Source organism: Myiozetetes cayanensis, unplaced genomic scaffold, assembly GCF_022539395.1.
Source record: "Myiozetetes cayanensis isolate MyiCay16 unplaced genomic scaffold, myiCay2020 scf1, whole genome shotgun sequence".
In the NCBI taxonomy this organism is placed as follows: Eukaryota; Metazoa; Chordata; class Aves; order Passeriformes; family Tyrannidae; genus Myiozetetes; species Myiozetetes cayanensis.
In genome coordinates this window covers 86203419-86275507 of record NW_026086604.1, presented here as the reverse complement: position 1 = coordinate 86275507, position 72089 = coordinate 86203419, and the positions used below count along the sequence as shown (strand labels likewise).

Sequence of the window (72089 nt, the reverse complement as noted above, 5' to 3'; positions counted from 1 at the left end):
CTTGTCACCTTTGATGCTGTTTGTAAATTTCTTTGGCTGTTATGCTTTGAACTTCAGTAAAACATTTGTACTTAATAAAATAACAAGACCAAGCACTTTCCTATCTTCATATCTGTCTGTGCTTGAGAATGGCACTGTAATTGGAAGAGAAAGGAGAAATAGTTGTCCTGACTATCTGCAGGGACTTCCCTATGACCAGGTCTTTTCTACTGCCACACAAGACACAACTGTGATGGCTAAGCGCTCATTCCATAAGCCTGCAAGCACAGAGCATTTCAGCACGTGCTTACACTTATGAGCATATGGGTTGCCAAATGCCCCTTGTAGCTAATACCTTGAAGAGTGTGATGGATTAAAAACCTCTGCGGACATAGACTTTGCAAGGGCATGCAAGACTAACAGCTTGAAGCTGTCAAATATACAGGTCTATCTACACCTTGAAACTGCTATAGCTACATCTACCTGTGAATGGCTGGTAACAAAATGCAATGAACCTCAGTTGAGGGTGTCTTTGCTTTCTTTTTGCCCACCTGAAATTCCCAGAGTGTTGAACTGCCAGATGTATTCACTGTGAAATCTGAAGCAGCTTCTGCCTGGAAAGGTTCCCATAAAATAGAAAAACAAGTCCATGAGTGAGCAAGTGGCATTGAACAGTCTGTCTGCAACAGGTTCTTAGAAGGAACAGCAAACTTTTATCAAAAGTTTTTCTTCACCAGGGAAACAACACAATGTGCCTTTTGAAGAGGAAACTAGCATAAAGTCTTTTCAGTTCTCTATTGCTTTGTTAAATTGCAAATAAAAGGGAGATAAACTGTAGGAGTCACTTTGTCAAGGAAACAGTCTTGGGTGAATAGAAGGATCGTTGTTTCATCTCAGGACAAGAATTTACATGTTTCCTTTTGAAGTGAGCTGTGGTCTTGTTCCCTGCTCCTGAGTCTGTCAGTTATACAAGAGACCTTTCTCCTGAAGGGTTTCCATAAGTCTTCCCAACGTAAGACTGGTTTTGTTCCAGCTTTCGTGCTTGAGCATCTGCATCTTTCTGACTGAAGTGGTCTGTAGGTGATCACTTTCAGGCAGAAACTGAATCTAGAACCTTTCCATCTGATGCTCTAGCTGAGATTTTAAGAAGTTGTGAACAATGGAGGGGAAGATAATAACATCCCTGTTATAACAATGAATGCAGCCCTGGCCATAAGTGGTACTTGTATTTTAGAAATAATAAATATGTATGTATCTTTGGCAGTATTTATATTGTGCTGATTCTCTGAATCCAATGGACTGAATATTTTTTGGTATTAAGCTTCATAGATTACAGCTGAAGTAATAATATTCTATGAAAAGCCATTTAACTCAATCAGTTTTGATTGTAGTTTTATTGCTTAGTTGATTGTATCAGATGCTATTTGTTCTATCCAGATTCACACCTATAAAACATTTAATATTATTTTTTGTGACTCTAATTTGGTGAGGAAAATGACTTTTTTGTCCCCCTCCCCATCTCTTCAAAGAGTACTGCCTGTAAAAAAAAAAAAATTCCAAAACAAACAAAAAACCAATCCCCAGAAACCCACCACAAACACCAAAACTCTGTTTTTTCAGGTCTTGTTAGATTATTAGAAAATACTTATTTTGCAGAAGATAGCTACTGATGTCGAAGTGGGGAACAAAATACTATTACTAATAGAAAAGTATTGACATAGCTGGAGATCAGGTACTCCTTAGCACCTATCCACTGTCCCCTTTGTAGCAGGGAGATATGCCTGCAGTGCTCTGGGGAAGAGAGCAGCTGAAGCTAAAACACTCTCCATATAATGCTGTATTACAAGGAACCTTTTCAGTGTGTTAATGCAGTAAAATCCCTGTTATCTGAATTCCATATTCTTCAATTACCGTAACTTATGATTCAGATAAATGAGAATCACCAAGATATAAACTTGCAGAGTTTATTAACTCACTGGATATTAATCTCTTCCTAGTATTATTTATATAATCTGCAGCATGATCTGGCACATAAGCACAGCAGGTTTAGTTTAGTTTAGTTTACAAATTCTGTGCAAATTGCCTCTTGCACCAAAAAATTCATTCAAGTTAGACCTCAGGGTATAAATCTGAATTTATGTTAACCAGGCTTCTTATGTTTGAGTTGGTAAGTATATCCTAACATAGTCATCAGAAAAAAGGATAGTCAGTACGGAAATGAAAAAAAAATTATCTGTATTGCAGCACACATAGAAGTGGAGATAGGATCTACTTTCATTCTTTTCCAGCTGCAGGAAGATTCTAGATAGAATTTTGGATTGCTTCTTTCTTCTGTTTATAGTAGCAGAATGGAGTAGAGAAAGTCTTGGGGCAACTGATGCCCTATGGTTAATTGATTGAAGTAGATGCAGATAGATTATTTGTGAATTTTGTTCCTGGTACTACAAGCAAGAGAGGATGCTGAAGGTAGCTTTTCTAAGCATCAGAAGTGCAGATAAAGTTTATTGTTCTGTAGGATGGCTTAGTTGGATGTAGAGCTGCTCCTTTAAGATTAGGCCAGCCTGGTTAAATAAGGGTATACATTAAACACTTCAATCTACAGCTTCTACCTGCCTTTATGTGAGGCATTTGGTTGGTGCTGAACGCTTATTTAATTTTGGGCTTAGCCTGTGCACGCAGCTGAAGTTTATCTAAGCTTATTTCCTCCTTAAGGAAAATGTGAATACTTGAATCCAGAATGCCTCACCCTCTTTTTGGTGCTCTGCTACCTTCCTTCTGACTGTCAGGGGTGGGAAAGGCCACAGGTACTGCCCCTCTGTAGAATAGGTAAATTAGATATGTTTGTTTTTAGGTGGAAGAAAAGTGTCATCCAATCCTGCTATTCATTTTGATGCTCAAAGATGACATAAAAGCTGCATGTCAGGGAGGAATGGCCATTGAGAAGGAAGAAAGCAGCCCTGCACTCCTCTGTGATTGGGACTGACTGTGTTGTTGCTGGGTGGATGCTGCGTAATGCTGTTGCTGCTCCTGCTCCAGCACCGTGATGTTTCTGTTCCAGACTGTGCTGACTCACATTCAAGAAAAAATGATACATAAACACAATGCACTGTAACTCTTTTCCTTTCCCTCAGTAACCTCGGTAAGTGTTTGGTTTCTTTTTCCTCTCTTTGGCTAGTGTGGTGCTAAAACAGCTTTATAGTTAGAACTAATAGGAGGGGGAAAGGCAACCTTGTAAACAAACTGGTAGCAGAGAGATTAATCATGGAGAGGGCATTTAAATACAACCTGCTGTTTGTGGTACATCCACCTCTCTCTAAAGCTGATCAATCCTGATAACTCGCCTGTCTCTACAAACTACACTTCTTAAATGGGAGAAGTGCTTACAGTGCCCATTTACAACTGTATTCTGTTTAATTAGTCAGCACAGCCAGTGCTGCAGGGATAGATCACTTGCCTTTAAAGATTTGAGAATGTTAATAGTACAGTATATCATTTTAATTATTATTGGATTAATGTTGTGTCTCGAAGAACATCTAATGCAAATCACAAGAAATGGCCTGAAGTGACCCAAAGGTTGTGCTTTATTAGAAAAGTAATAGGTCCATTGCTTAAACATAAAGAGAGGTTCTTTCTTCAAATGTCACTGCACTGGGTTTCTCCGTATGTGTATGTAGAAATGAAATCCTTTTGCTTCCACCTTTGTCCACAGAAAGTTTCTGTAGCTCATGGTTTAAATGGCTGAGACAATAGCTGTAATACCAAGAGATGAAGAGGACATCCAAAATAATTGTGAAGATGAAGATCGATTTCCGAATCATGATACTGTTACGGCATCCCTTGGTTGCTCTGCCAGCCCTTCATTAGCCAGCCTTAATGAAGACAGGGCAAGCTCAGCGGGGCCAGAAAGACTGTCTGTCCTCTCCAGCAAGGCCGTGACCCTGGTAAAAGCCCTGACTGGCCCAGAGATGGTTAGTGGTGGCCAGAACCAGAGAACAGCCTCTGGGCTGGCTGAGCATCATATGACAGCTGTAGACGTATCATTGGGTGACTCGTTGTACCCTGTGGTAGTCAGTAACCTGCAGCCTGTGGACATTGCCTCCCTGTGCTCCAAAAGCTCCTTCTGCGATGGTGAATTGAATTCAGAAGTGCTTCAGGTCCCAAGGGTGCTCTGTGAAGCCAGTGAATCCCCACAGGTTGGGACTGACCAAAAGGACTGCCACACACAGCAGGAAGGAAGCGGCACCAAGGGCAATACGGTCTCTTGTAGTCTGGGCCATGTGATTTGGATGAAGACCACAACAGTAATGGAGACCTTAGAAAACAAGAAACAAGAGGAAAAGGAGAAGTACCGGCTCCAACTAGCTATGTACCGACGGCTTCTGCTGTTGCGCTCCATCAGGAGTTTGCATAGGCAGCTGGAGCAGCAGCAGGCCAGGTTGAAGGAATGCTATGGCATGGTAATAAATACCAAGAAAGAAGTGTTGAAACACATCTGCTCAGCCTCGCCCTCACCTTCGCCATAATCATGTTGCTGCATGCAAAAATGAGCTTTGCAATGCCACCGGAGCCGCCAGCAAGCTTGCATGCTACCGGGGTGGTGTCCTCATACCCAAGGGTATGTGCCCATGTGCGCTCAGAGTAGAGAGGAAACAGCAACAGCAGCAGAGCAAGAAGAGAGGAGAGAAGGGGAAGTGTGGGCCCCCGAATTTATCTAGAGGAAACCAGAGCAAGATTGAACCTGTGCGAGAAGTTGACTCCTGATGAACACTCAAAGCCTCAAGCTGAAATAGAATTTTTTTGGCATATAGGTTTGCAAAAAGAAAAAAAATCATCACAAAACTGGGAACCTAGTCTGACACCTGATCCATAAAGGTGGTCAGATGCAGGGTTGCTACCTGCTGAATATGTGATCTGGTGCATCTCCCTTCTACTTTCAGCACTAACAAAACTTGAACAGAATTAGGATTTGCTTTCCTGCAAGAATACCTGAATTTAGAAAGTCCGGATATTTGAAACACTAAAACTCAGTCTCAACCCTATCTACCTAGCTGCCTGTTTTTCACAAATCGTGAAGGCCATTGTACAATTGCAACCTCTATTTTCCTTTAAAATTTATTCGGACCACCCAGAAATTATTATGGGAAGGTAGGACAGTTGCACACAGAGGGAAACAGTACAACTGCCTAAGCCAGATTTCCTCAGGAAAGCAAGGTAAAAACAAAGGCCTTGTAATCTAATGTTGCATTGGAAACCCAGGCTGGCAGTGCCAGGGGAATGTTTGAGGTCTGCACAATTATTAATCTGCTGCTAACTCCCAGTAGCACTAGCATCTGCAAATCAAGCATATTTTGTGCCTTACTGCTGTCATTTAATGGAAGTTGGTGACAATTAGCACTTTTTATCCAGGTGTATTAGACATGTGGAAAACCCTGGAGCACTGCTTCTCCAATTGTAAGGTTAGGATGCCTGCAGGGAATTTGATGTCAGTATGCAACAAACACACAGGGAAAATGAAAGCAAAAATATGCAACTTTTTTGTATGCATTTAAAAGGCAATGTGTGTACCTGTTATGGAACAGCAAAATTGAATAATTGAATGTACTGTTTCAGGATCTGAAGCAAAAAGGGGTTCAAGAAGAAAAGGTACAAAAAAGTTTCCTTTTCTAGGATTTAAAGTAGTATGGAAAAAAAATCTCATTTTCTTTAGATGTTTATTTCTGATCATGCCACCTTTCCTTTTCCTGGGTGTTTTTCTCTTTTAATAATAGTTTAAGTAGATGAACAGTCAACATTTTTTTTGTTTTCTTTCTTTTTTTTCTCCTGCATTAAAAGGCAAGCCTATTATTAATATTCCTACCTTTCTAGAATAATGTGCTATGCATAGGAAACCTTTTATTCTCACCTTTTTTCTCAGTGCATATGGGAAAGGGGTGTTGGTCTGTGCATGCACACACACCTCCCTGTATTCAAGAGGTTATGAAAGGTTGGTGTTTCTTTTTTTTTCTGTAACAGAAGAAGGAATAATGTCTCAAAATAATCTCTGCTGTCTATGAGGAGTTTGGTTGATTAGATTCACATACACACATCTGTGAGCAAGGTATTGAAGTAATTCAACAAATGAAGTGCAGCACAACATTGTCATTATTCCGTCTTTGTATTTCTGCGCACCCAAAATTATGGAAGCCCCCTGGGTATGCACAACCTTAGATAGGTTCATTCATCTCCTTGGGCCCTTATGTAGCCTCTCACGCAGCGTGAACTAGTAACTTTGAATGCAGAATTACCATAGAAACATCCTTGGCATCAAGGAGATATTTGAAGGAGCATCCTCTCTGCCTCATTTGGGGACTTCAGGTTGCCAGAGGCCTTTAGTGGGCTACAGAGGAGAGCTGGGGGTTGCATGTGACTGGGAAACATTACTCCTGAGCTCTGATCCCATCTAGCTCTCTGCTCAGCCTTGGGAAAGATGTTCTCTCTCAGCAATGCAGGTTTCCCAAAGAGTGCTTAAATACCAAACTCATCTCAAAGGTAACCTGTTCTTTCTTAACGTACCTCTCAAAAAGGAATGTTGATCATGGCCAACAGGGCTATGTAAAAATTCTTTTATTTCCACCCTCACCCCCCCACCCCCACCAATTCATGAACTACAAAAATCTTTTTGTCATTGGTTAAGAATGAATGTTATGTGAACCAAACACAAGCAAACCACTATTATGTCATCTCTCCTGGAGAAAAAAATGTTGGAGAAGGATCATATCTCAAAAATGTTACTGTATTTTGAAACCAAATATCAAATTGTTTCCCTTAGGAAGACAGTCAAAATGAATATTGTTGTTAATGTTGGTCAACTTTTTTTAGACTGAAAAAATTATCTTCTAAATTACATTCAGGTTGACTGATACTATCATGTAACTTTCCACTGAAATAAAATAGATGAATAAAAATATATTAAAAAAAAAAAAAAGAACAAACAACCAAAAATACCCAAACAAACCTACAAAACACCCTGGTAAGACAAAGTCACTGTTTTACCTCAGTAGCTGCTGAAGTACAGTATTGTTCTGCATTTGTTGCAAGAATGCCCTTCATTACTGCTTAGAGCTACCTAGAGTGTCAGATTTGCATTTAAGAGTGGCTAGAATAACATTAAAAAATACTTCTCACATAACACCCACTGCAGCCACAGTTAGTCTGTCAACCTGTCCAATTGTAAATTCTTTGTGGTAGAACTGTGACAATCTTTGTTTTGTACATTTCATAAAATTTCTTGATCAGTAGATGATTCCTGCTTTATGAGATTTGTGCATGAGCAATGCTGTCTGATAGCTGGCAGGAAAATGAAGCCAAGACTTATTCTGTGCATGCTCATTCTTTCCAACTAGTACATTTATGGCTACATGCAAAATAAATGTTAACTGAGGAAATACCATCGGTCTTTGCAACAATTTGCTGTTTAGCTGGTGTTTCTAGTGTGGTCACCTACTAGTAGGTGAAGTTAGACAAATCAATTAAACGCAATATGATTTTTAAAATGAATTTGTTTTAGTAACTTGGAAAGTGTTGCTATGTTTTTTTACTTGGATGATTTTGTATGCTTTGGAAGTTGAAGATCAGTGAGAAAGTGACAGAATGCCATGGGTAACTCATGGAGGTGGTTTCAGGCACACCAGAGAGAGCAATAGTCTTAGATTTAATAAAATTCTGTCCTCTTAAATTGTTCAACCTCCTTATGCGTTTAAAGAGGTTTGGTAGTTTGGGTGAGGTTCAACTAAATTTCTCAAAATTTGTATTTTTATCTAAACTCAACTCACAAATCTTGGGTACTGATGACAAAATAAGTGTTTCTGGTAGGGCCTTTCTCCCCACTATCTCTTCTGTCTTTCAGAGCTGTCAAAATAACGATGTCCATGATAAATCTTTTCTGCAACTTGACAGTTATGCTACCTACTTTTACAGCAAAGCTTGAATTTAAATGATGTTGCCTGAACCTTAAGGTTCTGCTGCTCACCTAATTCTGAAATGGCAGAAAATAATAATGGGTTTACTGCGAAAGGTTGGGATATTTAAAAGGTGTCAGCTCTCCTGGAATACTTGCTACCACTAAAAAGTTGTTGCTTATGCCTACCTAAAACCAGAAATCTTCAAGAATGGAGTTATGGACAACTAAGTGACAACATGCATTACTGACATGCTCTTTAACAAGGTACTTTTCTTCTGCATCTCCAGCATTTCAGTTAGCTAAACTAAACTGCTACCCTGGAGACTCTTCTGAACTGTGTTTTTACTGTTTTTGTTGTTGATGGCAATGAGTCAGACAAGATAAACAGCCCACCTTAAAATGTTCACTTATTACCTCTTGTGATGGAGCTCTGCAAGGGATTAGTTCAATTTCTCCTTCCTGAGATTTTCTTGTGTGTCTATCACATTCCCTTATTAGGAAAGTGAAGATTTTACCAATTTATAGTAAATTTATGATATTGTGGTCAACTTTTGAACCATGCAATATTAAATGTGGATCACCGTGCATTGTTCTTGAAACAATGAAAATTACAGACTCTGTGCAAAAGCATACAAATGATGGATTTAAAGATGAGGTTGTTTAAATCATCTCTAGATCAAGTAGACTTGGGAAAACCTTTAGAGTCCTTGTTACAGTTTATTTCTATAAATGTTATAAATCTACAATATAAATGCATTGGAGAGCACCTTTTGTTTATGGCTGTTGAAAGAAGTGCGGTAATGCAAAGGCAGGCTCGGGATATTCTTGAATGGGACCCTGCTCCAAATGCAATGAGTAAGGAGTAAATGTTCCTTTTTCCTAAAGCTCATGGATTTGGATGAACATGATCGCCAAAAACCTGGAAGGCAAATGGATAGTGAGAGTGACTGGAACTACAAGGAAAGATGTTTCAGGGTTTGACTTTTAATGCAGAATGAAGAATTACACACTGCACAGTTGTTTGGGGTTTTTTTTTCCAATTAAAGATGACCTTTTCTTTTCCTTGCTCCTGAAAAAAGTCTTTTGGATCATTAGGTTAGATGCATGCTAAGGGTTGTTTGTGTAACTGCAGTACATAGGAGTTGATACCTGTTTCTGAAGTTGAGTGACAGTAGTTATTGTTGCCAAAATTTACACATACAACTTACACCCAGACCTAGTTTCTCTCTAAATTTTATCATACTGAAGTTGAATGTCCTGCTGACTTTCAATCACACTTGAATCCAGGCCAGGAGTTAGAGGTGGTATGCCTTGTTCAACTCCCTTCTCAATTTTGATTAATTTCTATCATCTCCTGGTGTCTTCAAACAATGTCTTGTATGGTACTAATCTTTGTCTTTCTGGCAAAATGTTTGGAAGACTCGGGAGAAGAGGAAAAAGGCCTTCCTATCAGTCTCTTGTGCTACTGCAGAAAGGGGAAGTAGATTTTTTTTTTTTTAATTTAGTGAAAACTTGAAGCAGGGGAGGTTGTCCTATGAAAACACTTTTGGAGTATTTACTTAAATGCCTTGAAAATGTAATGTTTCCTACAGCTTCAAGTAAGTTTCCCTAATTGTATTGTTCATCTTCTCACAGTATTTTAGCCAAGTCTACAAAACAAACAAAAAAGTTACCTCCGTCTCAGACAAATCAAGTCTCTAAATCCCCAGACCAAAGTGACTTCTGTGTGCATGAATGGCAAAGAATTCTTGAGAATCTCAATAAAAGTTACATTTTCCCTTTGATGGGTGGGATTGGAAAGGAAGGGGAATGTGTGACCATTCATCACAGCTCCAGGCTCCTTAGTACCCAGGAACTTTCTACTCTAAATGACAAAGAGTTTCACTGTCACCAAAGAGAAATTGCTGCTGACCTTAGACCTCTTTTTAGAAAGTAAAATAATGGAGCGCAGGAGCAGAGTTTGATATTTGACCGAATTCTACACAATTATCATGCATGTGTATATAATAAAATTAATTCTGTGTCTCTGCATTGTAGCCTCCGGCAAGCAGCGTACAATCAGTTTTGTATGTATAATAGATCACAGAGTTGTTCATGAATAATACAAATGCATTGAGCAGATACTAGTGAGTGAGGATGTTTGTCTTTGCATGGAATCGAAGTGAACATGTAATATTGTGATAATATATATTTGATGAATTCAGGTCTGACTTGCCTTTGCCATAGCCTGCTAATTCCCCGACAAGGGTTGCCACAATAATTGAGTTTCCAATAACATTATGATTATTTCCACATGATAATTTAATTGTAGGTATTTTTTAATATTGTAATAATGTAGATTTGTGATTATTATGCATTTGCATGCAGATTTTCATGGTGTCTCGGAGCACATCCCTACATTTATAACTTAATTTCCTATATTATTGCATATATATTTTGGGATGAACTCATTAATGCAAACAAAAAAAAGTAGGTCTTTTTGGTCATTTTGCCTTTATTATAAATGGCTGAAAGCTTTGCTCATTTTTTTAGACCAGTCTAAACAAGTGAATAAACAAAAGATAACTGTAATTCATGGATGGATTAATTTAAAATAATAATGTAATTACAAATCATGGCAGATTTGTCTGAGGTAATTGGGATGTAGACTGGTACAAATTTTGCTTTACTAAAAAAAGCTTGTTTAAATGAATCACCAAGTTTAGTAGAGGATGTTTTCTATTCTTCCAAATCTGCTATATAACATGATGGCAAAGTAACACTGGCTCAAAATTCATGAGTGCCTGTTCAAATGGGTATAACAACATGGAAGCTGGAACATCTGTACCTAGCTAGATATTATTTTGGCAAGTAAAAGTAAGAGTAGAAATGTATATTCAGTCATGACTCTGGCAGGGATTTTAGTGAGTTAAATTGTCCAATCTGGAAAGAGGTTGGTTGGTTGCTTGATAACAACCTTCAAACTACATTAGAAAACCTTGCCTGAAATTTGGTGGGACAAAGGGAGGTAGAAGTAAACTCTGTTCCCATTAATTGGAGTAGATATTTGTATGATCTTGTGAGCATTCTGCTTCAAATCAGAGAGCTCTCTTGCAGGCATATGGAAAATTCAAAGAGGAGAAAGTGTCTTTAGCTAAATACTTCTGTTTTGAAAAGAAATTCCCAGAGAAAGTGACACAGGCTTTGGGTATTGCTCATTTTTCTAGTACATGTAGTTGGAGGAATGTTCACCTTTTATCTGTAAAATCTCAGCTCTGCAAATTGAACTCACAACAGAGTTCTTGGTCTATCTCTCACTGTCAGGTTGGTTTTCCATTGCCTGCATGACAGGAACATGCAATAGGAACTCGGCGATAAGTCCTGGTCCAAATCTTCCGACATGGAAGTTTAAAACTAGGGGCTGGAATATATAACTTTCTGCTGTCCTTTCACATTGTTTCACACTCAGTGCACATTGGTGCTATTGCTTCTAGTGTAGTTTGCTGCTTGGTTTCTACTTTCAAACATGCTCCTCTAAATTAACAACAGAAAAGACACAATGAGATTATGACCCTTGTCTTTCATCTTTCCTTGTTCTGTGGGCTTAAGCAGAAAAGTGTAATCCTGATTTAGGCAGTGAAGAGAGCAGTCATGATTCTGTAGTATAAGATGGTCTCTCTAGGTTTTGCAGCAGAATGACTTCTTGTATAGGTAAATTAGATTCTGTCCTGAAACCCATTTGATCCAAGTCTTTTGTAAACTCTTTATCTCACTAAGAAGCACCTTGGCAACTGAGTCCACTAGAAGCTGTAAAAGTATCAAAACACAAAGGTGGTCCAATTGGCAGAAGTCCAAAAATCTGTACCTGTCCCTTGCTGAGATCAAGTGATAGTTCAACACAGGGGATCTGGAAGGTTGGTCTAACTGCTATTTTTTTGGTAAGGGACCACCAGCATAAAATTAAGTATGTCTTTTACCCTGTTGCATTAGATCTTAAATGATCTCAGGTGTTATTTGCCACACGTAAAGTACCATAGAATATAAACATATAATTCTCTCTGTCAGTCCTGCAATTTATAATCCTTCTTGCCATGGAGAAACCTGATGTTGTTTCAGATACAAGATTATTTATACTTGGAAGATTGTCTTCATTACTGTATATTCCTGATGTTACTTATACGGATATGATAGGTAGGTGTACATAAAACTAGAAACAAGCCTGTTGAAAAGCACTGATTCATGTCATAGTCGTGAGCAATTTTCTCTGATGAAAGAAATTGAGACAAAAATTTTATAATACAGTGAATGTAGCTGCCCTGCCTCTCAACCATTCCAGCATCACAGAGGTTAGGCCTTGGAAGAGCTCAGTTCCTTTTCTACCTTTACCTGATGGGTTCTGAACTTGAGTCAGAATTGCTCTAATATTTTAAATTGGAGAAAATGATGTGTGGAGCTTCTCAGCCTTTCCTATTAGTGCTCCTCTCATTATGTAAAAAACCTCAATGATCAATAAGGTCCCTTCTAACCCAAACCGATCTATGATTCCATGTTTTTGCTTTACTCACAGTATGTGACAAGGATATGTTTAATTTCAGGTCACTTGGAAAGAAGGCTTCTTTTGACACAAAATCATTTGTTGTTGCTGTTTTGTTCTTCAGCTGAAGGGAAAAAAAAAGCCCACCTTCAGTTTTCTTGCAATTGTTTTTTTCCATTTGTAGGTGTAGGCGGTGGGACCACGTAATTTCTGCATGAGGCAGGGGGTACATTCTCTTGTGCACAGACCAACATTTCCCAGCTTATTTTTAAGGAAAGCGTTCTTCAAAAATAATTTAAGTAAGGAGGTATTTATGTATTGCCCATCCTGTGCTTGAAAAATTCATGGTTCATGGCCACTAGTGGTTCTTCTCGTACTGGGGAAGGTTTATTGGCCATAATCCTGGAAGTCTGGCAGTCTCTTGTGTGTCAAATGATCACTGATTGTATTGGAAAAGGATGCTTCAGTGACAGCAGGCAGCCCCTGGGCAGAAAGAGGTGTCCCTTGTCCCTGAGCAATAACCTGTATGGATGATTGAGACTTGTTGATAGACCTCCATGGAAGTCTTACCTAGTAGTAAGAGCTTAGCAGTCTCTGACTTAGTGAAGGATCTCTCAGTACAGCATGCTTGAACTTGATTTGTTACTCTCATCAAGAGGGTATAAAGGTAGGCAAAAACTGAACATGCCTTCAGGCCCAGGCAGATGCAGTTTTTCCACAGCCTCTGTCTTATGGGAGGGAAAGAAAGAGAAGGCTGCTAGAATTTACAAAATATAGTTATTGACTAATTTCTTCATCAGCAAGAGCTGTAAGAAATCAGTAAAATCTCTCCTGAGAGATCAGTGGTGTCACCTCACATGTCCTCAGGGTGCCAAATGGTATAAAACACTCACTTTGAAAGTACTGCACCGTGATAGGCTTTAACTCCCAAGGGATGCATTGTGTGTACATTTTGTTATATGTAATGACACACTGAAAGGGCAGTGAAGCTGTTAAGGGAACACTGCATGTCTAAAAAGAACTTATTTTTCTTTCAACCAATAAAAGAAGGAAAGACTCTTTCAGAAAAGCAGTTAAAATAATATCATTTAAATGTAAGAAGTGATAAAATACCAGAGAGAATTCACTTGTCAGATGAAGAAATTCAAAATATGAAGTCTTCTGTGTAACATACACATTTCAAATTGGACCATTTTCCTGATAAGGCAATAGTACTCTGCCAAAAGCTTTTAAAACAGTTGATATATATATACAAAATTTTAAGACTGACACAACCAGCACAATGGCAACAATTATTTAGAACAGATTTGAAGAATAAAGGAAAAGAATGTAATGTCATGTAGTCATTCTAGACAATGTATGAGAGGCTGTGATATTCAACAAGACCAAAGTTGGATGTGAGACTCTGGGAGTTTTTCAGCAAAGGTGATTTTGTGGAAATACAGTTCAGTGCATATAAAAAATACCCTAGAGATGACTGCAATGCTAACAACAATATTTTGAAACAAAGCTAAAAAAGACTCATGTTCCCTTCAATGTAATTCCATGTGGACATATTCAAAAATTCTGTACAGCCTCAGTGTGTTGGGGCCTATTTTCCAGTAGAAATACTTTTACCTACAAAACATATGGAAATATACGTGAATGTTTTCATTTATTTCCAACACAGAAGTAGTTGCCTTCCTTAAACTTGACACGGAATGAAATCTGACTATATGAAATCCAAGTCAGCAAGGTGACAAAAATTGGGCAAATGCATTTCTATTTAACTTTAAACATGAAATTAAAATTGGACAAATAATACATTTGATAATATTTAGAAATAAAAATAGACTTGTAAAAAATAGAAAAATGAATTGGATAGGATGGTGCAGTTGCGTCTATTCTTACCTCAGTCCCATCAATCACTGTCAGTTAATTATCATTAAGACTGCATAAAAAAGGTCCCTGTGAGAGTTGGATAGGCTGTGAGTTTCATTCTTTCATTAAAAACAAGATAAACAATATAAGCCTTGTTTTATTTTTTGGTTTTGTTTGTTTTGTTTTGTTTTGTTTTATTTGGGTTTTTTTGTATTCAAAGAAATTATGTGGAAAGGTGAATTGTGAATAATTGTGCTGAAAGTTACCATATGGATTGCAGAGACAAGGTAATGAAACAAGGGATTCAATATAAAGTTGGTTCTTGTCAGGAAAATTTTAAAGATTTTAAATTTCTTTCTTTTTTTCTTTTTTCTTTCCTTCCAAAATCCAATAGAATTTCCCTTTCTAATGAGCAAAACTTGTAGGATTTTTAAAAGAAATGCTTGCTTTTTAATTAGCTATGCTGTTTTTACATCACCAGGGTTTATACGTGTAGTTTGAAAATCTTCTTTTTCAAAAAAAGTGTCTAAAATCCAAAGTCACATGACTCCAAAAGGTGATTCTCTGACAGAACACAAACCAGCATGAAACTCACTATGAGTTGAGAATACAGAAATTTTTGGACCTTGTGAGTTGATCTGTTGGGCTCAGTTCATAAGCACTTAGATAATGACCAAAACAGGAAGGAAGCAGTGGGCAGGAGCAGCTACTATTATTTCCAGAGTGCATCCTTGCATTGCTGAATAGCAGTTCACACTGTTAAAAGTGTCAAGGTTTATCCATAGCACTCACCAGCATCCCAAACAAGGGCTGGTACCTGAGCTCTGTGAAACTTCTGACTTTGATATAAAATTGTTTCTGCCAGCTTGTGCTTGATCAGCCTAAGGATCACAAGGCTCTCCTGGCCAAGCACTCTCTCTGCAAAAGGTGGCTATAGAGATTCAACTAAGCTAAACTTAGTTAATTTTATACACTTACATAAATTTATATAACTAGAACATTAATATATCTTACAAGTTTTTTATTGGTATTATTTTTATCAATTTATATAGATATATAAATTTATACTAATTTATATAAATAAAATAACACGTATTTTTTGCATCTTTGAATAATTATTTATCATGGGAAAACATTTGTTTTATAGGCAGTATCTTTTGTTTACTTATTGGGATTTGGATTTGTTTTTTTTAAGTGAGGCTTCATTGTTAACTCTTTTTTTCCCCCTGTGCCTTCAGAACAAGAGCAATTTGAAGAATGAAGCCTTCAGGGCCAAGTGCCTCTCTGTTAAGCAAAACAATAATGAAAACAAACCTCAAACCTTGTAATTGGAATTAGCCACATTTTGGGCAATTGCTCAAATAAGCCTCTGAGCTGGAGTCACCTAAATGCAAGTTTTCCCACACAGATGTCAAAGAAGCAAAAGGCCTGTAAATGTCACAACTTTAAACCAAAATGAAGTCTTTAACACTGCTGAGAAATGGTTTCTAATGAGGACAAATGACTGACTTAAACTAGAGCTAAGCTGTCCTATTTAGGGCTCTTCAGGCTGAAGGCAGCCCATTAGGACAATTCATCTGCTCCTTGTCGACCTCCTTGTCCTCCTGGGAAAGCCTCTTTGCCCATACCCAGACTGCAGGCTGCACTTGGGGTGTGATGGGCAGCCAGATGGTCACAAGTTAGAGACCTGTGTTCAGATCAGGTCAGGCAACTCACATTGTCCATGCATCCTGTTTTATTTTACTGGGTGTATTCTGACGTGTCAGGAAAGATTATGCTTTGGGTAGAACCTTACCAAGTAAGCTCATTTTTACTCCCATATCTTTGCTCCATCCTGAGTTGAGTTTCTTCATTCTTACTTAGTTATTGGAGAAGGAAGGTCCTCCAATGCCAATTTTATTTTGCAAGGTTGGACCAATGTTAGCATGTCTGTAAACTAGTAGAAAGGGGAATTAGGCCATAGCAGAAAGGGACAGTGCATCTTGAAAGAAAACTAAGACTGAAACTCCAACCTCTTCTAATTTACATATGGTGACATTTTGCAGAAATATTGTAACATTAGCAGTGGCATAATGAAATTCTGCCTATCAGCCGTGGAAGGAATAATGTTACTGTAAAGGTAACCTGTCCACGGTTTGTTATCAAGGAAATATTCATGGCAAGAAAAGTACATATACCAATGAGTGTTAAGAACAGTAGTTTTTCCTTATATTTTTTCCTCATGGGCTATCCATCTTCCCCTCCAGATTTACTGCATGATCACTCCCTTTACATGCTAATTATGTGCAGCTCTGGTGAATTTGTTAGTAGTGACACTTTGAGCACCCAGTGGGACTGCAACTCATTATGTGGCAATGTCCAGATATATCAGATATTATTAGCTGTCATTAATCTGCTGTGGAAACATTGAGTGCACAGCCAGGAGAGAGACCAGGAAATAGAGTAAAAATGAAGTCTGCAGCCACCCTGGCCCCCAGAAGGTCAGAGGGCAAATCAGCAGGGGAGAAGAATACACCTTAAAATGGCCAGTGCTTAGCAGCAGATTTTTAACCCATTGTAAACCAGTATTTCTAAGAAGAGGAAAGACAGAAAGAAACTACACTGATTGTAGTGTCCGTTTGGCTATGCTTTACAGGTGGAAACAGGAATACAGCATCTCAAACTGTCTTTTTTTATAAGTTATTTTCTACAACTGAATCACATCAATAAGAGTGTGTGAATAGGAAGAAGAGAGAGCAACACGCAGTATCTCTCTCAGTGTGGATAGCCCTCAGGCATAAAGCTTTGAAATTATGCACGTGTAACTTTGAATAGGATTAGGCTTCCCCTCCATTTGAAGGTCATATTTTATAGAACTGGATGTGGTAGTAGAGAAAATCCCACAGAAATGGAGAGGTTGCTCTCCCTGTTCATTCAGTCCTGGAATTTGTCTGTATAAGTGCAGGAGTTTGCTTCTAGACTGCAAATGCAGAGCTGATCAGCCTCTGTTTTTCAGAAGTGGTGCTAAAAATGCAGCCTACTGTGATTTGTGTTTTTAAGCTGCATAACAGTAACTGTTGAGAGTTATGCATATGTGTACTTGTGCAGCATTTATTACATCTGCTTGGAGTACAGAAACAAAAATGAAAGATTCTTCCCAGAAAACTCCATAGTCTTTGTGATCTCCAAGATGACTTGCAGAGTACTGCCCAGGACTGTAAGAAGAAACATTTTCTTTCTTTACACCAGCTAAAGAGGCTGAAAGAATCCAGTCAGGCTTCAAGACAAGTCTTCTCTGGTCTGAAATTAAACAGAAAACACCAAAGTAGAGGTTAGGAATCTCTGAGTTTAGTGGTGATATATCTATTACCCAGACAATTTTCAGAGTGGGGGAAAGGTAGTAGGTTGGTTAGTCTGTATGTGTCGGTAACTTACAGGTGCCTTTTGCTATTATCAAAGGGCACTCTGAAAACTCAGTGACCTTAAAATAAAAGTAAATAATAAGATAGGGAGATTTGAAATAGAAAAACCTACATTTTATCAAAGAAAGTAAAAGTAATCTTATGTTTCCAAGGTTACAAGGACCTTATCTAGAAGTTGCAGTGTTTTTGTTAGAAGGTTTATACAAAAACTAAAGACAAGAAATCATCCTAAAATTCTTCAAAAAATGACAGCTTATAATTGTTCAGGGAAGCTGGAGTGAAGTTCTTCATCCAGTTGCTTAGAAATTTCCCAGTGAGCCACCCATCTGAGTTCCTGAAGGAATTTGGTAAGTACTGGTTTTACTCCCATTAAAGGGGCCTATTCTCATGCTTCACAGTTTTTCAGATATTATGACATTTGTGTGATCTAATCCTGTCACAAGGAGGGTAATAACAGGGGAAAAAAAAGGCTGGATGTTTTATTTATGAACCTGTCTTCAACTAGACAGCCTCTGATAAACCCATGCAAAAACAACCACCATGGTTAAGCTTTAGGTTGTCTTAAATTCTGCACAATCCTCATGAATAGAAAATAACGTTAGAATTTGTTGAAATGGCTCCCATTAATACTTCCCAAACTAACAGCTATTCATGAACTCAGGTTCTAGGAAAAGATTTAAAAGTCATTTTGGTGTAATTGTGGGGTTTGCAGAAATATCCTGAAGTGCTAGGAAGAGCAGTGTTAGTTAGCAATGGGGCAGGTGGTGAGTACCCAGGGAAATAAAGAAGAAGCACTTTTATCATTGGTCTTGAACCTTTGCAATTTGGTGTTCAGGAGGATTAGTTTATTTTTATGTGAGAACAATGTGATATCAAGGAAGAGTTACAGTCCAATGGCACGAATGCAGACAAAAAAAGCTTGAAAGCCATTCTGAGTGCCCTATGAATACATTCAATAAGTTGGTCATAGATTCTTTTTAAGTCTTTCTCTAGTGTTTATAAAGTTCTACAATTGTGGCATACCTTGCCCTTTTTCCAGGACAGGGGAATAAAAATTTATTCCAGTTTCTTTTTTCTTTGAGTTCTTTGGGTAACTGAACATGAGGTGAATACTCTTTAAGCAGTAGGTTAACGAGTTACAGGTCAGGCTTACAGTGGAAAAATTGCAGTCAGCCTCTGTGGTTCTGTATTTGCCAAATTTGCACTGATGAAGTTATTATGGTAGGCTCACTTTTTTTTTTTTTACTTACTTTTTTTTTTCTTTTTTTTTCCCACATGGAGGAATATGTTTATTATTTGCCCATCAAGATTATGCTGTCTTTTCAGTGCCTGTGTTGCTCCTTAAATCCTGCAGGCACTTATTTTCACATTTAACATGATACGCATGAGTAAGCCTCTCTCAACTGGTAGAACTAGTCAGGTGTAAAACTCTCATGTGTGTACTCTGCAGGGCTGGGACCCAAGCAAATACACACAACACGAAAGTGTGTTATATTTTACAGAACTCCATCATTTCATATTCCACTGTTTGTAACAAGATGAAGAGTTAGGTCTTATCTAGAGAGTCCTGTATCAGCAATGCTAACAAAGATATCTGCACAGCTGTCTTTGATATTTATTGTACTGAATTGGTGCACTAAGTTCAGTCTTTTAAAAGATGATAAATATATATACTCTTCAGTATATATATGCACAGAATTGTTTTCAAAGTAAAATCCTAGGGACAGGTTTAAAAAGATTGTAAGTTGTAACATAATGGGAGAAGGCCATCACCCTGAATTTGAAGTGTGGAAAGTGCTGGAATTCTCTTTACCTTGAGACTCAGAAAATTCAGAAGTAGAGTGTAAAAAACCCTAGCAGCAATTTTATCTTCTTGGACAAGCATGAATACCTTTAGGAATATCCTACTGAATATGATTTTTTTTCATTATCTGCTTTGTAAAAGCTAATCATAGTTATAGATTTATAGTGTATAAAGTGGGAAAAGTTAGTTGTAATTAAGACTATATTCATCTTTCAGAAAGTTAAAAGTGGCATCAGCTCTGAACTGATATATCTGCCCAGGAGCTGCCTGTGAGCTGTTAGATCATTTGCTAATACTGTCAGAGGCTGTGGGAGGGCTATGCCTCCTGAATTTTAGGGTCACGACATCAACATCTGATTCTGCAATTCCTCTGCAAATGCCTGCAAGTGGCAGGGTTCTGTCACAGCCCTGCTCTTCTTACCTCATGCAGCACTTTATAGCATGCAACACTGCCTGCACAGTAAGTGGTAAGTGTCATAAATTACCCCACTTCATGTAAAGGGCAATCACTGCTTAGAGTGATTCGCTGTTTTTGTGATGTTTGCTAGCTGAAAATGTAAGGAGAGATGAGTCTAAGTTTAGACTCATTGCAGTTTTCCAGATGTTTCCTGGTCATTTATTCATTATCGTCGTCACTCATTTGGATGACTTAGACTCTCAGAATAAGGTACTAGTCAGCGTGAGTGAAGAGGGGAGAATCTGACCTGAAATTACCAAGTTGTGAGTTGTTATTAACATTTTATTTAAAAGGATTCTGGTGTAGCTGAGACAGGAACAAGAAAATGCAACCAGAGCACTAATACCACCAAAGCTCAGGGCAATGTTTCAAGGCCACTTCTTGAAAAATCTAAAGATTTTTACTGTATTTTCCAAAGTCACGGATGTTTCTTATAATTGCTAATATTTTTATTTCATTAGCACTAAAAGAATGGAAATCAGAGCTCTTTTGCTGTTTTTCTATCTAGAAATAAAGGAGTATTTTGAGGCCCTCTCCCCCCAAAAAAAAAAATCAACCAACTTAAATGGATAAAACAGATTTAAGAGAGACTTTTTAAAGTGTGTGGAATGACAAACATTTGAGAATTCATGTTTCACCACCAGAAATCATTACAGAACTTGTGTTGCACATGTCTATGCATGTGTCTGTCTGTTTACATGTGCATAAAATACATATCACTGGATCAAGAGTGAATAACAATTTGACGAGCCTCCACCAGAGAGTTGTAACTGTTAATTCAGATAGAAACAAATTATTTCACAACAAAAAACAGATAAACAAACCTTTCAATTCACTTGAATTTCTTTTAGTGAGAAGTCATATTATGCAGTACCAAAACATAATAATTTCCTAGATTTATTATAATATGTTTCTAAACTCATAAGGTGTTTACTGAGGTTTAACTTCCTTAAAAGCATTGTGGCTATGCATTCAAATTTTCAGCCTTGTTTGCAGTGTTGTAGAATCAACTGCCTCTGGGAAAAAAAAAAAAAGAAAAAAACAAGCAAATCTCCCCCAAGCAACAAAAGACAAACAAACACAACTAGAAACTCCAAAATAAACAAAAAAAAAACACAGACAAAGTTTTTTCAGGAGAAAAAGATTTAGAAGTTTTTAGGGACTTTTTCTATTCCCCTTTACAAAAGCCAAGGTTCTGCCCTGGTGGCCTGAACCTGGATTAACCTAGAATAATGTTGCATTAGGTGGATGCTTCTTCTGGATGTGTTAAAGATCCTAGTGATTTCTCTCACTTTCTTCCTCCACTGTGTACCCAAATCTACACTTATTTTGACAGTGTCCCCCTTTGAACAGCTTTATATGATTGCTTCCACCCAAAGGTTACTTTATTCAAGTGGATTTGCCACAGAGCACTTGCCCATTAGCAATCTCTGCTGCAGCCTGCTTTAAAATCTGCTTATGGTTATGGCCAGATAAAAGCATGTGAGGTCAGTTTGGTAGAGCAGAGACAAATACTTTAACATAAGGTTTTCTATTCTGTGCAAGCAGCTAATAAAAGTGCCCGCAGGTGTTGAGAATTATCCTTCTCTTGGAGATTTCTTTGCAATCTGAACCTAATCTTGGCAAAAGCTTTGGCGAGGATATCTGGCACATTAATTAAATTACTTTCCCACCCCCACAGGTCTTATGCTGTAACTTTGATTAACCACCTCTGTGCCCAGGATACAAACTGCAGGATAGACATTATCAGTTTTGCAGGTGTATGGATGTTAGAGATAACATGGGATTCCTTCTTTATCTGGATGGATGCTCCTTACTGTTTCAACACTACACAGCTTTTCCTTTAGCTCCCGCTATGGGGATCCTGCAGGCATATTACAAGATTTTAGTATGAAGACCTTTTTATTCAATATGTATCTCTGGATGGCCTTTGCTGAGAAGTTTCAGGTCCTTAGGGGAAAATGTCTAACTCCTCCAAAGCTCCCCTTCTATTTAAATGGCTTTTCCTTGTTGCAGTATCACAGCTGTGACACATCAAAGCTAGTAGCTGGTGTGGCAGGACATGCGTTCCCAAATAAGCCTCAGTGACGAAAGGTGATTTGCAGTGACAGGTTTCATATCTTACGGTGTCATTTTCATGAATGACTTGGTTAATTAAATTTAATGTGGAACAAGAGCTTGCTTACATTCTGCCAGGCTTAAGATGTTCTTACTCACACCTTACTTAAGGAACAATTCCTACTGTTGAATAAGGGTTCCAGGATTTAGCCCTCTGTTAGCAGTCTTCCATAAACCCTTTGTTTTCCTAACATGTTAAAAACCAAGGCTTAATGGGTTCATGATGACATCAGTTATCAAGATTTGTGTGGTGTTGGCAGATGTTGAATTTTCAGTGGAAAACCATTAAACAGATTTGAGTCAGGGCAAGTTTCATAACATGCAAGTATTATACCGGTGGTTACATGTGTTGACTTCAGCTTTATTTATTACAAAAGAAAACAGGCCTGTACTTATACAACAACAGCAATGAGAAATTAATCTTCCGAATAGGAAAATCAGTCTTGTCTTGTTAAAGGTACTCAAAGTTACTTATTGAGCATGCTGAGTTTGCAAAAAATATGTCTGCAACTTTCAGATTTAATAAATATAAAATTAAATATTGTAAAAAATAAGAAAAAAATCTTTTTTGAGACCTGGGGTTATTTTTTCTAAACATCTAGTGTAAAGTAGGCATTATTTCAGAAGGTGTTGAATGCTTCAGTCTTTGAAAAACTTACTTTCCAAAATGTCTCAAGTTAAGTACATGTTTATTTTCATACCTGATTAAATTTGTTACTTTTGAATGGTCACTGCCTTTCAGCTCAGAACACATTAATTCTGTACTAGTTCTAATATCCTTCAACATTAAAAAGTTTCTTTTTGTCATATGACTACAAAGTTTTCCCAGTGGTATTGTCTAGACCAGTGATGGTGTCCAGGCCTACATTTGGTGTGAAATGCACATAAGAAATATATTCCAAACATTGAAACCAAACACATGAGGAGAAATGATTTCTCAAATAAAAGCAAGATCTAATGTAGGGGAAAAAAAACCCCAAACCAAAAACCAGAAACCCCACAACAAATCAAAGTGATAACAACAACAAAACTCGAAGACCATTTCTATTTTGTGAATATAGTAACTTCAAAGGAGATGTCTTTAGTTGTTGCAATATTTGGTTCATACATTAATTAGGACTTCAGTTTAAAGACTTACTGGTTCAGTGTTTTGAAACAAAAGTGTATTGTGTCAGCTTTCTATTCAAGAGTAAACAAGTTGGAGACTGTATTTTCTTGGAAAGTAGAGTTCATTCAGTTGTTATGAATTACTTCAGATTCTCCTTATGCATTAGAGGTATCTAATCAGTCCTTTCTGTTTTACCATTAAAGTTGTTCTTATAATGCTCCTTTTTCACACTTGAATTTGTTCCTGAGTCTCTGATTGTCAATGCTACTGCTAAGTCACAAAGTTTTCTGAATGCCAAAATTCATTCTGACAGTAACTAGAAGGTTTGAAGGGGTATATCAATTTTTTTTCAGTCTTATGATGGACTACATAGAGAACATTAAGGGGTGATACTGGACTTCTGTGTGTTTAAAAGAAAATTATTAAAAAAGAAAGAAACACCTAACAGTCTGTCTTTTTTATGAAGGACTTAATTTTCTTTTTTTTTTTTTTTTTAGATGCTTTGAGGAAACTTTGCTGTTGAATGTGCTGATTCATAAGAATTGAAACACTTTCCAATATGACTTTAATTCAGAAAATCTTAAAATTATTTCACATTGAAATATTGCTTTGATATTTTGGGATTCAAACAGATTTTTAATTGTTGTCAGCTTTTCAGTTTATTTTCTTCCCATTTGTCTTATTCAACATTATAGCTGCACAAAATAAGATCAGTGTGTTTGAACAAGCAATGAAGTTTTCCTTCAGAGGCAACTCCACCATTTTAAGTTTTACTCCAGTTTGGAACAGGGCCATTTTTTTCTATTTTGCAGTCCTGAATAAAATAAAACTTTGACTTCAGTGGGGGGCTGTTTTTCATCAGGCAAACAAACAAACAAAAATCCTTGACTGGGTGCATGCAAGGGTATAGTTTCTTCATCAGCACAACTTTTGCAGTTTTTACATGAGACGCATCTCTTGATAAAAAGCTTAGGGTACATAATACACTTTGAATTAGGACCTCTGTTTTCACCAGCTAAAGAACAAATGATCATCCACAGATGTGAGTGTGCAAACGAAAAACATTCTTTCCCAAAATTTTTAAGTAAAAAACAAATGATGAAATGTTGGATAATTATGATTTCATGAGTTATATAATCTTCTATTTATTACAAATGGATAAATAGAAAGACTCTGATTATTTACACTTCTGCCCTGCCTCAGGTTTATGCCATTTATTATAGTCAGTAATGTTTATAGCAACTTTTTTCTTAACAATAACATTTATAATATTTTAATTTGTGTGTATGGAGAGAAACAGTACATGAAAGAATTTCAGCGCAAATAAACCTAGAACATTTTGCATTTGGAACTCCCCTGTATTATTTTAGGGCCCCAGTCCTCAAAACAGTTATGGTTAACTTTATTCACACAATTCCAATGAGACAACTCATATGTATAAAGCTAAATCTTTTCTTGAGTGTTTTCTTGTACCCTTTCCCATCCCACCCTTCACTTCCTGACATGCATGTGTATGGGGTTGGTAGGTAGTTTGAGCAGGTTCCTGAACACACTGAACTGTCTCTTCGTTCTCTGGAGCATGCAATTTTCATGAAATAAATATGTAGGGTTTTGTGTATGGGTGAATGTACAGATATTTGCACAAGTATTAATTAATTTATTCCATGGGCACCAAGTAATTATCTCTTTTGCTGCAAGGGCAATTTGATGCCACACTAAGCAGAAGGCATTCCTTTCCCAAACAAAACAAACATAGCATCATTTTCAGCTATGTGCTGAAATGTGTGATCAGTATTAAAATGTGTTAAGCATGGCATCATTACTCTAAAACCAGCCACGGAGATATAAAATGCACTGTGAGATTGCAAACTGAGCACAGTTTGACTGCAGGACACCCGGGTAGAGGGGTTTTTGTATTAGAATATACATTGCATTTATAATGCCTTCATCTCTATAATGTAATTAGTTTTTTTTTATGAACTGGTAAAATACAGTAAATAAAGAACTCAGGGGATTTCCATATAGCCACATTTATTCCCACACATCTTTCCAAATTGTAAGTGGTTGTCTTCTTTAGAAATGGATTAGGACAAATTGCATTAGGACACGATTGTGAATCTGATTAAGGTGGAACCATGATCAGGTTTTTTCTTTTGGGCAACCATGTTTTCTTATAACAACCAGAAGACAAAAAAGCCTTTGGCAAGATGTTTCAAAGGCCTTTCTCATATGCACATAAAAGCAGTTTTCATGCTAATTCAGAAATTGGTCCACACCTATAATTTCTTTATATAGCCAAGACAAAGCTTTGGGCAAAATTTTTCAGTAGTATATATTTCAGATACAGACTTGTGGTTTCAGCAAAAGCTTGTAAAAAAGAATTTCCATGCATAATTTTCTTAAGGAGAAAACTCTGAAGGCAAACTATAAGAGAGGCAGAAGATCAGGCATTGATTCCAAATTGGTTAAGGGAGAGGAACGCTGAGAAAAAAACCATCCTCAGTGGAAAACATGTAATATATAGAATAAACACCTTTTCAAATGGACACACTCTTAGAAAGGCCCCAGCCTCTCCTCTTCCTGTGTTAGCAACTGGCCCAAACAGTGCACATTATGTAATGTTATTTGACACAGAAGGAAACTAGCATGGATGTGACTTGTGCTGCACAGAACTGGAAACGTTTGGAAAAATCCCAACTGGGCAACAAGGGCTTATAGTTTCTTCTCCACTTCTTAATTTTTTTAACAGTATTCTCAACCCCATATAGCTAAAGGGAACTTAATTGCAGTGTTGTTATTTCTATGTTGTAGTCAAATCTGTTGAAGATCTGTTCCCACTCAACAGAAAACCTGACTAGAGGAGTCTGGGAAACCATGTTCGTTTGCCTCCTTGCATCTCTGTGGCATATGAATGTATTGGTCTCTTGAACTAACACATAGGATTCAGCTGAGAAGTAGGACTCCACTGGAAGTCTATATAAGTTCTTTATGAAGAAAGAAATTCCCTGTCTCCAAGGTCTAATGTTTAGCATATGAAAATAAGGAGAATAGGTGGGTCTAATGAATAAATTCTGGAAGCTTAAGGAGCTCCATGACCTTCATGCTTACAATAGTAAGTATCAGTGATTTTACACTGCCCAAGTAACTCTAGCCATCTTCTTTAGGGCTAATCTTACTGGTTTTTGCTTGTTTGTTTGTTGGTTTGGAGGTTTTTTCCCAGTTTAGACCAGGATCTAGTGATTTGTATTTTAAATTGTTCATGTTCAACTTGATCTTAACGTTGTTTTGGTAAATATAAGTAAGAATCTGAATTCTTCAGTTGTCTAAAGCAGGCAGAGACCAGACAAAATAAGAAATGGTCTGAACTGTGGTCCAAACTTCAGGGTGTATCTATCTGAACTAGATTTTTCCTGAGGATAGAAAACATCTAACTATCTGTTGTTGTTGGCAACTTACTCTGGTTTCATCTGGAAGCTGAGGGCCTGACATGAATGTGTGTGGAAGCTGGAACTAGTGACCCAGCAAATGAATCCTCACCATTTTTCCAGGCTGACAGTCCTTGGGTACCCCTCCAGACTTTGCAATGTTTATACAAATGGAGTGTCTGAAGTAGTTGGAATCAGTTACATTAGTTTATAGTCTGGTGTAATAATGGCCATTTGTCTGGACAAATGCATAAACTTTTTGTTGTCTTTTTCTTCCCCTGGTACTTTCAAATGGATTTGCTCGCACCTGGGACTGTCAACACAGCGAGAGGAAGATCCCATTCAGAGTGACTGAAAGCCAGCAGTGGTGGGTCACACTTCTGGATTTCTTGTTTAAGCTGGGACTGAGTTCTGAAATGCAACTATGCAAGTTCTCCCTTGGACTCTTCAAAGTAGAAGTTCAGATACATTTCACAACAGTAATTTTCAGCTGAAATAGAGAAGGTTCAAAAACCTGCCCACATATTCCCCAGTTCTGTTTTACAATATCCTTCACAAGAGAACATGCTGGTCCATGCTAATAGAGTCATGGTTTGTTGTAGAGTTCAGGTCTTACCAAAATTGTTCGAAAATACAAAGTAAAAAATAATTATAGTGCATTGGGAAATAACTGTGTGAGTCAGAAATAAAACAAGCTAAAATGGGAGGAAGAAAAGGTCAGCCAAAATGGTCACACAAAGTTGTCTTATCTATTGGAGTTTGTCTCAGATTTGTTCATTCAGTTTATATATATATGTGAAAAAAGAGTGAGCGAGACGTTATACATACACTCGTATAAGTCTATAAAGAAGAAAATGTTGAGATCAAAAATCCAAAAGGTAAAATCAAATTTTTGCAAGATATGACAGACAGAACCTCTTTGGTAAACTAAAGAGCTGGATAATCTATCTATAAAGCTTACTATTTTCTGAAAATTTAGTTATCTTTTTCTCAGTAATAAGTAGTCTTTTCAGTGCAAATTTTATTGCTTTTTAGACACTTGAACGTTTCTGTGAAAAGTAGAGCTAGTTGGGAAGTCAGATAAATTTCCACAAAAACAATTTATTTATATGTATTTAAAAGTATATTCAGACAGTTTCAGAATCTTCTCAGTCAAAAGCTGACTGAGTTATATACTAAAATGGAGAAAACTTTTACTTTGTCTTCATTCCATTTATTTTTCATTAACATTTTAGCCTTTATTTTAAATTGATGATGGACTGTTTCAATAGAATAGATTTTTTTTTTTTTTCCTGAAATGGAATTTTATATTTTGTGTCTAAAATGCTAAATGAAAAATTCCAATGACGTCATGTAAACAGTGTTCATTTTTGATTTTCCCACAGATTCTCTGCTTGGAAAGTTCCTTTGAAAATTAAATAGTTCTTACAATCAAAGCAGTTATCTCAATCATGCAGTTTTCTTATTTTCTTTATAAACTGCTTTCACTTCTGCTTGAAGTAAGGCTTATTTATTTCACAAAATTATTTTCATTTCATAAATGAATTAATCTCAGCTCAAGACACAGAAATTCATTCCCTTGAAACTGTGTTCACATTAATACTTGTGAGAAGTAACAAAGATGAAGCAAAATTCAGTGTTTCTTAAAAGTGTCACTTCTGAGTATTTTCACTGTTCATTCACTGGTACTTTGCAGCTTGACAACCACTGCAAGTCTGTTGTTCCATTTTTCTACAAAAAGAGGCAAATGAGTCACCAGAAGGCCCTGCAATTCAAAGTATGTATGGAAAGTGATTGGAAAACCTGGACTCCTGGTTGTAATTATGATTTACCTGCAGTCATGCAACTTTTATGGCACTTAAAGATAGGCTATATCTATTTATTCAGCTAAGTTTTCCCATTAATTTCTGTGACAAATGTCCTTAATCCAGTAAGGTTGGGTGCTAGATTCTTGGCTATCTTAAATCTTTATGGAGTTATGTCAGATGGAAAATCTGGCCAAGGAAAAGGTAGAAATAGAACAGACTAGATATAGAACAGACCAGAATAATCCTTGGGACTCTTTTTCACTTTATATTATTCCAGTTATATTTAAAATAATTTCTAGTTAACAGAAGTACTAGGAAGACTATCAGAGCAATAGAATAGTTCAGGCTGGAATGACTTTGAGGTCCTCCAGTCCAACTCCCACATAGAGCTCCTGTCTTTGGGCCATCCAATTGGTCTTCTGCAAGACTCTCTCCAGTTTATCCCTGTCTTTCTTGTACTGAAGGACCAAAGAAGAGAGACAGTAAGAGATATGCTTTTTCAAAGCCATTTTTTGTCATCTCTGACAACTGCAGTAACGTACATTATTTTGTTTATGTTTGTTTCATAGTTTCAACTTTAGACCATCTGAACTTTTTCCCACTGGGAAAATTTCCAAAGTTTTCTCTGATTTCTAGCTAAACATCAATAACTTGTAACATTGGAGAACTCTTTCTCCCTAGATAAGTATTTGTATAAGGAAATACAGTTTCCATATTATTACTAGATATGTCATACACACACAGTCCTACTTCTTTGAGTCAGAGGGATCACAGGTGTCACTGGGGGAGGAAAAAAAAATGTTAAAGGAGGCTGTGAAAATCATCTTGAAACAGTGTAATTAGGGTAGTAGTTTCTCTTCTGCTCAGAACAGGTGGTGGGTATGGCCTGTCTGACCTGATACACAAGCCAGTGCATAAGTTCATGATTATGCCACCCACCCTTCCTTCTGCTATCACACCAACCTTACCGCTAAGGAATTCTTACACTCTCCTCTCAGCATCTCAAACTCTAAATTAATTCTGTGGCAATATTTAAGACAAGTGTCTGTACAATACTGGACCTGGTACATCCATTGAAACTGGGAATAGATCAAGAGAAAACATCTTGGGAAAAAAACAAGGTCATGGAAGAAAAGCCTCAGGTAGCTGCTCTACAGACTTTGAAAGTGACTGGGAAGAAGGCTGCTAAATGACTGAGTGAAGGCACATCACAAGTATGTATTAGATAGTGTGTATGTATACATGTAGAAGCATATCTGTGCATGCACAAGTAAAATCTGATTTTTTTCTTCCCTATTTCAGCAGCTTGTCTCAAAAACCAGAAATTTAGATCATCAAGTACACTTTATTTAATCATCTTGGAATTACAACATTATATATATTGAACTGTGAAAGATAAGTCACTAATGTGGGTCGGGCTGATAATATGAATAAGTAAAAGAATTTAACTGAAGGGCTTCACACATTGTCTTACAACTATATATTGTTCAAAACAGTGGAGTTTTCTGACAGTACCATTGTGGAATAATTATGGGATTAAAAAGCTGGAATAAGGTTATTTAAAAAAATGGTGTAAGGTAATGTGAGCCAGAACTCTCAAAGTCCCTTAATAGGTGCTCTTTACTCAGTGTTAATACTTTATTTAACATAATGTGCTGTGCACTCTTTAAATTGTTAGCTTGGAACAGATGATTTATATTGCTCTTGCATCCAAACAAGAATTAATGCCCTGATCCTATTTGACTGGAATTGTTAAGCACTTTTGTTCTCAGGCTTGTATCAGAATGATAACAAAAACATAAAATCAGCAAGCTTTTTAATGAACATGGGGTTAATTTGAAGTGCCCTGATTTACAGATATTAGAGTAATGCTCTCTTTCAAGTGTTTACTGAGGTGTTAGAAACTTTGTGTTCACATTCAGCTCAAACAGTTAGTGTACTGCAGTCTGCAGTTTCTTTGTTTCCAACATATTAGAAAGCTGGAGTTAAGAAAGTTGGGGGCATTTTGCAAACAATGATATCTTTCATCATATTCTGAGGGAATCTGAAGCAAATGCCACAGGTAATTCTTCTGATCCTACTCAGATCATGCTTTTGTAGGTTTCTGTTGTTTTCCAGGTGTTGCCTTTCCCCACCCTTCCAACATTTTAGCTTAATTTTATGTATTTCATACCTGGATCGTGGTTTATTCATTTGCTTTTATTACTTTTACTGGCTAATCTTGGTAGAACAAGATTTTGCACTAGTCAGTGCAAGCACATGATTGACAAAGTTACTTGTAAGTATTTCACTAACGGATATGCAAGATTATAGTCAATTGTACAGAGGACTTTCACCCCAGCTTATTTTGCTTTAACTACAGGAACAAATGCATGCACTTTCCTTGCTTTGTTAATTATTGTCCCTGTGAAGTTTGGCTGGTAAGAGCAGCAAATAGTTCACTGTTCTGCTGCTTGTGCTTATAGCTGTTTAAAGGAACTAAAGAACAGGTTCGTCAGAAGTTTGGTAACATTTTCAACTTTATGAGAAAACCTTATGTCCAAAATGTTAAGAAAAGCTGAGCTGTTTTTATGATATAGAATGTAAAGCAAGGGATATCTTCAACTCAGCATATTTTTGACAATAAAATATCTAATAAGAAATATGTAGAGCACTTAAGTGATTACACTCTTACCTATATTCTTTAAAAAAAAAAAAAGAAATAGAAGAAATGTTAGCTAGTGATGTGTACAGAGCTGAAAAGAAGAAGGTGGAAATAAAAATTCAAGCCATGGAGATGAGAAATGACAATTCCTATAGGTACAGTAAAATGGAGAGCTCATATATGGAGCAGTTCAGTGAGAACCCAAAGTGGCATAGCTGAAATTGTCCTGAGATGAAAATTAGAGAATATATAAAGCTGGTAGGATGAACACCAATAGAGAGTCTGATGTTTTTCCAAGCCCTGTTAGAGCACTTCAGCTTCCCATGCTCTACCAGACTTGTGTGAATATTCACCAAAATGTGATTTCTGATGATTGCGAAGGTTGATAGCCCACCTCACCTTGAATATGAGCATATGAGAAAGATTGGTGACGATAAACAGGAAGTACACATTGTATTTAAATATCATACAATAGCTAATATAGCAGATTAGCAGAACTTTTTTTCTGTTTGTATTTATAGTCTGATATAGTCTTTCCTTTCTGGATTGATTCTTTCAGTCCTAAAATGTGTATTATTTATTTAACACTGCAGCAGAGTGAGAATGCAGTTATCAATTAAACTGTAACATCTGGGTTTGAGAGAACGTTTCTTATAAATCCGTGTGAGTTGCTAGCAAATATGCAAAGCACTTAATATATAAAGCGTCTGTAGAAAGCATTTTACTTCACCCAAGTATGAGGGTCTTCAACTTGTTCAGTAGTTTCATTACTTCTTCTGCCTCAACCGTTCCAAAATATCTAAACCCCCAATTTGAGAGCTGAGAAGTAAAGGAGAGATGAAACACCCTTTTTTTTCAGTTTTGTGTCCTTCAGTTGTTAAATGCTTCATGTCATGTGATGGGAAGAAATTAGATGGAAAAAAATCTGATATTTCAGACCTTCTATGTCTCTCACTGATTTCGTCTGGATGACTTAGCTGTCTCAAAGTGGTCTTCCAAAACTCTGGCAGTCCATAAAGACTCCTTGTAAAACCCAAAGTTTTGGCAGGGGGAAGGGGGTCCTGGAACATCTAAAAAATCATGCTATATGTATGTTACATCAAAGAGCTCTTAAGCCCTGAAAAGATCAAGATCCAGAGATTCCATTAAGTCCCTTGAGACTTTTACTTTTGCTATTGGTTGTACATGCAAAACAGTTATATACTCTGGAGATGAGAAGTAGAATGAAAGCCTGAGGAAATAGCATCCATTTCTGAAAATGTTACAATAAGTGACTTTGCCAAGGTCGTGCAGGAACTGGGAGTCAGACTGCATAAATCTAAAGTTTTTAGTCATGCTAGCCCTCCAAAACCAGCCTTTTTTTTTTTTTTCTTCTATTCTTTTCTCTTTCATCTGGAGTTGCCACAACCACATTTACATTCTAGATGCTTTTCAAAAGAAAGGGTAAATGAATTTTCAAATTTCCTTTCTGTTGCGTCATCTGTTTTTACACACAGTGTCATTGCACATAATGCCAAGATGTAAAATGATTCAGGGACTAATGTCTTCAGTCATAACGTGGGAAAACAGAGAAGCAGTCGGACAGTAATTTCTCACATTGTTCTGCCATGGCAGATCTTTCTGCTATGATTTAAGAAAGTACAGGCAGTGGAAAAGGCTCTTTGAAAGTGTTTTAAATGTCAAATATAAGATTCATTTCTATACTTCTTTAATCCAAATGCCAGAGTTCTGAGCTAATCTATCAATCTGACCTGGACTTCAAGTGCTTTATCTATCCAAACAGCTATCTCTTGAACTGGAAGTCCAACTAGCAGCAATGCATAATATCATCGTATTTTTTAGGAAAAGACAACCTTAATTTCTTTGTGAATATGTATCATGTCATCCTTAGGCTTGTTTAGTAGGGCTGTTTGTGACAGGGCCTTGGATATTTAGTAGCTGCGCTGTGCTAGGTTGTTATACACTAGAACAAGAGGCTGGGAGGCCAAGACTGTGGGAGGGAAGAACCTCTGGAATTGTTCAGACAGTGAGAGAAAATTGATAGTGTCAGGGATATTTCCTATAGAGATGCTAAGTATAGATATAGATCTGATCACTGCTGTCATCAGATATGGCCTCTGCCACGAGGACTCAGGACTGGTGCATTATCATCTGCTGATGGTCTGCCTGAAAAGAGCAATTCTCTCAGAACACCATTCAGCTCTGCCTGTGAGAATGGGTGAACTGTTACTGAACAGTCTCTGTTCAGTCATTGCAAAGGAACATGTACCCTTCTGAAAAATATATCCCCTCCTTCAGCTCAAAGTATATCTATTCCCTGCTTTTAGCCAGGAGGTGCTAGTTTCCCTTGGGATATTAGATCTTTTCCTCCAGAAGAAATTTACAGTCTTCTCCCATTTTTTGTCATATTTGTCTCCTAAAATTTTCCAATTATTTGGCCCATTATTTATGTATGGACATCAAAGTATATTTCAGTACCAGGCTTTTTATTACCAGATATAGAGGTCATATCACCTATTCACCTCCCCATGATGCCGTCCTGCCCAGGCCACTGAGTTAGCACAGTTAGCCACTGAAATGCACTAAGTTTCACCTTCCCAAGATGTCCAGGATATTTTTCTCTGGACTACTCTCATCCCATCTCATGTAAGCTCTACTTTCTTTGATAGAAATTTCCTCAAAGCTGTTTCTGTGAAATTTATTAACTATTCAGATTTTTTTTTTCAAAATAAATAATCTTGTACTTCTTAGATTTCAATGGAGTGGAAATTTCCACAAGAGGACAATATCTTTCTGATTTGTGAGTAGTTCTGGAGCAAAAAACTCAGCAGCATGAAGTGGCTCAACCACAGAAATTTCTGTCTGACACTTAATTTTACCACAGCTTAAAGTCTGTCCTACAGGAGAGTCCATGTTTTCTAATGTAAAACAGATAGATCTCAAATTGTTGGAAAAGCTGTTCAGACATACAGGGATCAATTACCTGATTTTTTTTTTTTTAAATCAAAAATCTACCTGACCTTATGATTTACCTAAATCATAATGAGTAGATTATGGTTATTCAGCCAGGCTTATTCCAGGAAGGACTGCTCACTAGTTTTCTGTGGCAGGAAGATAATTACATTCTGTGGGAACCAAATTTGAGTCACCAGTGTGGTTATGGTAAGGAAACGTCTCAACCACATCTTACTGTACCAGTTTGTGTCAATGCCTCTACAATGTCTTCTGTTTCTCAGTACCCATTTTTAGCATGAATATCCAGGAATGGTTGTTTCCAGAAGTGCTATCAGGTAACAGTTATTTCCGAAGGCTACGTTTGTCAGAGGAGGCTGTGTAAAGCAATCATTGACATGGGTTTCAGAAGTGACCTCAACCTTCTCCCATTTACTTCACAGATATGTTCTGTCTCCCAAACATCTTCCTCATCAACCCCATACCTGTTGCAGTTGGTATGGGTATTATCTCCACACAGGCCAATTTGTTTCAGGTAAGTCAAGCTATCAAGGTATGGTTAATGAAAAGTGAGGTGAGTCACTCAGACTGAAATTACATTGACAGCTTATGGACCATATCTTAGTTAAATAAAAATATTTTAAATCCCAAACTAGTGAAGTAAAAGTAGCTACAGTTTAGATTAGGGTCTACAGAGACCTCCATCCAAATACAGATCAGGACCTCTTTTTGAAGAAGACAGTGGGATCAGAAGACCAAACAGCACTCTCATCACGAGCAGTTGTGCTTTGTATTGACCCGTGGAGGTTAAATGAAAGAACTTTTGTTTTTGTTGAACAGGACTGTGCATGTAAAACTATCCATAAAATGCAGTCATACTCTTGGAAAAATAATACTATAAGTATTTGCTATTTTTCTCTAGTGAAATCAAATAAAAAATTAATTAAAGGTTTCAATCATCTTCAAGCTCTTTTTAATAAGCAAAGTGCCTTTACAGAAGTTCTACGTGGGCATGGTTAAAAGAGGAAGGGAGAGATCGTATTATTGCACAAACTGTTTGAATGTTTTTTTGACCGCAGTAAAATTCAAAGAGTCAATCTGAATTTTATGTAGCAGGTTTTTTTCATGGGAAATGTGTCATCCATGTGAAATACTAATCCTATAAAATAACCTTGAACAATTCAGATTACTTAGGAAGGTCAAATATTCATCCTGAGCAGCTAGATTCACATTTGAATGTCTCTAGTACAAAATTCAAGATTATATATTTGTTAAAGTTCTTATATTTTGCTGATTTAGGTTTAGCACTTGGTTTTGGAAGGGAGTGTTATACAGAGATTGACTTTTATGTGGGTTTTGGAGTAGGAATAGGAGATCTGGGAGTTGTTTTCTTTTTGTTGTCAGTGTTATTTTTTAATCAATGTTAATAAAAAAGATCAAAGAACTTAAGAGTTCTGTATTAATATTCCCCTGCTGCTAAGTCTGATCCCTTATAGATATGTTTACCCTGATATGAAACAAAACAACCAGCAATGCAAAGATTGCCACTGTGAAGTAAGTACAATAGTACATTTATGCTGCCCGAAGATTTTTCTACTCCCCAGCTCTCTAGTTAGAAAAGTTTTTTTCTTTTTCCTTTTATATTTTTTTACCCTTCTTTATGCAAGGAGTTCTGTAAAACTAAATACTAAGTGTAATTCTTGTGGTCAACAGCAATTAAGACTTGAAGCATGCAAAATCTGGCAAGACACAAAAGTTTAATTTTATTTTTGCTGGTTGGGCTTAATGTGTAACTAAAATGCAATATGATGATGCTTGGAAAGCCAGCTCTTCCTCTGGGAAATCCATTCAAATAGTAAGTGTAGCCATACATAAAATGGGACTTTTGGAAAAAAAAAAGATGATCCTATTCATGCCATTGCAAAGGAAAAGAAGCAATCAGAAATATTTGGGTTTTTAACAGAGAAATTCTCTCAATCAAAAGCCAAACACAATGTAATAGGAGGGTTAAAGGGCCTTACCTTGTTGATTTATTCACATAAGTAGTTCCATTGAGTTGGGCAAACATACCATGTCTAAACGGGATGCTTTCTGAGGGAGTCCAGGGAATGGGTGACAGTGATTAGATGGTCCTATTAGAAAGCAGTGTAATCCTTGGCAATGGCAGAAGGAGTCCAAATTTCATTTCTAAAAGACAGGATAATCAGTAGCAATTAAGAGGCAAAGTAGCAGACTAATAATGTATACTTGTCAGTAGTTGTCATCTTAGTGATCAATTCACACCTCCACAACAATAACATCGACCCTTCAAGAGCTCTAATGACCCTGAATCCCTAAAGTGACAGGAGGATTAGGGCAAAGATAATGTGCTGGAAAGGTGTTAATGAAGTGGTGGGATTACAAAATGAGTTTCATCCTTGATAGACAGCAAAAGGGAGTGTTCAGTCCCACTCCAGCTATGAGGTTCACATGGATAAGGTCTCATTGACTTTCACATCCAGTGAGGATCAGGACCTTAATTTAATTAATTAGGACTTTCCATTTCTTAGTTAAATATGAAACATGCAACTGTGGCAGCTCTGTATTTCCTACAAGTAGCAGATATTTCTTAGGTAATTAAGTTTACTCTCTCATGTTGTTTTTTATCTTATCTCTGCAAGTTGTATGTTGCAGACATTCTTTGCTTGTGTCTTTTTAATTCTGTGTGATTAGCTTTAGACAGATTAAATTTTTTTGAGTAGAAATAACCAACTGCTTTTCCATGAGCTGTTTGTTCTAAGAAATAAGAAATTGAGTATGTAAGTAGAATATAATGTCATATGTTCAGTAACAAAATAGTGTCATCATCTTAGCATTACAAGTGCATAGATAGATAGATAGATACTGCATGGCAGTAGCATTTTGAGGTGCTAAAACAGAAATGGTATTCTTGCAGATGTTGTTGAAAATGCATATTTTACAATGTCCACTATGTTTACCATATAATCAAAACAATCCTGTTCATTAAATTCCATCTGTCTCTAGTTAAATTACACTTGAACTATATCTGCAACCCATTTCAAAAGAATATTAAAGATGAGGGAAAGGGTACAACAGGCTACTTCTGGTATTTTAAACCCTGGTCTTCATTAGACGTTACTTTGCTGTTTCGCTGTAGCTAATTAACTTGTATATTGAAAACCCTTTAGAATGATTCGATATCACATCAGGGAGATGTGGGAATACATTGTGCTGGGATTAGCACATTTATATTGCTGTAGCTCTGTCCCTGCTGTTTGGGTGCTGGGGAAGGCAACCATTTACAAATTTAGTGCATCATCTGAATTGGGATCATTTTCAGGTGGTATAAATTCTACTGATAGCAATTTGAACAAAATCTGCTTTACTTCAGTGAGAGATGTACAGATAGATAATTTGCTACTGCACATTCTAGTGACAGAGTCTGCCCTGAATAAAGTCTTGAGAAGCTTTATTTGTTATAGTTATTTTGTGATTTGGAGGGTTAGGGGTGTGCAGAAGTAAAGGGGTTTCAAAATTCTGACATTGAAAAGTTGGATTTTGAAAAAGATATTATAACTTCTTTGATAATCAAAATGAAATTTTAAATACATCTGTGGTATGCCTTCTGTTCCCCTCAAGATTTTGAAATTCCTGGTTTCAGACTTACAGTTAATCATTCAAAAAACTAGGTGAGCATGCTGTACAGATTTTTTCTTTTGTGTACTTTATACAGTGCACTACTATTTATGTCTGTAAAATATTGCATGTGTGTTAATTAACTTTTCATAGAAAGCTTAGCTTTCTGTGCAAAACTGGCTCTCAAGACTGAGGCTCAACACTGTTTTGCAGTTTTACGAGAAAAAAAATGAAAACTGATTGCAATACAGAACACAGGTGTGAACTTTTATGTGTTGAATTCAAGCTAAGGAACATGGCTCAGGCATTTACAAGAAAAGTCATGAGTGATGTGTTTCAGCACCAGTTGTACAACCATGGAGTAGCACAAACTTGAAGCAGGAAGGAATGGCATCTTTTGTCATGTCATTAAATACCTCTTTTTAAGTACCTGAATTATATTATAAGCATTTAAGGTTCTTCTTAAAAATAAAAATGTATTTGTGTTTCAGACTTTAACCTAAGCTTGAAGTATTAATTTTGAGGAAATTGCTATGATATGTAATTCCTTTACACCTTGGAAGAGAAATAGAGCCACAAGACCTGTTTTGTGTAAGCTACAAAAGAGTTTTTGGAGACAATTGACTTTTTGTCATTACTAGCCAGGGAGAGAAGAGATCTGATAGTCTAGCCTATGAATGCAATTTCTCCTTGCCAGTTCTGATCCCCAAATCAACACACCATATGAGAGATAAATCCTGAACTGGAGGTGTTTACTGTGGGCTTTTTGTCTTTGATTTGTACAAAGATGAGATCAAGTTCCATAATTTATAAGGCTGTTGAGTTCACTATATGCTGAATGTGAGATAGGCAGCAAATAAAGGTGAACATGCAGTAATAATCCTTACTGCAGGAATGTGGTCTGAATTTAATATTCTGTATCCATTCATGTGAACCCTGTAATTTTCTGTTACATATCTGATTTGTTCTTTATGGTTGTAGTACACTGGGGTAGAGGTACTTTTATTTCACTTTGATATAGCATGGTGAGCCATTTTTGAAACAATATGTTCAGTCAGTCTTTTATTTACTATTTCCTTTTGTACTTAACAGATTGTCCATTCAAAATGGAAGAGCATGAGCACTGTTGCCTCATCGGTCACTTTGCTGTGAAGTTGTAATGTAGCAAATGGTTAATGTATGCATACATGTGGGGACTGTTTTAACCCACATTTCACACAGCCATAATTGATTCATTGGTTTTGAAGAACAAAACAAAAACAACAGCCCTTGTCCAGCTGCAGTAGGCAAGAGTGAGGACATATGCTGGTGTGAAAGAGGGAGTAGGGCAGGGGACCCCTGCTGAAAACATCAGAACAAAGGGGGAGCAATCGCCTTGGCAAGGCATGGGATAACTTAAATACCCTATTGTATGAAATATGAATAGGTTGGCATTGTGAATTGCGGTGTGGGGGGCTCCTCCATGTCACCGATTAGCCACATGATTACCCAGATTACACGGGGAAATGGCTAAGGTAAATAAGGCCAGCCTTCTGCCACCTCCTCCCCAGGGCCAGGAGCAGGCTGGCCCAACCTCTTCCCTGCTACTGGGAGCTGGAAGGGAAGGGGGTGGAGGAGAAGGGGAGCGTAGCCATAAGCCTTGTGATTAACAAAAATAAGGATCTCAAGGGCAACAGTGTTAAAAGGTCTTTCTGGTCAAGGAATATATGGACATTGTTCCCTGTTACCACACAGTGAGCAAGTAAACTGCTTGGTCTAAAGGAGATCTTGTATCCTCTCCTTTAGCCCTTTGTCCTCCCTGATTAAGGGACAGCCATGGGGTGATGATGGCAAAGAGTGTGGTAGGCACAATCTGTGTCCTATGATCTTCTCTCCCTTCCATAATCTTGTGCACAGATTAGTTCTCTCCTCCCTCCCCCCCATGCAGCTCCTATGGCCATGGGGTAGCACTGTGAAAACTGTGTTTATCCACCCCAGGGCAGCTCAAAGAGAGATTATTTCCCTGTGTTGCAGTTGTAATGCACACATAATCAACTGTGATCCAAAATAAAATCATGTCTATATTATGGAAAGCCAGTCTTAAATGAAGCCATAACAGAAGTGCTCTGCAATGCTTGTGTACACGTTCATAGTAGGAACAGTATAGTGTAAAATCTGTATATATTGCATATGTTAAGCTGTCTCAAAAGTGAAGATATTTTTGTCTCAAAGCTGTATCTTATTCTAGCTTTTCAGTTGAAAAGGCTTCTAATGTTTGTATGTTTTGTAGCATCTTTTACAGCAGTGATCTCTAGCTCTTTTCTAGAATCACAGAATCACTGAAGTTGGAAGAGATTATTAAATCCAACTGTCAGTCTAGCACCGCTGTGTTTACTGCTAAATCATATATCCAAGGGCCACATCCACATGTCTTTTCAACTTTTCCGAGGCTGGTGATACCACCACTTCCCTGGGTAGCCTATTTCAGTGCTTGACCACCCTATCAGTGAAAAAGATTTTTCCTAATATCCAGTCTAAACCTTCCCTGGTACAAATTGAGGCCATTTCCTCTCATCCTGTCACTTTTTACTTGAGAGAAGAGACGGACCACCACTCAGCTACAACATCCTTTTGGTTAGCTGTAGAGAGCAACAGGGTTCCCCATGAGAGTTGTAGAGCAACAAGGTACACCCCTATCCTGCAGAGAGTTTAACTGAAGGTGCTGTCTAATGTCCCTTCTCATTGCAAAGGTACTGTTGGTGTATCAACAAGACACAGCATCCTTGCAGGGAGGAGCCTTTACACCACAAGCTCTCTGATGCAAATGATGTTCCCAGCTGCAAGGTACTCAAAATCAGCTGGGCTCCCAAAGGGGACTACAGCTCCCTGGATCTTTTTTGGGAGATTTTGGTGTCTATAAGTTGCTTAGAAAGTATTTAATTGGGTTAAATTGAGACCTGGTTTTCCTTAGAATGGAAAAGAATCAGATTGAGGCAATAACTGGGAACGTTGTTTTAAAAGAAGGGAAAGGGGTGGTTTGACTTTTCTGATTTTCTTTCCTTTTTATTTCCAGGTGACCTACTAACAAAATTCAGCACAAGTTTATGAATAGTTTGGCTTGTCCCAAATTTGCATTCTTCCCTAAATAAAATATTCAACTGGAAATTTTTGCCAAAGACTAACCTGGGCTACTACATTGAGGTTATTAGTTAATGGCAAAACAGATTAAGAATAGGTTAGTGACTGAGAATGGTAACTCATTAGTATTTAATGGGGTTTTATTTATAAATATTCAAATAGTGCTTTGGTATGAAAATATCCACAAACCTTAATAGATCACAAAGAAAAAAGTGTAACTTTCACTTTTGCTTTGATTCACAGCTGAAAGTAAAAAAATACTCCATTCCCAGCCACACCGCTACAGAGAGCAAACAATTGAAGTGGGAAGAAAAATGCCAAAAGTAAAGTGAAAAAACACTCAGCAGAACTTTAAACAACTACAACAACAAAATAAATAAGTGAAGACACATTGTTTTTAGCAGATAATATTTTAAATCTTCACATTTCTAAATGGTGGAGAAACCCCCCAAAATATAATCTCACAAAATTTATTCTCTGACCATCAAATAGAGTGCTTGTAGTTTTACTAAGGTTTCAGGGAAAGTGAGCTCCTTGCCCTTTCTGTGCTGCAAGCACTGTTATCAGCATTCTAACCAACTTGGTTTATTTCATTATTTTATGTAATCTAAACTTCTTACTTTTTCACTTCATCCATAATCTGCTGAGCATTGCAACTTTGTCTAGTTACATGGCAATTATGTTTCATCCAGGACTGGATTCCTGCTCATGCTGAAGGAGTTTCTGGTTTGTACCTGCGTATGTCCATTGTACAGAAGGTAAAACCTCTCGGATAAGTTGTGCTTTTCTGATGCCATGCTCCCTTACATTTTCAATTTGAAAAGACATCTTGATGTACGGAGCTTTATTGATGGTTTTCTGTTAAATTAGACATGCCTGGCTTACAGCCACTCTTTATTTGAAGACAATTTTTTTTCTTTCTACATAGTTGTCTCTATTTGCAATCTGTGGATGTCTTGGACCTTTGGGTATGGGCACTTCTTGTTACTTTTATCAAACTCAATTAGAATAGTTCAGTGGCACTGAATGGTTTGTAAAAGCTCTATATTACCCAAAAATGGAGCGGTTTGTCATCGCATACTCAATTTTCCATTTGTTTTTTTAAACATTGTGAAATTTTGCATGTACTTTTGGTGTGACATATAATTCTACCAGTTATCAAAACATATGTAATGTTATTGGAAACAAAAGCTCAGTTCTGATCTTTCTTTTGCCTTCAATTCCCCACAGTATTCTTTCAAATGTTTCCATGCTTGTGCGCTCAGAAATGCCTGGTGAGCCACCTGTATATAGGTAGCATGCCAAATAAAAGGAAAGAAACTTCCTAGGAAGGTTTCTTTTCACTGACCTGCTTGCTGTGTAGGAGATGCAGAGACTATCGATTAAGCAGCAAGAAGGAAGGGTGAATTGATCTGATAGTGAAATTATGCATTTTTTGCTGAGAAGAGGATTTTTGTGATGGAGAAAGAACAAATTGACTTATTGGTTAATTGAAGGAGAGAATTGACTGGGAGAGGCAGTGAGAATTTGATGAATGTCAGCTGCAGGAAAGAAGGGTTCTTCAAATATATGCACAAAAATTTATATATTTCCTCATTTGTCTGCATCTTACTTCATATATAATGGAGATGAGTGGCTTTTCTTTGACACTTTGTGGCTCTCTACTTATTCCTCAGACTTCTGCAAGGTGGGTAGGCCTGACTTTGTGTGGAAACTTTTTCTTCTTTTAAATATGACTGGAAATGTCCCTACATTGAATTCTGCAAAAGTTTCTTGCTGCTGTTTTTTCCTAAAGCTATTCCTTCTGTTTCAGTTTATTAAGTTTGCCAGTGCATGTTATTTGTCACTAGCTGTGATTGCCTAATCCAGGCCTGGGTTTTAATGCATGCTAGGCACCTAACTCTCACTGAAAACAACATGAATTAATAATTTTTTCCTTTAAATAATCTTCCAGATTTCACTTGGCAACTCTCTGTGTTGGTAGGAGCAGAACTGCTTCCATAAGTACAGTCATTGCTCCTTAACCCTTTGGAGAAGGAACAGTGATTTGTTCTGTCTGGCTGGTGCAACGGTGATTGCACTACTACCCTCTGCAGTGAGGGCTTCTAACTGCTATAGTAATAAAAAAAAGTATTAAAATAGTAAAAGTGATATCAACAACACTCATATTAGTAGTAACAAATAGGTACATCTTGGTGCCATACAAATATTAATTACTCCAATGTTTAATTTAATTTCTAATTAATTTAGAATTAATTTCCTAATTTCCGCCTGGATGAGGTTGCCATAAGCTTCATATGGTGCCTTTAGGAGACCAGAAGTGTTTTCATTCCCATTTTACATAAATGGTGTGGAAGGCACCCAAAACTGTCTTCTGAGGACTCTTAACTCTTACAGTGTCCTCCAGGAAGTTTCTGTTCTCTCCCTGGGAAGACTGTGTGTTTAATAGGGTTAGGGAAGGAGCCTATTCAGGAAATTTTCCATGTTGTGGGGTGGCAAATGGCAGAGTCCCCAGGGATCAGTGTGGCTACTGGAGCTCAGTGTTGTAATGTTATATATATATATATAAAGTAATAATTTCCCTCTTGCAATGGTATTACCATGGGGCCTGTGGGGAAACTAAATGCTATGGACTGATTTGACTTGAGAAGAAACTGTGTCTGTCCTACTTCCTTTTGTACCCTTACAGACTGCTCAGATGTGCCATGGCCTTATTTTGTCATCATTAGGTAAGATTCAGCTGCATTTACAGCAGGGATACTGTAGGAGTGAGCTCTGTGAAAAAATAAGAGTAGAGTTTTTAAGCTCCCAAGAGAAGGAGGTAGGACCTTTAATTAGCAAATAATAGGCTTAGTCCATAAACTACACACAAAAATAGAAAAAAAAAAAATCCCCAGGCATCAGAAAGAAAAGCTTCAAGGAAAAAAATCTTCAAATAATTTACACATAATAAAGAATTCTTGGGTATGTTTGGGTTGTATTGCATTATTTTAAAACTCATTTAGTATTTATAAAACATAAGAAAAACTTTGCTTGAAGTCACTCATCCCAGACAGTCACACACCTGTATGTTTTTGAAGCAACACCTGAAGTAGGTGAGTGGAAGAAGGATATTTGGGGAGGTTCATGAAGCTGGAAAAGATATTTAAATTTAAATTCTTAATGGGAAACTTATAAACACACCAGAGCTGAACATATATTTCAGTGTGAATAATTTATATGATAATACTTCTAATAATAGCAGGCTGCTCCAGTTCTACAGTACAATTAGCACGGTTTGACTGACAGAGGAAGAGAGGTACCACCATCATACAATAGCCCTTTCTCTGTCTTGCACCAGCTGGGATATCACCTTGAACTGAGCCAATCCATCATCCTGCTAAAGAAAAGATAACTGGGTTTCTCCATAAAAGAAAAGGATTTGACTGAAGGATGTTTTTCTCCATTTTCCTCCCTAATAACTTAACAAGTTTTCCTTTGTAAAAAGTGGAAACTTAGAAAGTTTCCTGCAAAATCAAAAGCTTGTCCACAGATTGACTGTTAAATGTTCAATGTACGTTTGTCAGGGATGCTCTAAGTGGTACTGAAGTTGACAGAATACAAGTAGGAGCTGACAGCTTCACTCCAGTTACAGCTGATTAAAGGCTGCAGGGGCCTGGGGGGCCCATCTCAAAGAAGACCTCTGCAAATTCACCAGAGTACTTCCAGTCTGCACATTTTGCGTCAGCTGGCTCAGAGTACTCAAGGTATTGCGCTCGGTAATCGACTTCTGCCTCCAATTTTGGAGTGATTAACAACAGATACAGACAAGGAGTTAAAAATGCAAATAAGAATTACCTTACATTATATAAGGTATGTAAGGTACTATTTACATTACAATGTGTACTACAAATGTACTACAAAATAAGCATTGCATATTTGTGTACTTTTAGAGCCATTTGTGGCTCTAAAGAATGACTCAAATCTTGAAGTCGGGTCCTCTCACAGCCTTCTCCCCATTCCCATCCCCCCTGCATATATTGAGCTCTTGCTGGCTGCTCAGTTTGGGAGCTCCCCGAGGCCATGCAGACAAGGTATTCAAGTAAATCTAGAGATCCACCATGACCTAACAAGAATCATTTAAAAAAAGAAAAAAAATCTCAGTATCAAAGAGTGCTTGGCACTGTCTGGAAACATATCTTTTCTGAGTGTTCTCCTTTATAATTTCCAACTCTTAGCAAGTATGCAGTGCCTGTATATGCTGTACATACCTTGTGCCTTATCCTATACTGAATGAACATCTAACTGGGGACATTTTTTTTCTCTCTGTTTCCCAGGTCAATTTTATATGGTGTTGTTTTGGGGTTTTTTTTCCAATCCTTTACTAATGTGAAGAGAACATCCTGAACAAATATCCCTTCCCAAAAATGGGTAATAAAATACCACTTTAAAAAAAAAAAAAATTACTAAAATAGTTAAAGATTTTTCCCCTGCATTATTTCTATCAGGAACTTTCTGTTAACCACATTTACTCCTTCTTCCCTAAACTTAAATTTCAGTCTTGCTTTATTTGCACAAGAGGCTGGATTCTCAAAAGTACTGATTAAAAAAATCCATGCAATGGATTTTTAGATTTAAAAAAAAGATTTTTAGAACACTCTGGCAAGGTAATTTTTAAAACACTTGAAAATAAAACATAACTTGTGGTTTAATAATCAGGCAAAAAATATAGTAAGTCAAGTAGCAGACATTTGTTAGCATTTTTTACATTAATCCATTCATATATTTTTAGAATTGCTAAATATTTAAAGCTCCAGAATGAGAGCTATTCTTAGGGTGATTTCTTCCCTTAAGTTGAGCTCAAGTAATGCTTTTGATCTCCATTTCCATTCACCTAACTGGAAATTAATTTTTCAAAAGTGAATGTATATTGAGAGGAAGACCTAAAAGATATGACTCCAAATAAAAGGAATTAATAAAATATATTTATTCTGATCCCTTAGTTGTTTATAATAATTTAGATGAATGGTTGAACAGTGTACCAGTATATCAACAGAATCTTTTCATAGTCTGAGTCCTCTTGTGCTGATTTTTAAAAGGCAGCCTGTAAGTCCTGAGGGCTTTTAAACTGCAGAACTCAAGAAATTTGCTAAATTCCTCCTACTGAGGAAAAAGAATCCTATATAGGCATATTTCTGTTTGTGTGTATGTAGATATGTATGTAGCTCTATGTATGTATCTGCATGTATTTTTTATATGCACTCGTGCAGTTATTATTCAATTATACATACACATATATATAACACATCATGTATATATAAAATATATAACATGCATGCAGACATGCTACACATATGTGCACTCCCTTTGCTTCCTTTTCTCCCAGTCTTCTTTGAGACTATCTTTATTTGCTATACATTACTTTTTGGCTCAATTAAAGCTCTGCTGGACCCATTAAATTCTGCCTCACTGGAATACTTAAAAAAAACCAAAACCCAAACCACAAATCAGAGATATAAATTGGAAACCACAAATTGAAAATGTACCCACTCCTGAAGGGGTCTGACTAGTGTTTTGAATAGGATTTGGACTGCCAAAAAAAGAGGATGAAGTGAATGTGAGAGAGACTGGAAAGAGAGCGCTTCGGAGAGCAAATGTGCTCCTCAGAAGTAGTTCAGTTTGCATAATTTATTTTAAATGTGGTGTGTGAGCTCTCTGGTGTATGAGCACTCCCTCCCTCACCACCCACACCCCCCTCTTTTCTTTTAAAAATAGGAATTTCTGTGCTGCTTGTGTTCCAATATTCCAGTTCAAAGAGGGTGCCTGACAGTAGCTCAGCACCTGTGTACTTGACTACTTACTGCTGAGGAGCCTTGCTTGCCGGTAATCTAGATTTATGGTAAGTCTACCCTTTCCCTTCATCTACAAGGTCCAGGGACACTCGGGTAGCCGATCTGCCCTTAAATATGTCTCTGAGGAAATGGTGCTAATTAGTATTGGAATTTACAACCTTCCATTTTATTGACTTGTCCTACTTTCTTCGATAATTAACTAATGAGTAAAGTAATGAGCTATGTTAGTCAGTCATGATGTTCAATTAAACAGCAAATCAATTATTGAAAATAGTTTCGGACAGCTCCTGTGTCGTCACGGTGAGTATGCGTGCATGTGCGTGGGGGTGTGTGTTCACACATGTTTTAAATGCATGCCCTAGATGTGGCAGCATCCCTCCCTGCAGGGTACCTGGCTGCAGGAGGGCTGTGAGGTCACAGCCAAACCAGACCAGTGATGCCTCTTGTTTGCCTTTTCCACCCTCTGTTCAACTGTGCTACAAAGCGTCCCGATGCCGCACCTTGCTAAGCTGAGCTTATCTGCAAGGGGGTCCCCAAGGCCTGAGAAAGACAAGATCGCTGTAACATAGGGAGAGGTTTTCCTGGAGGGGAGGTCGGTAGAGGGATGTTAGGAAGCAGTGTGTCTGCTCACTGATGTGGCCCCTCTGCCTCTTTCTTGGCACATGCAATCTTTCCCGCTGGTGAGCAGGGTCACCTGTCCCAGAGCTCAGTATTACAACAGCAGGAACTAATACACCAGTATTAGTCCTCAAAGCCTTAAACTTTCTTCTGGCCACAGCAATACGCAGGAACAACAGAGAGGGTGGCAGGGAGTTAAGGATTTTTCCCCTGGGGGCTTTGCGTACTAGTCTGAGCAGCAGTTGTCCATGGGAAGAGGCTTCCACGACCATCATGTCACACCCTGCACTAAATCTGAAGGAGCACTTCAAACAAGCTCCTATGTGGCCACTGGCAGGTCAGGTCACAATTTTCTGGGGCAAGGGAGTGACACTGGGGCCTGGCCTCTGTACAGCACAGACAGCTTCATTTGGCATGGGCTGGGCAAACACCTTTTTTGGCAGGATGAGAAACAGACATTCATTATCTCACTAATGTTTTGAGTAGAGTTTTACCTAGGAATCGTAAAGGGCAGTTCCAGCTAAGAAAGGTGCAGTTGACATCATTATTCATTAACTTGATAGCCTTCCAGGTTTAATTATTCTTTTATTTGACTTTTTTACCCTTCCTGTTTCCTTCGAATCGTTTGCCTTCTCTTTTCTGCTTCAGGAGATGATAGCACACCTGCATCTGCTGCCCATGACTCTGCAGGCTTTCACACTCACCCTCCTGGTGACATCCAGCTTGTTGCTTTTGCTGTTAGTTCTGTTTTTGGTGTTAGAGTGTATCCCAGCAGCATTCTCACATCCAGGAAGCAAACCTATTCTGAAACTTCAGAAGTCTGGGAAAAATTTTTACTGTCCTATGCTCTACTCATACAAAGAAGTTTTGACTTGCCTTGTCAAAAGACCACTTCACTATGGGCAGCAACAGCTTTCAGAGAAGACAGTAATATTGCATTAAGCAAAAAACAAATGCTAAGGTTATTAAGTGGAAAGTCGGGTTTGGGATTAAAATTTTAACCTAATATTATCAGATATGCTACCAGAAATAACACTCTTGTGTGGTTCCATTTGAACAGCAAAGTGGCACAAATAGTGACATGCCAAGTTCTTAGGCTCTGTAGTGATACAAATATTATTCATTATTAGTCATAGTCATCTTATGATGATTTTTTTTCCAAAGGTAGCGAGTGTGCAGAAAGCTCCCCCCTGCCTTCCAAATTCAGAAGGAAAAGCAGGCCAGTGAGCAAGCTGCATAAATACAGAGAGAGAGGAGACTAAATGCTTCGGCCTTAGCCATCCAATTGAATCATGATTCATTAGAGAAACAACAAGCCAAAAGAAATCAAAGACAGTTCAAAAAAGGCAACATAAAGTTTTCATTTCCAAACAGTTTTAATTCGCTGTTTGTGCTCTTTACTGAGAATATGCAAGGAACACAAACATTCCCATATGATTTAAATTACAATTTACATATGAATTACATTAGAAATATGAGCTACACTAAAGAGATAATTAGTGCTGTCCTGGGTTATGTGAGCACAAACAAAATTAAATAAGAACAATTTCAAAGCCAAGTTTTGCTTTGCCTTTTCAACTAAGCTGGTTTAATCAGTGATAATGACTGAAATAAATCCACTACATATAAAACAACGCACAACATATCATACTGTGTGAAATGTCATTACTACATCCCATGCCTTGGTAAATCCTGCAGTCAAAAAGAAGTACAATATCACCAATATGACGCTGCACAAAATTTGCCTCCTCTAGGTACTCAGCACTGGGTGCTCAGCACTGGAGTTGGTGGTCCCTGAGGCTTTCAAGGAAGCAGGACCCATAGCAGGCCAGTGTCACTGCACTGCTCCAGAGAGAGTAATGGGGAGGGGGGGCTGTGACAGTGTGTGCCAGGGATTATCTTTTTGTTTGTTTTTAACATGACATACAAATAAGAAAGAGCTGCCACAGAAAAAAAAAATGCCAGTGTTAGCAGAGAGAAATGAGAGGAAGCAAATCTGGAGAAGCGGGGAAGGGGGTAAGGCAGGGGGAGGAGGGTAGAAGGGGAGAAAGTGAGAAGGATAAAAAATACTGAGCAGAAGCAACCTACCTGTGCATTAGTGCCTCAGCCCCTAAATAGAACTGTGGTTTATGACTACTTTGCCTAATGAGCTAAACTCTGGTGACCATAAAACTGAAATATAATTATGACATTAAAGATGCCTATATTTGAACTTAATTATTAATTAATTTAATGAGAGAATAGAAGGTTGTAAAATTGCTAATTAAACGGGTCTGTAAAACTGCAGACGGCAGAGGATTTACCAAATGATGAATCCCACAACAGTATTTGGGCTATATCAATATTCTATTAATATACAGTATGCCAGAGGTACTGGCTAGTACGCTACTCACAGTTAAGCCGATGTGACAGGCATACAGAGTGAAAGAAAATGAAGGACATAAAATTCCAGATGACAGCAACCTTGAAGACGATCTCTGCCCCCACCTCTGTGGCAGTTTCTGAAATCAGTTAAATAAACTCAGAAATGCAGGATAAAAATCAATCTTACCATTGCAAATGTGAATAAATTGGCTTGAAGCAAACGACCCACCTATGGTCTTAGGCACCGCCGTGTTGTGTCGCTCTCTGCTTGTGTGCAGGAATGGCCAGAGCAAATCTGGACTTAAGTGCAACAGAGCGGGAGGGATGCAGCGTGAGTGAGTGTGTGTATGTGTGTGTGTGTGTGTGTGTGTGTTAGTGTGCTTGCATGGGAAAGAGAAGCTGAGCGAGAGCAAAAAAATAACTGTCCCTGTGTGATTAGTGAAATTAAACTCAAGTGAACCTTCAGGGGCTGAATTCAAGCCTACAGGGGACAATTTTAGAGATTCCCACACTGCACTATCAGCATGCAAGGAATTTCACTGTAACATTTGAGTGGCAATGCCATTTGGATGACATTCATTTAAAGATATAGAGGAGGGGTGCAGGAAAATGTTTTCTCTTAGCACTGAACCTAATTCAAGGAGTATCCAAAGAAAATGCATTGGGGTGCCTCTCCCAGCATATCTCTAAATGTCAGTCATGACTAATTACTGGAGCAATAGAAAAAGAAAAAAAATTCAAATATCCCTTTTGTAGGAAACAAAGAAACACCTCTGGGCCATGTAACACAAAACATGAAAAACACTAGGGTAAATTCAATATTTTAGTATTTGCATGAATCCTTAGAACTGTTACTTTTTATACCTGCCGTGTGGCATAGCTTTTCCTTTATATAATTAGTTTTATAAATGCCCTGTTGACAGCCATAAGAAGGAATTTAGCAAACAACATCAAGAAAGTCACTGGAAGGGGACTTGCCCTTCACCCTAAGGGGAACAATATAGTCATTACAGTAACATCTCCCATTTTTGAAAAATAGATTGAGGATCTTGACACCAAGGACAGGAGTTGTATTTTCATGTCCTTTGTTAGTTCTGAAGAAATTGCATAAACTTTCAGTGCCTCAGTTTCTCTTTCTAAGCCAGGAATAACAACAGTTTTATCCCATTTATCATTCACTTTTCAGAACAGTAAATGGAAGCTTACAAGTAATTTCTCAGCAAGTGATCTCTAGAAGTCTAGAAGTTGCTTTTTATTGACTGGTTTGGGACAAGGTTTCAGGAAGTGTCACTTCTTCCTATTGTGGGTTTGGATTGGTCTTTTTTTTGTTTTGTTTTGTTTGGTTTTCTGTTTGTTTGTTTTGGGGCTTTTTTGTTTTTTTTTTCTTGGTTTGGTTTTGCTTTGTTTTTATGTTTGTTTTTTTAATGTCCGTCTTTGGATATATGATATGTGATGGTCTTGTTTACCTTGTCTCAAATATTTATACAGTTTTATGTCTCTTGATTCTCAGAAACTTCACAGTGGGCTTTGTATGAGGATCTGTAGCTAAAAGAGCTGCTGCTTTAAAAAAAAATCTTGATCCCAGTTTAGAAAACTACTCTGGCTGGTTTCTATCTTATAATATGTTCAATTAATAAATATGAAAGCTTCTATGCATTTATTATCGTATCATGCCCTGCAGTTTTATACATCCAATTTCTCAAAAAGTGACTTCATCTACCAGAAATAAAACCAGACAGACTTCTTCTATGGTATGACCAGTTATCACACCTGCCCCTTGACTGGAGGCTTTTGTAAGATCTGAACTGTGTTCTCACACAGATTTCAAGCCCAGCACGACAGGCTGGGTTAAAAGTTGCAACAGGTGGGTTTTTAGTAAAAGGAAATTCCAAATATCTCATCATCACCACAGTGCAGGTTACACATTTAGAGTATCTTTATCTCCCCCAGAACTAGCATATGGTAAACTTTACTACAAGTAAGTCTAATTCTTTGCTCAAAAAATTTAACCTGCAGCACAGTGGGCAGCTTGAAACAGAAAAAAAGAAGAGCATGAAATCTGGGGATACCTTTATTTCTAAGTTCCCTTGCAATTGCCATTGCATCATCTCCCTATGAGAAAAAAAATATTTGAGAAAGGGCAAATATTGTTTAAAGTTATTGTCCAACCAAAAGCCTATTGGTTGTTTTCTGTGATACTCACTGTAATCCAGTTATGAGGATGATCCAGAACAGGGATGGGCAGGGGCCTCCTCATTGCAAGGAGCTTGAAAGTTCCAGCCAACAGCTCTGAACCTGAAGTTCTTGGTCATCTTTGTAAGACTGATCACTTAAGACCCTGAGAGAAAATTATGTCACCACCTTGCTGTGCTCTGAGGGCTGGAGGCTGGTCACTGTCACCCATCAGTGATTGTAGGGATGAGCAGGGGAAAGCGTCTCTGTAGGTACCAGCAGCCATGGTAGCAGCGCTGCTCCCAGACTTGTGTCACCTATCATGCTAAAGTGGTTCACAATCAACTAGTAGCAACTTGGCTAGCGCTTACACACATCACAATTTGAAAACCTCTGGGATTGCACATTCCTTAAACACTGTGGGTGAAATCCAACTGTGGCCCAGAGCTAAACCATACAGTTGGCAGGGGTACCTGCCAGGCTTGATTACCAGGAGAGAGCTACAAAGTAAGAATAGTTGTGATTAACCATTACTGGTATTGCAGGCCTATGTCAGGGTCTCACTGCAATGAGTGAAAACTGATCTGATTTAATTCCCAAGGATTTAAATTGTTTGTTTTAATTGTGATTTAAATCGTCAAGGAGGTTAACTTGGTTTAAGTTATCTGTTACTTTTGTTTACATTTATCCTTTTTTGTGCCCTTTAAAGAGCCTTCCCTCTTTCAGTTGGTTGGCAAGCTGTAAAATATCTGACTAAATATGTCCTATTAAGTAAGCTGCCCACTTAGTGTATTTGTTGCTGATCAGAAAGTTATTTTATATCTTTGCCCATTCAATTAGCCAGGTTTTTAGTTTAATATAATTTAACTTCTTCATTTTTCACCTTTACATAATGTCAGAATATGGTGAGTGCTATAACTTCTTCATTAGGTGAACACTATTATTTCTTTGGTATTTGTGTTAGAAAATATTTATCTAGACCTCACAACATCTTTACAACTGCAGAAAAAAGCACTTTAAAATAGTTCTCACTAAGTAAATAAATCTATCTTAATGGATACGTAGAAGGGAAAAATACGTTTACTTAAACAGACTTTCACTTCAAACAAGCATATTAAATAACAGAAATAGTGTAATGGTATAGCTAAATCAGCTTTTTCTCTTCATAATATCCATTGAGGCCTTCAAACTGGAAGTGATCAAACTTTCATACCTACTGTATGCATAATAACTTAAAGACAAAATCCAGATTTTTTTTAAACTTCTGATTGGTTTCTAATGTTGATTGAAGTATTCATTGATAAAAACTGTTGAATACTTTGAAATTAGGAAAGAAACTTTTATAATTCCTGAAAACAAAATTTCCAACACCAAAAATTCTAAACTGAGGTAAATAAATGCTGACTTTATTTTTTGTTTCTTTGCTAGTAATTTCACAAGAAAGTGTTTTAACTTTTTTTTAAAGCCTCAGAGTGAGACTAACACTGCTTACAACCATTGTGCCATTACAGAGACAAAAACATAGGGAAAACACACACAAAAAAGTAATAAAAACAAAAGTTTCTTATTCAAGCCTGAAGTCTGCAGATCTGAAAGTTGTAGCCTGAAAACAGAAGATTACTGTATTTATCTAAAGGCAAAAGAATTTTCATTAGTTCCTGTTACTGCGATCTCTCTTTAAATCAAAAGAAGTGACATAACCTGAATAAGACAGGAAATATATGGATTCAAATTTTCCCTCTCAGGGAAATTGAAATCTGAAACCTAAAAGGTGCTCTTCCATGTATGTGCATTAGCAGTATGGCAAAAGTTTGAATTGGAATTAAATTAAAAACTCTGTTGTGACACAAGGTGAATAATCAAGATAACTCTACAAAACTAACTTGATGAGGTTAGCAGTAGTAAAATATAAAAATATTTTTGAACACACAAGGATCAAATAGATCTGTGCAGTATTGAGATGACAGATAGCTTATGATAATAGGATATGGAGAGGAAAAAAGAGATCAGTTTATTTTGTATTAGTTTTCCACAAGATCACAAGTTCTTCTGGAAGAAAGATAAAGGACAACTTTGGGATCTGCAATATATGGAAGACTCTTGCCTTTCATTTTGCCACCTTTGGATTAATCTCTCTACCCAGCTCTCCTCACTCTTTATTTATGAACAGCCTGTGAATTTTTCCAAAACTCATTTAGATAATCATCATAAACCCTCCTCCAAACATAAATGTCAAGAGAACAGCAAGTAGGTTTCAGCCGCTGAAGCAAACTGCAGTGAATATTTTTCTTCAGAGAATTACACAGCCTTTCAGATGATAATTCAGAAATGGGTGCCCCACAAACCCTTGATGCCCAGCAAGCTGCCTTGCATCATGCTTCTGCTCTGTTAATGTGCAATTTGCCCAACCAAGAGAAGAGATCACTCTACAGATAACCCAGGATAACTCTTTAACCTATTTTTATTTGTTTTCCCATTACCTGAGGTTGTTAGTCTTGTTATGCTTGAGCACAAAACTTGTTACAACCCCAGCTGGTCAGAACAGTTGCTAAAAATTGTTCTAAATACAGTTCTTTGCCCTAGATTTCACTGGGACTATTCATTTGGTGAAAACTACTTGCCTATTTTAAGTGATAGACTGAATTTATAGGTAAATTTTAGACTTTAACTCCACCTTAATCTTTTGTGTTTTTCCCCTTTTGTTATGTGAAATCAGATAGTTTTTCTTTGTTGTATAATAAGCTTCCCTTATAAATTAGAGGCTTACAGAGGAAACCACAGTCATGCATGACAAATATGTTAAAAAACTTAATGAAAAGAAACTGCATTATAAAAACCAATGTAGAAATATGGAAATTCTAGCTATTAAAAAAAAAAAATCCTTATGGGTTCCTTTCAATCCAACATATTCTGTGAATCCGTGATCCTGTGATTCTACCTTGCCTACATGCAGATACAGTCTGAGGCAATGTTTTCTTCTGAAAGAGAAATCTGAATGTAGACTATATGACACAATTTAAGTAAATATTGCCTGAAAAAATAGCACCTGTCTGTTTTTAACAGACCCACTTGAGAAGTTAAGGGTAAAAAGGAAAAGGTTAGCAAAGCATCTAAGAAGTGCAGGTGTTAGAGCATTAAAAAAAGCATTTGTGAAGAACCAAAGGATGGCATCATAATACCACCTTTTTTCTAGTATGTAGAGATGTCTTGAAGGAGGAGAGGAAGATAAAGGCATGCATGTCATCTGTGAAAGACTTCTAACACCTGGGATATGATTGATTCATCTGTGGCTTCATCTTTGTGGCTGTGAGAGATGTTATAAGAACTGGGAGATGAGTCAGTCTGCAGTCTGAGATGAGGGGTGGGGTGACCCCCAAAATTCCTCAGTTCCTATCATTAGAAACAGAAGAGATACCTGACACAGTAAGTCAATTTGGAAGGATTAAATAACAATTTTGTCTTTGCATTATGAAAAGTAAGATCCCATCTGGTATGAGTTTGCTTCTTTTTTACAAATGTCCTAGTTTGAATGAAGAATAGAAAAAAAAAGAGTTATTGCTCATTCTTTCAACAAATAGGATATCCAGTTGATGATGGTCCTCCCTCATAGGCAGGTCAGCAGGATGTCATTTATAGATGGTCATGGACGTTTCTCCAGATAGCTCCATGTATATACACGCACTTGGCCATGCCTAAGCTTTTCTGGTGACATCATCTCCCTTCAAAGGTATCTCTCTCTCTTTTGATGCATCCTGTCACAGCAACATGTTCTTTCACCACAACCACCAAATTATACTAGGACACAGTGAGAAAAGCCACCCAACTCAATGACCTCACTCCTGCCCTACTTTGATCTAGTTCAGTCATTTCTGGTGACTCAGGTGTATAAAACAATTCCCAGGAAATGGCTGAAAAAGACTGTTCACATGGGTTGCAAGTGCATCTGGGAATACCATCTGCAGGGAACAATTGAGCAGCACAAATCCAAGTTACGCAAAGGATTTAAGTAATTCATTGCCAAATACCAACCCTAAGCTGAAAGGTCTCATTTTTAGCATGCTGTCTCTTTAACAGGTCAAATTTGAAAATGCAACCAACACACAGTCAAAATATTAAAGATAGTAATGGGTCAGTCTAACATCCTGCTTGTTGTAATCAAGGAGAAGGAAAACTACATGAGTACACATGATGAACAAATAAAAACACTTTCATTATAGCAATGTTAACACAGACTCTCCTGCTCCACCTGCACTTGTGATGTCAATACATTCACATACACGTTTATACTCACAATTGAGAGGAAAATGTATTAGCAAGACAGTATCAGTTTCACATTTGGGTCTCTAAGCCACCTTCAGGGGTAGTGTCAGAGCAGAGGGCTTGATTCTTACTTACACTAATACCATAGCAATGTAAAATAAACTTAAACAAGGGTGTAAATTACATTTAATCTGTCCAGCCTGATACAAAAGGGACAATAGTATAAATGAGAAACTGTCTCAGAAACTCTCCCTTTGCAAATTGATTAATATGTCAACATTAGCTGCAATCTAGTTATCCTCTAAGCAAAAATGACCTGGTGTTGTACCGGAATGATTTCTTGTTTTAAACTGCTTGACTTGACTGCAAGGAAAACTAGAACATTTTTGCGTCTTCCTCTTTGTTTTTTTTCCACTTATATTGGTTGCTTCAATGAGAGACATTGCCTTTCTCAACATGCCTTCTCTTCTGTCTCTTTACACCAACATGGCAACAAGAACATTACTGCCATAAAAGTATGTGTTACATTTCAAAAATACAGCAGGAGAGAAAATTTTAAAATTCCTTTTTCCTCCTCCTCTCTCCCTGTGCTCCTAAAGCTTTTTTGTATTGTCGTTTTTTCCTACCCTGCTTATAGTGAGGTTTATTTCTGCTTCAACAATGCAGTTTAGAGGCGGGTGGATTGCAGTCGTGTGTTAAATCATGAACAAAACCAATCTCTCTCCCTCTCCCTCTCTCCCCCTTTTTTTGTTGTCTGTCCTTTTTACTTAAACATAGCTTCTAGGTTAATGATTCATTCTTCTAAAAGGCTGCTGTGCCTACCAGATTATACTGTAAAATCTGCCATTCTGTTTATGTTTAAAATACAAGATTAAAGCAGTGGTCATGCTGAGGGAAATGGTTCTCACACAGAACAAGAAAGGATCAAGCCACGTCTGCCGAATCCAGGCTGTTTCAGCAGAGTCTGCCGTTTTGGTGTTCTGCCAGACCCCAAAGAAATACTGATGAGCTTTGAAACTTGGTAGTCATTCTTAGACTGAGCACAGCAAGGACCTAAAATAAGGCTTATCACACACTAATGCACCTCTGAAAGTTACAGCAGCCTAGATGTCTGTAAATTGGAGGGAAAGCACTTGAGAAATAAATTATTCATTCCTAATCAAAAGTGGAAAGGTGAAAGATTTTATTGCAAAGTATCCTGGTATTTGGGGCTAGGAATTTGCCACTGGTACTGTGGAATCAATATCCAGGGCATATATAGCCAAATTATCAGTGACACTAATGCTCTTTTTTTATCACGTCATGCATTAGCATAAAGGGAAATCAGAGCCAAAGTTCCTTTCTTTTTTTTTTTCCTACAGTGTGACTTACCAGATCAAATAGGTTGATCCATAAAAACTATCTGGGCATGTAATGCCAGCCAGATATTAGATTGGAGATTTGTATACACTTGAAAATTTACAAAAATAGCTCATTTGAAATAATTGCTTTGGAACAGCTATTTGGGCAGAAAAGCTGTAGGGATGTTTCTCAACCATTTCAGATTAGTTATCTCAGTAAATTTCTAAGTATAGACAAGCCCTCGTGATGTGTCCTGCCAAATGAAGATTGTTCTATTCAATTAGCTCTCATTAAGGAAGGCAGAGAGTGGTAAAAGTAGATTCTCATTAAGTATAAATTTTCATATTTATTAAGCAGAAGTGAGAATACCCACATTCAAATTCACATATATTTTGTGCTCACTGAGTGAAGCAAGGCTTCTGACGAAGCCATGAGCCTACTCACTGGAGACAAACATGTCTGGGAAAGGCTGTTTGGTGATTGAGGGACCCCGGCCAACTGGAACACTGCCATTCTAGGTGAGGGTCTGAATTATGGTTATGAACCATGATTATGAATTAGAGTTATTTCAAGGAAAGGTCATTCTAGAAGCATCTTATGGTTGGTTTGTTTGGGTTTTTTCTCCCCAAAATTTTTAGCTCAATATTTAAGCAGGACAGGAAGTAGCTTTAAATAAAACTTTCCGGAGCAAGGAGTGAAAAGGCCTTAAGCAGGTGTCAGCTTCTCCATAAAAGTCAAATTCATCCATAAAAAGCTGACATCTTTTCTAACTGTGGTGTTTCAAGCAGAAGTGCATTTAAGCACCAAGGAAGCAGAATTTAGACAGGAAATCCAGACTTTTAGCCGTTGTATTTGTGAGTAGAAAATGCTGCTATTTGGTACTCAGAGTGGTCCTTGACAGTGCTGTTTTGAAGCTGCTTTCCATGCTTGTACTGCTGGCCATGACCTTCCCCTACTACAGAAAACTGTCTTAGAGAAAAGAAGTCTAAATTCCTGCTAAAGCCCCGTGACTAAAGAAATTGCTGGATGCGTACAGATTAAAAGCTAGACTGTTTATTATACATATTTAGATCTGAGTTGGACATAGATTACTACCCAGGCCAGACTAAACATTTTTAATTTAACAAACCAGTCCTGGCTACAAAGAGAGGGTGAAATAAATGTTTAATATATCCTATATCATCTTTCCCCAAATGGTTTCTATTTATCATCCAAATACCTAATCAATGTAACTACACATAAAATCCACAGATTTTATAATCCAGTAATAAGTACATGCAAATTATGTTGTCATACAAACATACAGGCTGAAAAAGATGTATAATACCTATCAGACTAGTTAGCCATTATCCTAATTATGAAAAGATTATCCCTGTAAAGGCAAGGCCACAATATAATAGGAGTTCTGAAATATGAACAATCTCTAGCTATGTTTACTATTAATTCAGACTGCACTTATATTCCCATTTCCCTTTTTCTAGTGTTTATTTTCGTTAATGTTTATGTGTCCCTTTGTAAGCAGCAATATGGTACAGCATCACATCAAATTCACCATGAAAGCTCCAAAGAGCCATCCTAAGTATTTTAATCCTCCATAAAAATAAATAAGCTATATGAGAGAGAGCATGTTTATAAGGCTTGAGTGTTAGTACTGGCAGCTGGACCATGAGGTGGTGAGAATGTGTGTGCCAGCTTTGAGATTCATGCATGAAAAAGCATTTTGATTTTTTTTTTTCTGAAATGGGTTTTATTGGTGACTTTTTTACCTTCTATTAGTAAAGATTTTTCTGTAATAATGACATTGTCTCTATCCCTCTTTCTGTGGAAGTCAAAAATGCTCTCTCAAGAAAGGGTGAAAGGGGAGTCTGAAAGAGATCAAGTCACACAAGAAAGACATTTCACAGTTGGGACTTTACACATACAATATAGGAAAAACAACAAATATAAGTAAAACTTCATCTCTTCCTAACATTAAATTTACTCTGATGTATTTTCTGAAAGCCGCCCAAGTATAACTATTTATTTTAACTAAAGTAATCAAGATTAATGTCAGCAGTTATGACACACGCTGTTTGCTAAAGAACACATAGAACAATTGCTTAAGGCAAGCTTCATTAAGAAATCAGATAAAATTAGTAAAACTGATTATATTTCAAAACTCAGCAGCAGCGGCAGCTCAAATTGCCATTCAGGAGTCTCCAATTAACACAATTGGTCTTGTTCACAATCAGCTTTGTAATCTCATTAGCCTATTATATTTTAATCATTGGGATAACTGCACAACAAAACTTATTTTATTTTGTACTGACTGCTGAAGGCATAAGTGAACATGCAACGTACTTTTCCTTTCTCTTTTTCTTTCTTTTCCTTTTTTTCCCCTCAATGCAGACTCCTTAGAGCATTATCCTGGTTACAGATTATTACCAAACACTCCGTCAGTGCTAGGGAATGCTGACAGCAGGCATCTAATTTGGCATTAATTGGCAGGGGACTAATTGTATAACTGACATTGCTAGTGAAACTTAGAAAGTGTAAGGCAGGGACAGTGAAAAGTAACAGAAGAGAGAGAGAGGGGAGAAAGAGCAAACAAATGCCTGCAGACAGCTCTGTGGACACACGCGTATAACTCGTTTGCCTCCTTGGTGTGCTGCCTTGTTTCGTAAATGTGTTCCAGAGATATTGGCCCTTGTAAAAACACAAAGTCTTTCTGTCCTTTAGGTACTGGCAGTCTGCAAATGCCTACAATACCAGTGTTTCATTGATATTGAGTATTGCCTGCTGCAATGAGATTATGTTCTATTGATGGGAACTGGGGTGTAACATAGCCATCTACAGAAAGCAATAGGTTGCCCTATTTTCAAGCTGAAAATGCTATGTATTTTATGAACTGCCTCTATCTTGCACACCAGGGATGTCTCTGTGGCTAAAGCCATAATAGGATTTTCCTAAATGATACAGAAACACAAATATTCTGACTGAGCACTTTTCTGGGCTCGTCTTATTTACCAGCAAGCTTTGATACAGTATTTTGCTTCCATCTTTTTTTAAAGGACATTTTCAATTTCCCATTTCCCTTATGAATGCTTCCTGTAAAGGTGTCAATAACCACTAATTGCGTTCTGCTTGGTCAGTCTGCAAATCAAAACAGCAGAGGCAGCAAGCCAATATGCATTCAAATCCCTTTACTTGGCTGCCTCATTCTCAACTGGAAAGATACGAGAAGGCAAATATTCATACAATTGTATGCCGGGAAATTCAGAGTTGCTTCTGTGATCTCCAAAGATACCTATGCAGCTGGTATTAATTCCCAGACTTTTATTTTAAGAGGGTTACTGCTGGGGGTATTTCAATGTTGTTTCTTTTATCTTTGGTCTGGAAAATGGCATATCTTAGATCAGAGCAAACGTAAAAGGAAACAGCTCTGCGGTAAGAGCAGAGAGTATGCAATAACTAAATTAGGAGCTTGCTTCCACAGGCAGGCAGGCCGGCCAGTGACAGAACATGGCAATTCTACTGTATTGGTGTCCTAAGAAAGTGATGTGTGGGATTTAGCTGCACTGAATATCATACAGTGAAAGAAGCCATTGATTTGATTACTTTTGCTCCTGTTTCATGACTTATATGTCATCAGAGTGTTGATTTTCTTAAATCAATTTGTCATGCCAGAGTGTTAGCTGCCTAATTTCTGCTTGTAATATTCAGCCTGGGGTTTGGTTGAGAACAGTTTGCTCTCAGCATTTGCAACTGCAGTAGAAACTGCTTTGATGTCACACAGTTACAAGGGCCATTTTTTTTCCCAGTTTCAGGAATGAGCTTCCTGTGGTGGCTGTCCTCTGACAGAGGTTCCAGAAACACTTTCCACAGATGTTTTTTCCAATTTAACTTAAAATCTTCATCTTAGGCAAAAATTTCCACCAAAAAATTCAGATACAGGGAGAACCCTTACAGGTAGGACGTCCAGAGGTGCCAAGAGAGACGGATGCCACAGAGAGACCAAGTGCCTGTGTGCAGGGTAATCCATTTCTAAGACCATTTTGTTCTGTTCTGACATGGAGGGGAAGCAGAGATAGTACCCCTTGTGTCTCCCCACCACAGCCCATTTTGAACCACACTTAACTTGGCTACTAGGCTGCCAAAGGTCTTATATTTCTGGTGACTGTAGGGATGACCTTTCCTGATGATGCTGGAGGACTGCTGAGCCACAGCCTTTTTCTCTTGAGCCCATGGATCCAAAAGGAGCAGTTTTTCCCTCTTCCACAAAGCATGTGAGCAGGTGCATAACAGGAAGATTAATTAGCATTGGGAGAGCATGGGAGGACTGGAGATCTTTCCTTTCATCTGCTATCTAGCATACCTGACTGTGTTTATAAAATCAGACATTTAGAAAACATGAAAAGGTTATTCCACCACCTTTTTTCAGCAATACTTTGAATAGATGATGGATTTTGCTATTGCTTTGCCTAAATAACTTCCGGTGTTAATTGCTTTAAGTGTAGTAAATAGCTTCTACCCTATTCTGCCAGTTTTCTGTGAAAGACATAAATACACTTAAGAGATTGAATAAACTAATGATATGACGCTTGTTTTCAAACTGAATAATGCTAGGAGGGGACCATTAAAATACCAGCTCAAACTGCTGCTTACCACCACATGTCCTGCAGTGGTACAAGTGGCTAAGGTAAATCAAATCTGCCACAACTTTTTTCTTGTGAGATACTCAGTGATGTTTCTTTTGTTGCGATAACAGACTTAAGAGTAGTTGTTGGCTCCTTTCTTCACATGGTGTTTTGCTTAGGTCTTTGAATGAAAGCAGGCTCAAAAAGGCACTGATCTCTAGACTGATGTGCCTAAACCTATTGATGTATCTGCTGCCAGCCCCAGTCCCCATACCCTGAGTGTTCTGCATTATCACTTCACTCACTGCATAGGTTGGTTGGTCAGAATTTCTGCTTTCCTACAAAGGTTTTCCACAGTGGGAGCTGAGGCCAGCTCATTCTTAGTATCAAATAGTGCTGTGGTACGTAGATACTGCAGAGTGTCAGCCAAAACGAACTGATGCTGTTTAATGCTATAAGTCATGGTTTCTGACAGCTGCTGGCTTATTGGTGTATTTTGTTCACCAAGCATATTTTGCATGAGTTGCAAAGGTGATGCTATCGGTGGAAGTGGAATCATGACAGCAGGCAGAAATGCATAGGCAGCAGCAGAGCACCAGCACAGCAGAAAGAGGTAAGGGGTGAAAATTGTGATATTTAAATGGAGTTGAATTCTGCTTCAGAATCCATGATTGAGCATTTATGACCTATAAAGGAGAGACTCTGCTGCTGTCATTCATGCTGACCATACCCTTATCTCTTTGCTCCTGAAGCTTAACCCTGTTGACTGCAGTGTACTGTGGAGCAAGCTTCTTGCCAGCAGCTGCAGGCAGAGTACGTGTGAATATTCTCCTTCGCTGCATCTGCAAGGTGTATGGAAGGAAAGTTGATGAGGTTAAGCTGCCACCTCCTACACACAGGAGACAACCAAGCTACTCCCAGGCAATAGACTAAAGTATTTGACGTCATGGTAGTGCCTCCATACACACACCTGGCCAGCTGGGAGAGGCCTTTATTGGCTTGATGTTAAACACCACTATGATGTGATGTCCACAGACATTGTGGGTTTAAGTACATTCAGTATTTAGGTATTTTCATAAGAAAATATTTGTGGCAATTGTGAAAGGCTAGTGTAACTTTACAAATACTTTTAAAGACGATAAATTTTGACACAAATGAAAGAAATGGCTTTCTCCTTCACAATCAAGACTGACTTATTTATTAATTTATTTCTTTGTCCTTTACCAAGATGGTTCACATTTTCTCTACATGAATTTCTTTGCAACACTAGCCAGCTATTTTTAGCCTGGGAACACATTACACTGCATGGACAAGCTGGCTTTTAAAACGCTGTCCACACTTTCATCAAGTTTTTACCTTACACAGCACCTTCTCCATTCAGACCTAGGCTACTGGGTTACCATGTGCCCTTCAGCCACGCGAGCCATCTCCTCTGCCTGCCTGGTTCTCCCATTCCTGTTCTTTGTTTCTGTCGTTTTCCAGCCTTTTTCACTGCTGGTCTGGGTACACGATGACTCTGGAAGACCATAAGCAAAGCAAATTATAATTATGTGCCTTGGATTTTGCACCAGTGAGCCACAGTTCAGTTTCCGAAGTTCATTGTTAGTCTTTCGGTATGATAGTTACTCCCTCAGCAGCTCAGACAGCAGCAGCAGATGGGCCTAAGAGTTATGTTTCTGAGCCTGTCTGCCCCTCCTTGCTCTTCCTCTCTGTCTGAGTGCTCACATTTTGTGTTGTAAAATCACACAGCATGTATCCCGACACCACCCCCAGCAGCAACAACAGAAAAACCCTGGGACTCACAGAAAATGTATCTGTGGGACTGAAAGATATCTCAGGATCCCAGGATCCTGCTTTCTGTGGTCCCAGGTTGCATTCCCTAGTTAAGCACCATCAATATCAATACTTAATGGTATTCTCTAAGCTCAGACAGTGAAGAAAATAGGGTTGTTATCTATCAAAGCACATTTTAGTTTTTGACAAGTAAAAAGCAGCATGGGGAATGCAGTAAGTCTGAAATGAAAGCCTAAAAGAAAACTCATATAACATCTGGTGTCATTTATCCCCTGTTGGCCTTCCATAGTGTGATATGATGAGCTTGTTCTGATTTAAGATCAGATGATTTGGTTTGAAAGAGGGGAGTGGGGGATGCAGGCAGTCTGGCAGCAAATTGGGATACAAAATCTGCTCAAATAATTGGAAACACGACAGATTTTCCTTAACTGATGCCAGTGGCATCTTAGTTTATCCATCTCTCTCAGCTGAATTTGTTAAGTGCATTATCTTATTGGTTTTAAAGTTTTCATCTCACTTATTTGCAGGGGAAAATGTGAGCAAATCAGTCATGATGGATTGCCTAATTTTCTGGGCTGAATAAACCAGTTTTATAAGACTGTTGATTCCTGGGTTATTAGTTAATAGAAACATTTATCAATTTCTCTGTAGAGAAGGGAAAAAAAACTTTAACCAATGATTGCATTTTAAAACTTTCATTAATGTTTCCACATAATGTTTAGTGTTGGACATGAATATGGTAATCACAGATTTAGGGTTGGCTTGAAGCAGATTTTTTTTGTCCTTCCTTCTCTTTTTTTCCATAGAAATTAGAAAAAAAACGTCAAGCAAAAGAATTTTATTACGTGTTTTATTAAGTGTTTTTGATCAAGAAAAGGGACAGAGGAAGAGAAAGATAATTTCATAGTTAGCAAATGTAGTGCCTGTTTCTATTCCCAGTATTCTTTACACAAATGGGGCCTGATTCTTGAACTTGAACCCTTATCAATCTCTGTTTTCTTCTTGGTATGCTCAAGTGTCAGCTGGATGTTAACACTCACTTCTGTGTGATTTAAGCCAAATGTTAAAGTTACCTACTATTCCATGAGGTCTTTGAGGTACTTTGGTCCTAAGTAAATACTTGTGATTTTGTGTGGTTCACAATGGAACCTCTAAAAATGTTGCTGGTAGAGATTCAAGTGATATAATCTGTGTAGTGACACTTTTGAAAAAAGATCACTTCTTAAAGAGAAGAACTCTTTTTAGTTTTGCTGAAGTCTCACCAAAATTTCTTTTCAAGTGCAATGTCTCCAAGCAGATGAAGACCCAGTGTAAACAGAGGGTTAATATAGCCAGTTTACTGTATCAGATGTGGCACTGCCCCAGCTGATGCTCACAGAGACAAAAAAATATTCTCTTGCCCTCACCGAGGGTGTAGCTGTGCCTGTTACCTATACATTATAAAGTCCTTTACATAAAGGGCCTTAATATAACTAAGGATTTTTGCACATTGATCAAATCCAAGTATCATTTAAAAAGATATCAAGTTCAGAGCTAGAATACATCATATGTGGACTGGTGAATAATGAACTCATGTTCTAAATGAGATGCAGTGTGTCCATTAAATTTTTTTAACACCTCTATTTCCATTTCCATCTCCTTTTTAACATCTCGGATACCAGCGTTGAGCCTTGGTTCCAGAAGTGCAGAAGACACTTCCTTCAGAATAAGAATGAAGGGAGTTAAAAAACTTTTATGCAAGTAGACTTTGCTGTGAAATGTTATCTTTTGTTAGTTCAAAGGTTTCTGAAGATATAAATTCTTCACAACTGCCCTGAGGTACTGAGAATGTAAATTGAATACTTTACAATTTGTAGACTGTTCCTGCAGTAATGTGTATCTCCTCTGTGAGTGAGTGTTTAGGGATTTTTCAATTACTGTAGTCTGAAAACTCTCTGAGATTCTTTAGGGCAGAAAAAGGCTTCCTTCTCAAAGTTGAGTCACTGATGTTCAAATTAGCTGCCAAAAGCATTCTAATGATCTGTGTTCCAGATTTTGCTAAACAGGGAAAAAAATTGGCCCATTTCACCAGGGGAAAGAAAAAAACACCCCAAGCCTTTCCTCCCCTGCCATAAGTATTCAAAGGTTAGGCATTTTGCCAGGGTCAAGAGTGAGATGAATTGTTGACAATAAGTACACCTTGTTCGATAGGTCAAGGTCATTATTAAGGGATTCAAATGAACTTCTTTACATTTCCAGGGCTGTAGCATATGTGTGGCCTCCAGGCTCACAGTGATGTTTAATAGCTTTTGCAAACCTGTAAGTTTAATGATAAATTGGTTGAATACGTCTTTAAACTCAGTCCATTTCAAAACTGTATACAGTACCCTAATACTTTCATATACTGTGATCAAATGCATTTTACAGAGCATAGGGCAAATGTCAGAAATACCAGCATTGTGCCAGATGATTATGATTTAGCAGTGTTTACTGTAGACTATTCGTGCTACAGTTTATTGCTGCTAAAGTCAATAACTAATACAATTTAACAGCTATTGCATCTCTAACAAGTAAAAGATCCTAGTGTATTTTTAAACACAACATGCATCCAAAATAGTGCAGTTAAAAACACTGGGGGTGATAGAACTCTATAATATTAAGTAACTTGTTAGGACATCATGAGGATCTTTTGTGGCAGCCAGTAGAGGTGACCATCTCAGTCCTTCTGGTTGTCCAGGATTGAACTGCTCCCTGACTTGAGAGCATGTGGGTAAACTACCACACCAGGCTGCATTATCTGTGGGATCTTTCTTAAACCCATGCATTGGTCATCTATCTTCAGATGCAACACCTATGTAATTAAGCCTTGTGAACTGACACAATTTGTTTGGACTTTAGCAAAGCCTTTGACACCATCTCCCACAGCATACTCCTGGAAAAGCTGGCAGCCCATGCCTTGGACAGGGGCACTCTGTACTGGGTTAAGAACTGGCTGGAGGGCCGGGCCCAGAGAGTGCTGGTGAACGGGGCTGCCTCCAGCTGGCAGCCGGTCACCAGTGGTGTCCCCCAGGGATCAGTGCTGGGCCCAGTCCTGTTTAACATCTTTACCGATGATCTAGATGAGGGGATTGAGTCCACTATTAATAAATGTGCAGACAACACCAACCTGGTGAGGAGTGTCGATCAACTGGAAAGCAGGAGGGCTCTGCAGAGGGATCTGGATAGACTGGAGAGTTGGGCTGATTCCAACGGGATGACGTTCAACAAGGCCAAGTGCCGGGTCCTGCACTTTGACCACAACAACCCCTGCAGTGCTACAGGCTGGGGACAGAGTGGCTGGAGAGCAGCCAGGCAGAAAGAGACCTTGGAGTTTGGATTGACAGGAGGCTGAACATGAGCCAGCAGTGTGTCCAGGTGGCCAAGAAGGCCAATGGCATCCTGGCCTGCATCAAGAACAGTGTGGCCAGCAGGAGCAGGGAAGTGATCCTTCCCCTGTACTCAGTGCTTGAGTATTGTGTTCAGCTCTGGGCCCCTCAGTTCAGGAAAGACATTGAGGTGCTGGAGCAGGTCCAGAGAAGAGCAACCAGGCTGGTGAAGGGACTTGAGCACAAATCCTACGAGGCTGAGGGAGCTGGGGTTGTTTAGCCTGGAGAAGAGAAGGTTCAGGGGAGACCTCATCACTCGCTACAACTACCTGAAAGGAGGTCGTAGCCAGGTGGGAGTTAGTCTCTTCTCCCAGGCAGCTAGGGCATTAAGCTCTGCCAGGGGAGGTTTAGGTTAGATATGAGGAAGAAATTCTTTACAGATAGGGTAATCAGGCATTGTAATGGGCTGCCCAGGGAGGTGGTGGATTCATCGTCCCTGGAGGTTTTTAAGAGACTGGATATAGCACTTGGTGCCATGGTCTAGTAGCCGCAGTGGTAGTGGGTAAAGGGTTGGACTTGATGAGCTCAGAGGTCCTTTCCAACCTGACTGATTCTATGGTTCTGTGATTCTACAATTTTTTAGAATCATAGAATCATTTAGGTTGGAAAAGACCTCTAAAAGCATGAAATCCAATCATTTACCCAGTACTGCCAAATTCATCGCTAAACCATGTCCCAAAGTGCACATTTACAGGTCTTTTAAATACCACTAGGGTTAGTTACTCAACCACTTCTGTAGGCAGTCTTGTCCAATGTTTGAGAACCCTTTTCTTGAAGAAATTTTTCCTAATATTTAATGTAAACCTCCCTGGTTCAACTTGTGGTCATCTAGCACAGCACAAGAGCTATCTGATGAAATTCAGGTGACGTTGTGAGAGTTGGAAAGGTGGAACTGAAAGATGAACTCAGTTGTATTTGAAAACTGTTTCATTCTGGTAGCTTGGGTATGTTTAGCCTTCATCTGCCACTCGGATTTTGTGTGAAAGCGTTTAGGGAGTATTAAAAGTTTCCTTTTTTTTTTTTTCCTACCCCCCAGCCTGTTGCTCACTGGCTTGTATTCTTCATTCACAAACCTTGTTTTCATTCAGATCCCACCTATTACAATCCTTGTAGTCCTTGGAAGAGATCAACCAAAGATTCACTGTTTCCTATTCCATTACTACCTATACACCAGAGTTCCACTGCCTGCTTTACTATTTACATATGTGTGAATTTCTAGTCATCCCAGAGACTTTGAAGCCATTTAAATTTTACAAAATGTGCATGCTTAAAAAGAAAACTAATTAATCAGTCCACTCTTTCCAGTCAGTTTATGAAATTGCATTATTGTAAATGAAACCTACACCTTTACAGCATATAAATTCAGTTCACAGTTACTGGTAAACTTCTCTTCCCTGTATCCAGCTCTGCCAATGGCCCCTTTCTGCACTCCCAGTGGGCTGACATGTTTTTGGCCATGCTGGAATGTGACACCTACCCTTCTCTGCAGATCTGTCAAGGGTCAAAAGTCCTGCAGTGTGCTCTTCATAGACCATTTGCACTATGCCTGGCTTTCAAGTGTGTGATCCACAGGGAGGAGATTTTTCTGCATAGGAATTCTTCATGGGATACAATGAATGCATAATTAAAGAGGATTTTAATGCAAGGAAGTATCAGAAATGTAATTTTGACCATCATGTCAGGGCTTAGGCATACCAGAAGCTTTCCTGTGACTTTTAAGAAAAAGAAGTCACGACTGATAATCAGCAGATCACTTCCCTAGCAGACCATGTCTTTAACAAACTCCTGCAACAATTCTCCATCAATAATGTGGGAAACAGGGAAATAAGGACACTTATTATTACGTTATATATAACCTGCATGAGACCCAGGAAATAGTCAAGAGCAGTTTGGTGAACACACAGCAGGCATGAAAGTATTTTCCACACAATTTTCTTTGCAATCCAACTTTTTAACACTGGGTCTTTGACTTTTCTCTAGCACTATTTAGTTTCACAAATAATCCAGGATAAATTGAGTAACTGGGCCAGATTATGCAGTTTCATGTGTTTATTTCTGGGTGAGCAGTCTCTGGGATCTGTTAATGTTTCCCGGTTGGATTATGGAAGCACCGAATTTCCCCCTTTTCTGAACGTGTCGGTGTTCTTCCCCACTGGTCCCTTGCCGGCAAGGATGACATAATTCGCCATCGGGCCTGTTCCCTGGCAACCGTCCCATTTCTTGGCTCTTTCCATCTGAAAGCCAGTCTGAGTTACCCTGCACATTTCCAGTGTATCAAACAGACATAGGCTCGAGTTAATCTTGTTAGCACAATGAGGCAGTTTTCAAACATTGCAGCAAATCAAATCATCCCTAAGGACCGGGAGGGAGGGAGGAGAGGGTAGAGGGAGGGTGGGGGAGAAGGAGGCGAAGGCTAACCATCAAAGGTGGAATAAGCACAGAGGGAGTCTGTCTGCTACCTGGTCAGCAGGATCCTCTGGCAAAGCACCACCAGATCCTCCTCTTCCCAGTGCCATCTCCCTTCCCACTGGTCCCCACATCTGTGCCACGCTCAGAGCAAAGGCAGCAATGGGCAGCGACAGCGAGAGAACTCATCTATCTGCAAGGAAAGAAGCAGCTTTGATGGTTCCCCAGTGGATGTAATTGTGCTCATTACTGCCCATTTACATTTCATCACTCGATTATCGCAAATGCCTCATTACTGTTGATAAGGGTTTGCTGTTGAACTACTTGCTAACTATTCATTCCTGAGCTGTGCTGTCATCAGGCAAACCCATGTGAGACAGGAGGGGACTGGGGAGGCCTGGGGGTGAGGTGGGAACATGGAGAAGACATGGAGGGGGGTGGGGGGAGGAGAGACAGGAGGTGAGAAAGGTCTTCTATCAGATTTGATTAAAGGCTGTGATTTAAATCGATATTTAATAAAGTGGCTGCTGCCACATAACGCGTGCAATTCCCCATGCAGGCAGAATCATGAATCCGAGGGCCTTGCTGCCTGCTACATAACTCAATTGGGTTTTGTGCACTGGTCTGGCACCTGTGTCCCTGAGCACAGCGCCTCCGAGGTAATGGGTTTATGAGCCGATGAACAGAGCTGATAGGTTCTAAATGGATTAACTAGGTGTCTGCAGCCTAGTGATGAATATATCAGGAAAAAAAAAAAAAAAAAAGGAGAGACAGAGAAAGGAAAAAGGAAAAAAAATTGTCTGCATAAGCAGAGAGTGATAGAATGTGTTGACAGACATTGCGGCTGTCACGAACCCCACAGGGTGAAACACTGCTCAGCTCCTGTCAGTCAAGTGCTCTCTGAATAACGGGTGAAGATACCAGGCAACGAGGCTTCAAAGCCTGCAGGTGACAGGTAGCGTCACCCTGCTGCTGCTCCTACAACTGCTGCAAAGGGCTAAAATGGAGCTTGACTCATCTCACAGCTATGGCCAGCCTGTGATTTCGTCAGAGCTGCTGCATACGCCTCTGCGGCTGGTGGGCCTGCCTTCCACTGTGGATTAAAAGCGCGCTCCAGCGAACCTGCATGTGCATTTATATCACTGGGAACAGGTTGTTGCTGCTGCTCTTGTGGTCTTGCAGTGGTTCCTCAAGCAGGGTTGGATTTCTGCATTGCTGAGCCCTGAATGCAGAGATCCACTGTAGGACAATTCCTGCCCTTAAGCACTCTTAAAGTGAATAAACCACAAGAGTGATGAAAGAAGTACTGTCATGTTCCCAGTTGGGGGATAGGAACCAACAGATTAAATAATTTGCCCAGGATTCCATAGGGTCACTGGATATTGAACCCAAGTCTCTTAAATTCAAGCCTAACATCCTAACTATGGAGTTATCCTTCCTTCTGTGGAAAGGGCCATGGAGTCTCACGGTCCATGATTGATCTACAGAATATGTTGTAAGCGAAAAATGAAATCAGACAGACTCTAATGCTGACCTCCATTTACTCCTATTGAACTGCCAACAGTGCAATAGTAGGTTGGAGAATTTAGTGGGTTTATGTCTTTTCTACCACCTTTCATATCAGCTAAGACAACACATGTTTTGTAAGTGTCATAATCTGCCACAGCACTGCAGAAAAAAAAAAAGTTATGTTAGTACATGTAGACATTACACAGATAAATGAACCAGCATGTGTATCTCCTGCCACAGTTACACAAGAGTTAACCAGACTGGATTGAAGGAGGCAGCTATTCTTTAGAATATGTTGCCTTTTCACCAAAAATTGAAAACTGAACACTTTTATTTGAAAAATACTTCCACATTGCTCATGGGAGTTATATGTTGAATTTTTATCCCACCATTGTTCTTGTTGAGTGATTCTCCCTAAACAGATTACATTGCATATAGTTTTCACCTCTTGCTGAGCTGCTGCAATGAATTATGGAATCCATTGGTTTCCCATGGGAAATGAAGTCTGAAATATAGATACCCAAGATATTTTTAAATTGAAATCTTTAGTTTAAAATAAAAAAGCAAGAAAGAAACCTTTTGAAGAAATAGCAGATTTTTTTTTTTAAATGGTGTAATTTTTAGCCTTAAATATGTGTAACATAGAACAGAGTAGGCACACCAAATAGCTGTTTACTACATTGTTGCACATAAACCACAGTTTAAACCCTCTGTCTGATCAGGTTAACCCAAGATTTCAAAATTCTGCCCAGTCAGGAGGCATCCAAGAAAACAAATTTTCTGAGGATGCTGAACAGCACTGCTTTGTTTGAAGTATTGCTCTGCACCTACATTTACTGATTCTTTTTAAATTCTTGTCCCAGTTCTTAGCAAGTCTATTTCTGAAAGGAAAAACAAAATAGTCAAATGAGTTATTTTTTTTTCTAGAAAACAACTTCTACAACAAAATCCTATGCAATTAGAGTAGCTTGAATCATTCAGTATTATTCAGACCATCTGGTAAACTATATAAT

At 38.2% G+C, this 72089-nt stretch overlaps 1 protein-coding gene and 1 long non-coding RNA gene across 2 annotated transcripts in view; one reads left to right on the top strand and one right to left on the bottom strand.

Annotated features, from left to right (window-relative positions):
* The window catches only part of LOC126640011 (uncharacterized), a 13206-nt gene extending 7604 nt beyond the window's left edge, over positions 1-5602 (top strand). The window contains exons 2-3 of the mRNA XM_050315499.1: positions 2831-3118; positions 3689-5602. Of these exons, the coding sequence (XP_050171456.1) occupies positions 3714-4502 (789 nt within the window). The 5' untranslated portion in view covers positions 2831-3118; positions 3689-3713 and the 3' untranslated portion in view covers positions 4503-5602. The remainder of the gene's footprint in view (positions 1-2830; positions 3119-3688) is intronic.
* Positions 5603-15397: 9795 nt separating this feature from the next.
* Positions 15398-49968, bottom strand: LOC126641146 (uncharacterized). Its single transcript, XR_007629211.1, has 4 exons — positions 49804-49968; positions 49604-49711; positions 36030-36195; positions 15398-17570 (listed from the first exon to the last, which is right to left on the bottom strand). It is a non-coding gene; the product is annotated as an uncharacterized LOC126641146 (long non-coding RNA).
* Positions 49969-72089: the final 22121 nt, after the last annotated feature.